The 72,089-nt window shown below is 43.3% G+C and overlaps 2 protein-coding genes across 2 annotated transcripts; one reads left to right on the top strand and one right to left on the bottom strand.

Moving 5' to 3' along the window:
• Positions 1 to 14,020: 14,020 nt before the first annotated feature.
• On the bottom strand, positions 14,021 to 14,334 carry LOC104252993 (NDUFA4 mitochondrial complex associated). Its single transcript, XM_009810910.2, has one exon. The coding sequence runs from the start codon at positions 14,330 to 14,332 to the stop codon at positions 14,021 to 14,023; it is 312 nt and encodes a 103-aa protein (XP_009809212.1). The 5' UTR covers positions 14,333 to 14,334.
• Positions 14,335 to 43,926: 29,592 nt separating this feature from the next.
• Positions 43,927 to 48,836, top strand: MARCKS (myristoylated alanine rich protein kinase C substrate). The gene is made up of 3 exons (XM_059834778.1): positions 43,927 to 43,971; positions 44,210 to 44,382; positions 45,585 to 48,836. Exons 2-3 carry the CDS (start codon positions 44,284 to 44,286, stop codon positions 46,362 to 46,364), a joined length of 879 nt encoding a protein of 292 aa, XP_059690761.1. The 5' UTR covers positions 43,927 to 43,971; positions 44,210 to 44,283; the 3' UTR covers positions 46,365 to 48,836.
• Positions 48,837 to 72,089: the final 23,253 nt, after the last annotated feature.

Here is a 72,089-nt window from a genome sequence, read left to right as displayed (position 1 = left end):
GACTTCATCTTAAAGGGCGGCCTGTCATGACATTTTATTACTTTTTTCCTCTCTCAGTCCTCCATCCTAGTTCTAAAACATAATTCCCTAAACATACATAATTTCAGGAATAGCCACATGTATACTCTAACTATAAAGAAATGCTATGAACTAAAGCGCTTTGGTAGTGTTGTAATATGTGTGAACTGAAAACTAAATCATGCACAATATAGCACGTGCTGCTCATACTGTTAATAAATAAGTGTGAATGTATACGTAATACTCTGCGTTCATAATGTCTGAGACTGAAAATGCAAAACAATCAGGCCAAATCAGTTTGTTTTAAGAAGAGACTCCAGTTTCTGTATCAATTTCCTGTTCTGTTCCAGGCAGAGCATATTGTTTGTTTCAAAATCAAAACTTACTGTAATATTCTGCTTCTGTCATGTTTCTGTCTTTTTAAGGCTGGTTGTTGAAATACAAACAGCATCCTGATTTCTTCTGCATCTGAAAGGTATATGAAGAAGTGGTACCCCTAGTGGAATTTCTCAGCTTCTATAGTTAAAGTCAGATGCTTAAGGCTATTTAACACAATTAGAGCCAGATGCTATCAATCACGTACAAAATTCCTTTGATATCCATGAAGACCAAGAAAGAACCTTGTTTTCTTTTTATAAGGAATTTCAAAAGATCTGACTTCGAAGGCTGACTTCTAACTTTGTAAGGGGTATCACAAATAAAAATACGTTTTCCTTCAGAGTGTCCATTAACATTTAGCACGTACCTCCTTTTTTTTTTGGAAACAGCAAGGAAATTAGCAAGGACAAATAAACAGGACTGTTCAACTTCTTTATGCAGTCACAGGGAATACAGTAATATGGCAATATTTTGTGACACTGTCATGGAAAGTATAGTTTCAGATAGAAAAGGCCACTGATGTAGGACACTGCTATTCGAGTTGTTATATCGAGAATTTTGTCTTACTTAATAAAAGATCTCCTTCCATTAAAACTACTAGGATAAAATGGAAGTGGAAGCCACACAGGTTCCAAGCTTTTTGCTTTTACTTCTGTAAATCCAGAATAATATGAACTCAGTATAATCACATCAGTGCAACTTTATGTAAAAGAAGAGTCAAATCTAAAGTGTCTGCTGGGAAATAAGGGAGTAATAACTAGCAGAAAAGAAAAATAGATGCAGAGATATAAAGCAGCTTCAGGTAAGTAAGGGGGCCAACTCTGGAAAATTTATACATTTCAAGTAGTTATCATCTGCCCAGCAGTGTCCAAGGCCACTTCTCCCAGACAAAAAAAATGGACTATGTGCCCGTGTCTCGACTGTTCTGATGCAAGTTTGGCCTACATTCAATGGATAATGAAAGCAGGTTTATCTAAACTGTGAGTTTGGCAGTGGTGTGACTGGAGCGCCCAGCTGCTGGTTCCCCGGTGGAGAAACAGAATCCAGCACAGGGGCCAAGTGAACAGCTTGGGGCAAAAATGCCTGAAACTGCCATAGGGAGACCAGGCAAGCTTATCTGCTGGAGTCCTGTAAAACAGAGATGCATATGAATATGCAAAAACCTCTATCAAATGATGGTATGCTTAGAGATGGGCTTAAGCTGCTGTGGCTCACAACCTGCCCATATTTAAAGCACGATTTATGTAACTCCAGACATAATTCCTCTGTAGGTGCTGGCTAGAATCTGTTCTTGTATTCAGTACTGAAGCAGCAATCACACTATAGCAAATGCTGTAAAACTATTTTAAATTCACAATATATATTTAATCAAGAGTATTATTTATGCTTAATTAGGTTCATGCTGGTTGTCATGGTTTAACCCCAGCCAGCAACTAAGCAGCACAGAGCCACTCGCTCACTCCCGCCCCAGTGGCATGGGGGAGAGAATTGGAAGAGTAGAAGTGAGAAAGCTCGTGGGTTGAGATAAGAACAGTTTAATAAATGAAATGAAATTAAATTAAATTATAATAATAGATAATAATAATGATAAAAAATTGTAATGAAAAGGAAAATAACAACCAAAAAAGAAATAAAACCCAAGAAAGAGAAGTGATGCAAATGAAAACAATTGCTCACCACCCTCCAATGTATGCCCAGCCTGTCCCTCTGCTCAGCAATAACTAAAACATCCCTGTATTATCAACACTGTACCCAGCACAAATCCAAAACACAGCCCCATACCAGCTACTATGAAGAAAATTAACTCTATCCCAGCGAAAACCAGCACACTAGTCTTGGAGGGTTTTTTGGTGGGGTGGGTTCTGAAAGATGTCTAATGTAATCGTCTCCAAATATTAATTGGAACTATTGCTCATCCATATTTATTTACTAAATCCAGAAGCCAGTGGTATGGTAGGGCAATCATAATATTTATTCATTTTAACCTGTAGCTCAAAGATTTACAGTACTCAGAGGTTTACAGTACACTTAAAATCCCACAGGGTGTTTTGAAATAGCCAGCTTATTAAACATTCGTAATGGAATAACGTAAATGATAGCAAGCTCCTTAGAATGGTAAAACATCAGAGAGAAATATCAGCTCAAAATGCATCATTGTAGAAGAATTACAACTATGTCTTCAATGAGATGTTATAACTACAGCTGATTCAATGGCATAATCTCATTGCTTATATGAGTTGGAATTTACCAAGTCACTAAAATCTTTTAATGTTTTAAAACATTTAACAGCATCAGAAACAGAAAGTGTTTGAGAAAAAAACATTTCCAAATTTTTACAGGAATTTCACTTAAAAGGAGGATGTATTATTGGTCTGTTTTGAGCTTCTTACTTGATTTTCATTTTAAAATTTCATCCTGAATTCCCCTGTTTTATTTCTAGCTGTTCTGTGGGAAATCCCAATTCAGCCCTGCCACATGCCAGCCCTGTTCACATCCTGCCCTGGATGCACTTCCACTGCGTGAGGTCCCATTGCTTCGGACTGATTTACAGAAGTCACAATGTGACCTGCTGCAGGATCACTGTTTGTTTGACTCCAGGCTTCAAATAAATGCCTTCATTCTTTGACAGGAGGAAAAACCATAGCACACTGGACTCAAGTTCCCAGGACAGCAGACATATGCCAGCATTAGGTGTACTGTCATTTGTGGGTGAAATCATTACCTCAGAAAAATATCTCTGGCCCCTATTACAAGATTAGGAAATTCTTTAGTGAAGCAGTAGTTTAGAAAAGGAAATGTTCTTGTGTTACTGCTGGGAGAGGAGGCACAAAATCTTACACTCTCTCTTCTGCAGCCGCACACTCCATGTCAACAGAAGGAACAAAAGATGCCATGACATTGCCTGAAAGCTGCAGTCTCCCATGAAACAATTCAAGGTAGGTTCATTTCTATTTTTTTTCTGTAAAGAAATAAGAAAAATCACTACTGTTTCCTCGGTGGAGAAACAAAAATTACCATTTCCACCTTTTTTTTTTTTAATAGAGAAATAAGAAAGCTCACTTCTTTTATGCTTAGCTGAGAAATGACTGGGAAATTCTGTGGTTTAAACACCCAGCACCTACAGAGAGAGGAGGGAAAGTCTCACAAGAAACTGGAGTCAACTCAGCCCACTTTGCCAACTGGAGAGAAGAATATTTGCTTGCACAATCCGGGAGGTGGCATTTGCATGTCTCCGAGTAATACTTAAGAGGAAAGAGCAATTTATCATGCAAGGTGATTGCTCATCACAGCTCCCAGAAAGATAAAAGGTTGCCCATTACTTTCACACACCTTCATGCTACTACTGCCACCTTGAAAAGGCTCATTAGGCCAGTTGTTTTAGATACCAAGGTGTAGGAAGTGGTTTCAGGCAGGTTATCCAATTTCAGAGATACCTGTATTAGCACTGAGTTAAACTTCTGAGGGACAGACTTTCAGAGGCACAGCCGTCTCCAGCATTTCCTCCACTCAGTGTCCTGGCTGTTGCAAATCCTCTTCACAAAGCACAAAGTCTCCCACATTCAAAGCACAGGAAATTCAGCAAGGTAAACCCCATCTTTGGAGCCAGGCACCCAACTTTTGAGCTTAATCATCGTCACTTTGCTGAACTCCCATTCTGGATCTGGCCCATTACACTCATCTATATGCAAAAGCATTTCATAAAATTTCTCCATTAGAACGGTAACTTATTCTTCCCCTTTAAAGTGTAGGCAACAGAACTTTTTAATATTTCAAGAATGAGAACAACATGCATAACTGCATGAAAGAAATGGAATAATGTTCTTGACACAACCCTCTGAGCCACTGAAGGCATTCACTATGTCTAATTTGGAGTCAGGGTTAGTGCTTTATGCAGAAGCTTATTTTGCACTTGAATATGTGTTATTTCATCAGCATTCTCTTCTACACTCCTTTTTTCTCACTTTGCCCAAATGTCAGTGACTACATACGGTAGAAGCAGTGAAGAATCAAAGCCCTTTATCCTGCAGAAGCATTTGTAGCAAAACAAAATAAAATGTGTGGAAAGGTCCAGGGGAGGTTAAGGATTCCTTGACATGAGGGTCTAACAACCAGTTTTGGTTTATTCTGGTTTGTTTTGTTTTATTTTGTGTAACTGAATTGCAGCCCAAAATACTGTAATTCGAAGCTTTCAAGGGAGGAGGCTGACCCTTTCCTGGGAATGACATTGAAACAATTCATGCCTTGAGACCTTTTAAGACACTTAAACAAGAATTGCATGTATCGAAGTTCACCATTCTTGTGGAATCGCCTATCAGAGAGCTTGCATGTAACCACTTCTGCTTCAGAAGGACAGTGTACATCCATCCGTTCAGTGGTACCAGCCCACAAGGTTGAACTTAAGTCAACATAAATCCTACTCAATCGAGAGGACTCCACATCCTCACCCACAGCTCATGGGGGACCAGTCTCAAATATTTAAATCAGGTGCCCATGAAAATATAGCAATAAACCACATCTTCATGAATGTGCTACTAGGTCTGTGGTATTTATGTAGCTTATATGATGTTCTTTCATTGTATAGAAATGGAAACTTCTTTAAAATAGGTGATAATAACTCATAAAAACAGTGTTAGGGCACTGGAGATGCAGTTCTGGAAATGTTTTGTGTTTGCAGCTTACTCGCTTGAGTCTCTATTATATGTTAAGCTCTTTTTAAATCCTTTTGACTTCATCTCTCCATGCAGTTCTCACAGACTGCATGTGTCTGGGGCTGAATCAACACATTCAGCTCAGAGAACTTTCCTGTAAGATTTTGACACAGATGAGAGGGAAGCAATTGCGTCCTGTAGTTTATGTAGACACTCTTAAATTTGCCAGGCACTGTAGTCAGCAGTGGGCAAGGGAAGGATCCCATGCTCTCTAAATTTGGAGGAAACGTATGTCTATTCAACATCCAAATCCACATTTGAGCTCTACTGAATGTGTCTCAGGTGGACAAATAAGGACTATTTTCTTGTTGCTTGGGTTTTTAAAAAACAGTAAAAATATTGCAGATTATGTGTTCTTTATCAGATTACAAAGGGCAATATGAATATTTTAATCTCCACTAACCCAATAGTTCTTCAAGGTCCTCCTGACCTATTGACTAAAATCATGATTTAAGAGAAGTTGCACAGAAAATGAATTTGTTTCAGCATATCTTGCAGAATAAAACTCAGCTTGCTATGTGTAGTTTAAATAACATAGGTGCAGATTTCACTCCGGGATTTACGCTGGTGGACACTGATACTGTCCTGACAAAATTCCTAGAAACACTCATTAAGGGATAGAAGTTACGGTGGTATTCAGACACTTTTGTTTCCTTATCACCTGCAAATGCAGAGCTGAATAACACAGACCCAAACACTGACCTTAACAGGTTAGGAAAGGAGTGTCTGACCCAGCCCATCTTCCTGGCAGTCGCTGCTGCCACTGTCTGTAAAGCCACAAGGAGATAATAAAGATGTTGTGATACTGCTGCAGTCCCTGTTAACCGACCCTCAGGTACAGAAACCTGCATCAGAAGCCGTGAGTTCATCCTGGCAGCAGCAAAGGCTCTGGATGGCACCATGTTTTGCTTGTTTTGGCATATTTTGAATTGGAACTGTTAAAGCTCTCCCTGTTATCTTAAGTAGCAAAGTATTAGAGACGTAGGATATCATTGTGATGCACATAAAAAGTGATGCAGTTAAGAAAAGCATTGTTAAAATGAGAACAACAGGTATCCTGGAATGTAATGATGAAATGCCCTAACTCAGTGACCATATATGCACTGCGATCAGAGAAGTACCCTCAGCTGGCAAGCGTGCCCATGCTGATCACCATGGCTGCAGTCTTATAAGGAGAATGCAGAATACCAATGTTCAGTTGTGCTGCTGGATCATTTTTACTCTCTGTAGTGATACAACTGGGGCAATTAATTTGTTTAAAATATTGAAAAGCAGTATAAAAATTACCAGGCTTTTCTTACTTTAAAGAGGGCTTTTTGTTGCTCTGGCTTATAGCACTGAATTAGCAGAAAATATGAATAAAGGTTACGTAGGAATATATGCAGTATACTTTGGCCCTGGAAAAGGCAACAGAAAATTGTAAAAAATTCTATCCATAACCAAGAGGGTTTTGCTCTGTTTCTTGTGGAAACTATTTTGCAGCTGCTGACCATTTGTCTGAATTAACAACAGACCTTTATTTCTTCTTGGTCTTACAGATTGTGTATGCTGGACTGCTCCATAGGATTTTTCCTATGCATCGTGGCAGTGCATGTGCACATTAAAATTTTTGAGGGGGAGGGGAAAAGCCAGTCAGATATCATTTGCTGAGTGCGATATTCAGGGAGTTTTGAAGATTTCCAGTGTTACGGAATATTTGTAAAGCAGCTCCACTGACTGCAAATTTTATTTTGCATTTAACTGCTGCATGAACATCCCAAGGAAACAACTGGCAGCCTGTGGAGTGTCAGATTAAATGACTGGTATTTAAGCTTTAAAAATGGTCATTAGACTTTCCCATTAGCCTTTTCTATTAGTTCAGCTGCACCAGGCCTAGCAGCAGAGGGAATCCTGGGGTAGGCATGTTGCCATAGTACCATATTTAGCAACATACTAATTAAATCTGCTGAAAGTAAGAAATTCCAATAATTGATACAGTGCCAAGAGTGAAAGATGAGCAGGCCTCCCAATATTGGTAACTGTGATTGTGAAGAAGTGGACATATTTATGTGTATGTGGTGTAGATAAAGAATTTGTCACACCACCACCCTGAGTCATCCCCAGGATATATTAGTGGCAGGCTCCTTATCTGTACCAGACAAAACAAAAAACTGTATTCAGTATTGAATTTATGTGCTGAAATAAAACAACCAGTCCATTTCACGCATCTCACAATGGCACAGATACTACAGTGCACAAGTACTGCCATAATCTACCAAAGCTCTAACTTCTGTAAAATAGCACAAACCATTCCTCACAGCCTTTGTTCAGATCTACATTGCAGTGTTTCTTCACCTGCAGAGACTCCTCATCATCTTGGTCTTTCTACCCTCCCCATTCTTTTACTCGCATCCTTTGGCAGTGCTGTTAGAAACTGTTGTTAGCGAACAAACTTGTACCCTGCGTGTTTTACTGTGCCTTTTTGAATAGCCCAGCCTGGATCCTAGTCTGTGTCCCGACCATTGTGTCCAGCACAAAAAACCTGTAAGGCAGTGGAAGTTTGGCTTTAGACTTCCGGCCCCGAATGAGGAGTAGGACATTAAACCATCACTCATGACAAATTACTCAGTTCACTTCTGTTGTCAGAGGATGACTTCTGCTTGTGCTTGTTCAGAGCTGGAAAAATGTATCTACCTCTTCTCCAAATGATACACACCAAGGTTTTGGCTGGGTTAACAAGCAACAACCTTCAGTAGTGCCCCACCTGGCCAGAGGATGAGGAACACAGAAGTTCACATCTACTTGCAGAAGACCCCACGACTACTGCCTCACTCTGTTTTATATTTACTGTCTTCATTTTTCTCTTTCTTTCATCCCCTGCTCATTTATGCTGGTATTTAGTATCCTTTACTCATGCTGATCCTCTGCCATTTCACATATATTGTAGTTGGTCAAGATAACAAAAGTCCTATTAGTTATTTAGTTTATTTAGTACATTAAACAATTGTCGTGCTTTTTACCATAAAACTAAGCGACCCTGTAAAACATCTAAGGGTTCTCACTCACATGTGGTAGGGGATTAAAGTCAGATGGTTGAAAGATGCATGATGCTCTGTCATCTGTCTCATCCTTTCTTGGAGGGGTGCTGTCCTCCCAGGGGTAGCTGGGCAGTTCTTGGAGCAGACCTAGAGCTGCTGTAGTGTTTACAGACAGTTTACTAAAGCAAGCTAATTTCAAGACTTGATTCATGAATCATTCAGAGAACTCTGCTATGGGGAGCAACCTCCAACATACAAGCTGGGGAGACGAGATCCCCGCTTCGGCCATCCCATTTATAACCCACCACGATGTGTAAGCTAAAATCCTCAGTTAAGTGCTATGGAAAAGATATAACCCAGCCCTACCCACACATGCAGGTAAAAAGCAGCAGAATAACACCTCTCCGAGTGCTTTATGATATTGCATAGGTAGTACCAACAATGACATAAGGAGAGTGTACACATTGCAAATTAAGGGATTGACGGTATTTCCAGACTGTAAATCACATGTCTTACATAAAAGCATGCAAGAACGCTATGTCGGTGTGGAAGATTTAATTACACAAACAAATAACTAGGAGGAGACAGGACATAGAGAGCCACATCCTGCCCATATGGGAAAGCACGCTGGAGCCCAGAAGAGAGGTGTGGTTGCCTCATGCCAGTTTCATGAATGGTTCTGCTGGAGTAGCAAAATGTTTCAAAGCAGGAAATTCAGAGCCAGTCTCAGAGGTTTCAGCAGGCAACTGCAGAGCATGCTCCACGGAGCCATTTCCCTCTGTTTCTTTGATGAAAAGTGAGCAGCATGTGCCCACAGCTGAGACATATTGCTGGCAGTAGCATATGCATTTGGTAACAGCAGCTTTACCGTTCAAGCAGGGAGAAAAGGTTTCTTCCAATCCAGAAAAATCATGGCAATATTTTTTTCTCTCCCTGTTGGGATGAACACAGAACTTTTCTAAGTCTTTAGAGGGGTGGGAAGGATGAGAAGGAAAAGAAAAGAAATCTTCTTCTTTCCTGAAATAGGCAAAAGTTAATAGTTAGGACAGTCACCTGGAATGCTGCCCTTAGCTCTCGAGGCCCACAGTACATATGGCACTTAAATCCTAGGTGAGAGTTAGCCTATCAATCAATCAATCAGTATAAGGAAAGCAGGTATCCTATGGGACCTGTTGCATTGTGTACACCCCATGAGAGACAGGTCGAAAGACATAGCTTGGGGATCAAAGCACGGAGGTGGGGGAAAGGGAAGGATGTGAGAGAAGCAAGATTTTATGTGTAAAGGTCCCAAAAAGAGACATGTAAAAAAAAGATGAAAAGTGTGGCAGAACTTTTAGCTCCCCCCCATTACGTTTTGTCTCCTTCCCCCAGGACAGAGTCTGGCACAGTGACTCTGAATGCCTGACAGTATGTTCTGCAGGAATACAGCTAATTACTTAGACATGAGTAGCCTCATTTTTGAGGCTGAGCAGGGAACACTTCTGGGTCCATGTGCATTAATACTGCTGCACGTATTTCTGCAAGACAGGAAGCTGAGGTGGCTGAGCTCGTCACATTCCTGAGTACCAAAAATTTCTGAGCAGAATCCCACCAAGCCTGCAAGGCCATCTACTTCTTTTAGACTGAAACAGTTGTCAAAGCAAACCAGTCCCTGTGCCACCAGTGACTCCAACAACGCATCAGTAAACTAAATGACAAAACCAAGACATGACTTTAAGGCTGCAAACACTGCTTCAGAAGCCTGTGCCAGGGAGCCAGATGTTGCAGGAAAAACATCTGGGATTTTTGATTGCCTTTAAGAATGAGTGGGAGAATTGTGATGTGGTATGAAAAATAGCCTGCTGTATAGTTTTTGGATTAATGACAAAATTATCTCCTTTAAAATACTGTAAAATGTAAGAATTTTAACTCATATAGGATGGCTTAGCAGTAAAAAAAACATACATTGTACAGAAGTATGGAAAACCCTGGAAAGTTTCCAAATATGACATACCTCAAACATAGAACCTGAAAGAGTTTCATGAGGATATTTAAAGAAGAAAATTTTCCTTTCTATCCATAAGAAAAGAGCATATTTTAATAGAGAGGAATGGGGGGAGGGAGGAAGGGAAAATGGGGACAATTCAAATGAAGCAGCCCATTGCAGTTAGAAGCAAACTTTAACGTATACATTGGGTCTCCCCTTGATGCTAGTCCTGAAGGTGTAAATCAGGAGTAGGCCTGGCCAGGGGGCATTTCTGATGCTCTAAGATATTTTTTTTAGATCCCCAAAACACCCTATTATATGTACACCAGGACGAAACAGAGACCTCTGAAGAGAAAGGCAGTAAAAATTTCCTCTCCGCCCTTCCACAAAGCTGGTGCTAATGAAAGCATGTATACTGCAGGGAAAGGCAGCAAAAACTGAACCGAAATTTTCTGTGGTCCTCCCACCACCCTGGGCTGTTCTGAGGGAAGGGCTTTGCCCCCATTGACAGCTAGAAATCCCAGCCTGTCCAAAACAAGTACCAGGGATCAGATTTAGAAAAACGCTGTGCCTTCTGATTTAAGTTAGTGGGAGCTGCACTTTGAACACAGAGAGTTTTGTATAGTGTAAGGTACTGTCAAAACTCAGCTCCTCAGGAACTCCATTTGGACACCAAAAATCAATGGATACTTTCAGGTTAATTTTTCTGTGCTTTAGAAAAAATAAACTGTCCAACTCCACAAGCCTGTGCTGAAAAAACAGTCTCACAGAACAGTGAGGGAAGCCCGGATAGAAATTAGTAATTCTGCCTTTAAAGGAAGGTTACAAAGCATGCAGCCACACACAGAACAGTGAGCTGAAAACAAGCCACGGGCTGCCTGCCTGCACCGTGAGCGCTGCCCATCCTGCTCCACAAGTGCCGAAGCCCTTTGGAAAAAAACAGAGCATTTAAGCCATTAATTACTCTGCAGTAATGTTTACGCATAAGGGAACTGGCTCCAGTAACAAAACAGTCACAGTGGTAGCACGACCTGACTTTTAAATTTTAATAATATTCTTCCAGCGTGGCCTGTTTTGTCATCCACATGTTCTGTACACTAACTTCAAAGAATTGCATCGAGTAGAAAATAGTAGCTTCAAGTAACCTTTTCAACTGTGGGAAAAACATCTTCCTTCAAGAAATGAACTACAGCACATTTTGCCTTTCTAAACAGTTTTTACTTCTTCCACCTACTTGGTGCAGTTAATGTTCAGTAAAGCATGTCTTACCCACGACACTCAATCTGAAAACATCTTTTTAATAATAAGAATCACATTTCTTTAACAATGAGTATCTACTGTATTTTTCTAGGATTCTGGGGTTCTGGGAGCAGCTTTCCTTGCTGTGGCCAAATTCCTTTCTTCTCTACAAAACTTTTTCACGGAAATTTAAATAAATACATTCTCTCACTTAATTGTGTTGTCCAGTCTTCGGTTACAGTATCTGCCCCAGGTATTGCCCTGTCTAGCATTTGTCTGATGGGAACATACTCCCCATCAAGATTCTGAAACACATTTTGGTATCTAAAGATGCAGACAGGAATCCAGGCAGATTTGATATGTCCTACTGTGTTTGTACATACTACTTCCACTCACAACAAGTATTTGTCATCTTCAGGCAAGACAGAAAGTGCTTTATGACCATACATCAGAACTTTGCTGCTTTTTTCACCCCAGCAATACCTTAATTAATTTTGGAAACCCCGCAGTGTACTTCTATTCATCTTAGACATCTAAATACTTCTGTAAGTCTGACTCCAAGAGACTCTTCTGACTGTGTAAGATTGAGGCTGATCTTGCTTAATATTTTCCCTTAGCATGGAAAATAGGAGGATGATGATGAAATTTTCTAGTAACACACAAAGTTAGGGACAACCTCAAAACAGAAGAGGATGAAGAGATCAGGCAGAAATAACTAGGTGATTTTGGGAACTACAGTAATAAAACAGGGCACATACATACATATAAAAGGCACTAAATGTAAGGCCATGGATATCAGAGCAAGTAACAGAAACATGCTGTAAATTGGGAGATTAACTTCTGAAAATGTTAAAAGAGGGGGAGAACCTGGAAATACTTACTAACACAAGGCTCTCCAAGAGCTGCCAGTGGCCTAGCTATGAACAAGACAATTATGAATCCTATTACATATAGCTGTGGTCAGAAAAACGCTCATGTCAGTGTATAGACATTCTACTGGCATATTATGCACAGCTCAGGTCAGATTTGCTCCAGGGAAGGGCATGATGGTGAAAACTGGTTGCATGGAGAAGACTTCCAGAACAGTCAGAAGACATCTTCTGAGATGGGCCAAGAAAGGCTTAGCGTGCTTAGTCCAGTGAAGGAAGACTGAGAGTGATGATGACTGATCGCTATAAATATAGCCAAGGGAAAAGATAAATTATTATGCAATTTAAAAACAGTTTTGTCACAAAAGCAAATGGATATGCAGTGTCCGACAACAAATTTGAGCAGAAAGTTAAGCTCTAACCACAAGCAATCTCAGCTGCTTAAATAGCCTCCCAAAAAGGGTATCAGATGCAAAAATCCTAACAATTTTTAAATGGAATTTAAATGGTTTCTGGAAAGAATCATATGGTGTAATTTGTGATTGCTTGCAACTGCAGAAGACCACAGTTGCTAGGTGGCCCTTTGGTGGAGCTTCTCTCATGAAATATTTTCGCTGCTGAAAAAATAAAGGAGAGACAGACCCACAGAATCACAGAATCACAGAATCATTAAGGTTGGAAAAGACCTGTAAGATCATCAAGCCCAACCATCAACCCGACACCACCATGCCCACTAAACCATGTCCCGCAATGCCACGTCCACACGTTCCTTGAACACCTCCAGGGAGGGTGACTCCACCACTACCCTGGGCAGCTTATTCCAGTGTGTTACCACTCTCTCAGTAAAGAAGTTTTTCCTAATATCCAGTCTGAATCTCCCCTGGTGCAACTTGAGGCCATTTCCTCTAGTCCTGTCGCTAGTCACTTGGGAGAAGAGACCAACACCCACCACTCTGCAACCCCCTTTCAGGTAATTGTAGAGAGCGATGTAGTCTCCCCTCAGCCTCCTCTTCTCCAGGCTGAACAACCCCAGTTCCCTCAGCCACTCCTCATAAGACTTGTGTTCCAGACCCCTCACCAGCTTCGTCGCCCTTCTCTGGACACGCTCCAGCACCTCAATGTCCTTCTTGTAGTGAGGGGCCCAAAGCTGAACACAGTATTCGAGGTGCGGCCTCACCAGAGCCGAGTACAGGGGCACGATCACCTCCCTGCTCCTGCTGGCCACACTATGTCTGATACAGGCCAGGATGCCGTTGGCCTTCTTGGCCACCTGGGCACACTGCTGGCTCATATTCAGCCGGCTGTCAATCAACACCCCTGGTCCTTTTCTGCAGGGCAGCTTTCCAGGCACTCGTCCCCAAGCCTGTAGCGTTGCATGGGGTTGTTGTGACCCAAGTGCAGGACACGGCACTTGGCCTTGTTGAACCTCATACAATTGGCCTCGGCCCATCGATCCAGCCTGTCCAGATCCCTCTGCAGAGCCTTCCGACCCTCAAGCAGATCAACACTCCCTCCCAACTTGGTGTCATCTGCAAACTTGCTGAGGGAGCACTCAATCCCCTCATCCAGATCATTGATAAAGATATTAAAAAAGACCGGCCCCAAAACTGAGCCCTGTGGGACACCGCTTGTGACCGACTGCCAACTGGATTTAACTCCATTCACCACAACTCTCTGGGCTCGGCCATCCAGACAGTTGTGGGTTTTTGTTTTTTTTGTTTTTTTTTTTTTTTCAAGTTTCAGACATTTATTAAGCCTCATCAAAACACTTTCAAACACATGACCAAGTGCAGCATGAGGCAAGTTTGATTATTTCCTGGATGATTAAGCATAACAATTGTGCGGACTGCTTCCAGAAGACCTTTCTGTGCAGCTTATGGAGATGAGTGTGAAGTCAGGACAGTCCTTTTTCAGTCTACTATAGTCTATATTAACCGAGTAGAACTTGTACTGGTCACTGGGAGACAGTTTGTTCCAAGGTTCTGGATTATTTTTCTTGTCCCAGGAGACATCAGTGTTGAACATTGCCAAATGCATGAGATACAGGGCTGCACCAACGCCTCCAGAGCCAATGATCAAAAACAGAGGGATCAAGCTGGGGTGCTTCTTGGCATGGCTGACCATAACGCGAAACATGGCAGCAGCAGGAGCAAGCGAAGGTCTCACTCTCTACCAGGCTCCGGAGCCCATCCTCCCCCTTCAGCGGCCAAGGCCCAATGTCACCCGAGGCCCCCAGTGCGGCTGGTCATCCTTACCTGCGATCAGTGTAATTCTGTTAATTCTACTAAATCTGTGCCAGTTTATGACCACTGAGCATCTAGCCTTTTCTGTGGATTGTCTCCATCTGTATTTTAACAATAGATATACTAGTAAAAGAAACAATTGCTGTTAGTTAAAATCTTTTTGTAAATCCTGCCTGTTACAATCTAGTTTGGCTAAACTTGGTTTAGTAGCTTAAAGCAGAGCAAGCTTTAGCAGGCCATTTAGAATACTGTTTTATTCCATCCAGAAAGATGGGGTTAGCTGGTGTGTTAGCACAAAGCAGCTACATCATACCTGAAAGAAAAGAAGAAAAAATAAAAAGGTGCTGCATTTAGTTGCTTACATAGTGCAGACAGGACCTAACTGTCTCCTCAGATAGTGTCTGTTCTCAAAGAGTAGAAATCTAGATGACAAACTCCTAGTGAATAAAATTCAACGTCACAAAAATGTATTCCTCCAGCAGCTGCTGTCCCGCGCTCGCTGGAATACGGAAGCTGGCAGCACCGCGCCTCCCCAGGGGGTCTGATGCAGCATTGCATGTACCTCTGCCAGCTCACATTGTACGAGACCTCTGTTAATCAGCTGTCCAGCTCGCAACAAGTGAGGTGTGACAACTCCTTCTGAGCTCATTCGTACTTACTTGTGGAAATACAGATATAGCGACAGCAGAACACATAAAGCAAACCCAGTGTAAACCCTCCTATCTACCATGGGTACAGGCTTGAGCAGCTGCTAGATAGGGATTACTCCTCCCTTTACACCTAGCTTGAAGGAGGAGTGTATTTGTATTTTCACATACAGTTGCATTGTATAGGGTGAGCAGACATCATCACTCATCAACAGCTGAAAAAGGGAGGGTATGTCCCAATCTTACAACCCGGCTTAGACTCCTGTCCCTTTCCTTGTGCTGACTTTGGTGCCCACTGGTGCTTTCTGTGAGTTGACCTAACTGTGCTGAACACTAACCTGTCAAAAATATATAGTATGATATGGTAGGGACAAAGAAAGGTGGAAAGAAAAAGCATGAGCGTGGGAGAAAGAATGAGAAGCATGACTCACATTTCATAGGAGTGAGCAAAATGCTGCAGACCTCAGCTGAAGGTAGAACCGTGGCCTTCATAAGACCACATGCACCTTGGCTCATGAGCAAGTGTCAAAGGTCCTGGTGAGTTTTGCCATTCTGATAACTGTTATTTAGGAAAGTCCCAAAACAGCTAGTCACAAAAAAAAAAAAAGCCACTTGATAATAACAAGCTTGGTGACCAATCATTTGCAGCAGCTTAGATCCAAAACAGATCTGTAAAAAAATGGTCTGTCTAGATTCAGGCCACCATTTCCAAAGGCTTTGATATTACTACTACTCCTTTGATCCAAGGGTCTAGGTATTTGTAGGTGCTTCCAGCTGGCAAGACAAACTGTTGATGAACTGCATTTTCTTTGATGCAACCTTGTTTAGAAGAATTTCACACTGCTTCGTTTCTCTCAGCATGGAAAATCTGCCAGATCAGAACATGATGGCACTGTATCCCCAAGCTTTTAGCCAGAGCCTTACCCAAAGTGCTCATATTTGCCCTGGTCCCCCTCACCTTACCTGTCTCTCATGCCTTGTTGCCTCTTGCTTCTCCAGGCAAGCTGTTACTCCCACAGACACACCCCAGCAAAAACTCCCCAGAGCCTCCCCCAGTCATTTGAACTCCTAAGCAGCTTTTCATTTCCCTTCATTTGGAACAGAAAATATGGGCTTAACTGACTCTTGGACCTCCTTTAAGGGAACAGCAATGATTAAACATCCTGATACTTTGGGACAGATTTCTGAAAACAGCAGAGTGATCTCAGATAAAAATGTTCTTTTGCCATTTGTGGACAGGGGAAGTGATGACTGTTTTTTAAATATTTGTGAAGGTGGAGGCAAGCCTGTTGACATCCTGAGACTTCCTGGTTCATATTCAGTAGCATGGCTAAGGCAACGTGCTCCTGTAACACTTTGGACACCTGGGTTCTCATTAAAGGGAAAGCATTTAAGAGACTCAAATGGCTGTTGTGCGCTCAGAAGACAGAACTAAAGTAAATCTGTTCTTTATTGATGTCTATGCCAGCACTGAAATGAGTACTGAAGGTCTTGACATTTCCAGTTTAAAGTCTTTACTATTTTCCCACATCATTATTTCTATTAACACTAAACATCTGGAAAACTCTCCTTAACCAAACCTTAGAATTTAATTCCATTTTCCAGCCTAATAATAACTCTTCTGCCAATCCTGTTTACCCTACAAACTCACCTCAAATTGTGTTATAGTTTCTATCCTGCCCTCTCCTGCCAAAACCCTGTACTCCTCCATACATTTAACAACTCCATCTCTCTGACTTGGCATCCTGATCTATCAAATTATGCTGATGTTAATAACATCTCTAAAACAGTCATAATTGGACTTCTGCAGCAGTTAGCTTCACAGAAACCTTTGGCCAGCAAGAAAAGTTTTGGGAGGAAGTAGGACACAAGGTCATAGGAAAGTCCCTGCACGTCCTCTCTGCATTTAGGATGCAAAGGATCCTAAGCAGTAGGATGTTAGCAGGAAAATTACATTTTGCCCCTGCAATAAGTTTTTTATTTCTTGGGAAGTCACACAATCAGCATTCATTTCCCTGTTTACACTCAAGCGAAGCATAGCAGCATGTGCTCTCAATGAGATCATCTCATATCAGTCCTGAGGGCTGGTTCCCCCAAGGGGTGAGATACATTGATCCTCACCAGAGTGATATGTCTATGTCAATTCCTAAGACAATTAGGCTCTGACTACAGGACTAGTAAAGTTAGTTTAGGAGAAAGTCAACTGCCTTGTGAGAAGATTCAGGTTCACTGGTCAGCAGAGCAAAAAACTCCCAAATCTAGTCAACAGGAACTCACAAGGAACAGATTTGTCTCAAATCCTACCCTTCTGAGGGTTTTATAGACCCTTAGCCCTGAGCGTCATCCAGGGCCCATGGAAGACTGGAATTAACAACCCTGCACTCTCTCCCTTTTAAATATGATGTGCAGTAAAATGGGGTTTACTCTCTATCTTAGCCCAGGGGAAGGAGGAGTGGAGAAGAAACGTATGTCTCTTTTTATAGGAGAAGATCCCTAAACATGGGGCTACAGATATTCAGGGGCCAAGCAGAGGAAAGGGGAGAATGTTTCTAACTCCTGTTTGAACAGTAGCCCTCTGAAAAAAAACCAAAAACAAACAAACAAACAAAAAAATGCAGATAAATCAGGATAGAGAGAAGGCAGGAAAAAGAGTGAGACTTTCTGTGCAAGTGATTAGGGCACTTATGTGAGGCATGTGGCATCAGATCATTTCTACTCCAAAAGGTATTAAACAATGGGTGGATAAAATGCATAAGTAGCTCACCGAACCCGCAGTATGTCTAAAAACCTTTGCAGTATAGAATCCTGTGAGCAAAACTCTGAACACGTTTTTTCACTGTTGAGCAATTAGCTTTCCTTTGCTACAGGCAAGATGCACAGCCACCTGGATCCATTGGTATCTCACTACCCCACAGTAACATCTTTGTGTAACTTAGCCTTCAGTCATTCACACAGTTTTGAAAACAGCTCTCCTAATGGCACGTACAAAACTCAGTCTTTATGTAGGGCCAAATTCTATGCCTGGTCATAGCAGTAATCATCTTACTTAGGTTCACTAGTAGTGTTCACACACACAGTATCCAGCCCATAAGAAAATTATTAGTACTTAAGCACTGAAATGCAGTCACTGCAACAGCCTTACATAGTGATCTAAAGGAAAACAAAAAAGAATATTGCTTATAGCAAAGGGGAGAATGTGCTTGAAACAGTTATACTTGTGTGCTGTGAATATGAGAAGTCTGGATAACACATTTGATGAATAAGATCTATCTTTAAAAAACGGCATATTCAAGTTTATTAATCTGTGTGAGAGTGAAATTGTGGGAACAAAAATATTATGCTAATATGAAACCACTTCAAGAAAGAAATCAGAAAATATGTGTAGTTAATCTTCCACCCAGGAAAATGAAAGCATGAGAACAAATACTAACTTTTCACAGAGACAGCTGATGTTGGTGTAAATCACTCACATATTAGTATGTTATTTTCATTTAGAATTATGTAATGAGCTGTTTATATAGCCTACGATTCCTGTTCAAATCTAGTTAACAGTAATAGCCATGAGCTTTGCTACTCTTCAGAAATACAGTATAATGGAATTATTCTAGTGCTGCAAAATGGCTCATTCTTGCTATATAAATGACTTCTACATGCACTAAATCCGGCTGCATTAAAAAGAGATGATGCAAAGAGCAACATCTCTTCCTCCTTGTCTCTCTCTGCGCCCCAAAAGGAAGGGAAGGAGAGGGAAGGGAAGGGGAAGAGATGTGGAGTAAAGCTGTGGCTTTCAAGACTTGCACCTGCAATTCAGGTCATATATTCTACCCACCTGAGCTTAGGCGGGATTAACTATACCTGTTTGATTGCAAAAAAAGAAGTCAGAACTTTTTAAGGGGACTTTAAGTGTTCTAGAGTTTATTCCATTCCTTTGATGGACTCCAATAAAGTTCCCAGGGGTTTAGGATGCAGATTCTGGACTAGCAGAAAAAAATTTGGTCTTGGAGTTTGTACAATTCAGTTGAGATAACAAACTTTACCTAGATTTACAGCAGTGATAGTTACATCAATCTCGGCCAAAATGCTTCCTACAAATAAAGATATTTTCCACTTTTACAATAATTTGTAAGTTGCTGTTAAATTTAACAAGGTACTGCAGATATCAGACAGAGGAGATGGAGAGCAGAGGAGAAAAAGGTTAATTTATTCTTTTTTTAATCCTCTTCATCTAGCTTATTAATCTTCATTGAAATAGTTTTCAGAGGAATGGGTTACCTCTGGAAAGACAACAGGGATTAAAACTCCCACCATACTGTCCTATCCCTTGGAGGCAGAAAAGATGTCTCCAGAAGTTCCCGCAGTGCTGGAGGGCAGGGAAGAGACCAGGCAGACAGAGCAAGAGGAGCACATACCTGTCAAGCTGCTGGCCCTGCTACAGGCTCCCTTCCTCCCTTCAGCATCTGGACCAAACTGAGCTGTGCTCTCTCTTCCAGCTGTGCCCAGTGCATGATACCATGAAGAGGAAAAGAGATTGCATGGCTCAAAAAACCCATTAAAGCTGCAGCCCAGAATGGCAGCCCTTCCTCTCCGCATGTCCTGTGCACAGTAGCCTCCCTGGTTGTGTGACCCAGTCTGTCACTGTCACTCAGACCATAGAGGGGGCTGCTTCAGAAGTGGAATGGGCAGGGTTGATGGGCAATTTAGGTGTAGACGTGCTGATCTCAGCTTCTGTGGCTACTTCTGGGAAGAAAATATGAGCCAAGTGTCGTCGTCTTCTTTGTTGGTACTATGATGTACAAAGCGGGGTTAAGCAGAGTGGTTTGATGGTGATCAGGGGACTCGGCTGCTGTACACAGCAGTCCAACAGCTCCTACCTTCTGGAGGATAGCGCGAAGCAGCATAAAGGTTTTCCTAAGTTTTACCATGGGCCAAGCCAGATCCAGGGAGAAGGTGCATGAGGGATTCAGAACTATGAATTAGGTATTTCTGGGATGTAATCCATGTAACTTGTCTTAACTATCTACCACAAGATAAGAGAAGCTGTACTCAAAACCAGCCTATTTTTCTCAGTTGATAACTAATACCACAAAAGGATCACTTAACATTAAGCCCAGCCACAAAACGTCATTCTAAATAACTTTCTGGAGCTGGGAAGTGCAAGTAACTAAGATGAGATTTTCAAAGCCTCAGAAGCAATTTTTTAACCGTACTTCATATCCACTCCCTTTGGCAATTTGTTCTCTTTGGTCCGTTTGGAAACACCCGTGTCTCAGCACTCCCTTTTGTCTCCCTGAGGAGATGGTCTGAGATGAAGGAGGTGCTGAAGGCATGCACCAACCTGGAGGAAACCCTGAGTGACCATGGCAAGGAGCAACAGGAACCAGGGTGCTCCTCCATGCTGGGGAACTCCAGGAGGCCTGACACGGATCTAGGATTCTCCAGAAAAGGAGGAATAAAGCATGAGGGTTATTACCATAGAGGAGTGATCCATGGGGGCCATGCTGAGGAAAATTGTCCCATAATTGATCGTCTGAAGACCAGACATATTCCTTCCTACAGAAGCGGACCTCAAAGAAAGACCACAGAGCATAATAGACAGTGAGGAATTTCTTCAAGGACCATGTTCAATGAAAAAAAAAAAAATAATAATATTTCTAGTTTCAGGCTCCGTGACAAAAAAAAAAAAAATGCATATGTATATATATGTTTCTATGTATTTATATATATATTAAAGCAGGCAAGGTAATGTCAGGTACTTACAATTTCTTGTGCAAGTTGTAAGGAAATTTGTCAGGAGCATCAAGCAAGTAGAAAACAAGAAAGGCAAGGGCCTGTCCTTGAACCCGTAAGGCAAATGGGGCTGTATATACACTTTATATCATAGAATCATAGAATCAGTTAGGTTGGAAAAGACCTTTAAGATCATCAAGTCCAACAGTAAACCTAACCCTGCTAAGTCCACCACTAAATCACATCGCCAAGCGCCTCATCCATACTTCTTGCACCCCCAAAGAACTCATAGCTTTGCTACTCCCAGTTACCATGCTGGAGAAACTGTCAGTCAGAATGCTTGCTACTGTGTAATCTAACCTTCTCCAAGGAAACTTGCTAGGTACTTTGTAGAAGAAAGTAGCAGTTTATTACTAAAACTGATTCTACCACCTGCCTTTATGTTTAGTCTAATTCACGTATAATTTTCCAGCATATAAAAAAGTTTTTCTTGCACAATAAATCTACCTTGAAAAGAAAAAAATTTTACAAACTTTACTAATTCCTAAGTTTCTAGCCTATATCTGTCATTCCACATTCCTCAAGTAGCAAAAGTATTTCCTATTGTCCTTCAGTTCTCACTTTCCTCCCAAACTCATTTCTATCCCCGAACAACGTTTTACTGTCCCTTCATCTGTGCCATGTTCCAGGGCTACACTGACAGAATGTCCTGTGAAATACTCTGAGTTAGATTTTTTTTTTTAAGCATCCACAGGGGTTGGTCTTGTTGCCGTGGTTGTTCTGTTCCTTTGTTAATCAAATTGTTCCATTAAGAGAGTCCCTCTTTCCATTACCCTTCAACAAAGCAGTTGCTTGTTTGCTTCTGTATAAATGGGATCATTTCATTAATGTGGTTTATTGCACAGCCCTATAAACAGAACAGTAACAGCAATAAAGTGCAGATTGAGAATAGGAATAAGCAGTTAGGGCTGGGGAGTTCTTGTATCTGGGAATTTCTTATGTTTGCTCTATTGCCTGAGAGAAAGTTGCATGGAACAACTACCCTGATTTTTTATAGTCTTTGCGGCCGAGGTGATCATGAAGGTAAACTTCAGCTCTGGATATGTCTGAACTTTTCACAAAGTTGGACTCAAATCTGTATTTCCAGCAAGTTTAACCGGAATGGTGCTTCAAGTGCTAGGAGTCTTGCTCTGTTAGGAGTGTCAAGATATTCCCTTGGCGTACGTTCCGTTTAGATCACTGGAGGATGACATTTCAAAAAAAACCCTGCAAATATGACTGACAATTCGGACTGAAATTCCAGAAACACTCTGAAGTTGGAAAAAGTGGTCACGGTCACCGAAACTACATGTTCACAGCCTAGTTGAGCTCATCCAATTGCTGTGGTTGAGCAGTGGTCACGTGCATATCGCTTCTCTGCTGCCCTGCTTGGAGATGTAGTCCTGCTCCTTCATGTGCACCAGCTCTGGCATACATCTGACCCTACTGTAAGCCCACGCTTTAGGGACTGAAGCAGAGAGTAACCTGTTTGCTCTCCCAGGTAGGTCAGCTTTCTGTAAATTTAGGTTTCTAAACTGACTCACTGTAGAGTCACATGAGCGATGCCAAAGCCAATGTGAGTCTTCCAGAAAGACCCCCAGGCTTGACTGGGAGAGATCACAAAGTAGAAAGCCATCTTCTCTTTGACTATCTCTTCTGGTGGTCAATGGCCTTACCAGAAGAAGAATTTTGCTATATTTCCAGTTTTCCCTATCCAGCCTACCTCATGGCCATTGATTTGCACTGAGATGATGTCAGAAAGTACGCTGAATAAAGCTATCCTACCTTTTATCTAAAGAAGGACTGTGAATAAGACTAGGAAAATGTGTTTTACCTCTATGTTCAGTATTCATGAGAACCACAGTTTATTCAAGGTTCATAGACAATGTTAAAATTGGAGAAGGTACTGAAAATACCCACAAAGTTTGTTTGAGGGTTGGATAAAGTATTTTTGAGTGAGAAACTTCAGAAATCCAATCTATTTAGTTTGTCAAAGATTGAGAGGTACAGTAAGTGAATTTCTTCATGGGAAGATAACACTAAGAAGATCTTTAATCTAGTGTAGAGAAGTGTACCAAGAATCAGTGGCTGAAAGCTGAAACCAAACAAATTCAACCTGGAAAGAAAAGCCCTTTTCTTTATCACCAGAAAGCCCTTTTTTTTATCACCAGGAGAGTAATTAATGGGGTGGGGGAAAACTGCCAAGGGAGCAGTGGATTTTCTTTTCTTGATGTCTCCAAATTGAGGCTGAATAATATTCTGAGGAAGTGCTTTTGCCAAACACTGGTTAATGAGCACAATACAAGGGTAACTGGGTGAAATGTACTGGTCTGAAATGTACAGGAGGTCAGAGCAGATGATCTAACCATCCCTTCTGGCCTTAACTTCCATAAATCTATGAATTATCCTAGATTTGTTGGCATGCAGTAGGATTGAAAAAGCAAGCCTTCGAGGAAAAAAAATGCGATTTGCCCCAGGAAAGTAATCTTCTGGTTCATGCAAAGGAAACCAGATTGATCTGTATTAATGGTGTCTGGCAGAACATTTTCTTAGTTGCTTGCCAAAGTTTTGGTGAGGGTTTTATTGCCAACTGTAGGAAGTGATATGAATTGATATAAAATATACAAACAACTCGGTAACTTTCTCATGGGAGTGAAGTATATAAGATGAACATAATTTCTTCACTTTTGTTCCCTTCAGAGAATTCAGGAATTTGGCTCTTCCCAAAGTGTAGCAATCATGCCGAAGCATTTTATGGACTTCTAGTGAGAAACTGCCAAGCCTTAGAGACTTGTCAAGGGCAGAGGTTGAATATTAATCTTCACCACTGTCATTTCAACTGCATCTAAGCTCCCTCTTCTGATGTTTAGATTTCTTTTTAACCCCTTAGAGGGACTGTAAAATAATCCCATCAGGTATACTCCCTGGAGCAGGTACTGCAAATAAGTCTCATCAGAATGCTGTGGACAGTGACACCTGAATAGCAACTCCCTTGGCTGCAGGTCCATATCCTAACATTTCAAGCAGGGATGTCTGTGATCCTTTCTCAGTAATGTGAATACTTTCTTTTTTTTTTAGCGACAACATTTTTCTGCCACTATCTTTTGTGCAAACCCTTTTAGGGTAACTTTTTCAAATACAGTTATACTAGGAGTAGAAGTCCCCAGATATTTCAGCCACTTCTCCCTGATTTACGGTATGTGGATAGCTTCCTAGGATGCTGTCCAGAACAGACACTGATTTTAAAGCTTGCACAATGTTTAAAGGAATCAGTTCTTTATTATCCTCAGAGGTACGCACTCTTCTTTAATCACATCACAACTCCTATTATAGTTTATGTCTAAGCTATCATCCTCAGAGGGCAACATTTTATTCTTTTTTAAATACATAGACCCATATATGAATAAACATTCCCTGGTTTTTTGGCTGCCAGGAGCTTAAGAGCATTTTTGCACTTTTTTTTTTTTTTTTTTTTGTAGTTTGTGGTAATATTTATCTTTTTGACTACAATTTTTTTTAACATGTAAAGATTGTCTGCACGGTCATACATCCCCTCAGACATCTCCACCCACAGCCATATTTTAGCATCCCCTCCCAGTCTCTTCAGCATGTCTAAAGTTTCATCTTCACCAGACTTTTTCTGGCAAGAAAAGAAGTCCATGGTGGCTACTAGTTCAGCTTTAGCAAGAGAACAAATAAGGGAAGACTACAGTCAGTTTTCAGCATTTTCATTTGACTTTGCATGATGTTGCTTTTGGCCCAGGTAGGTGGCTTTCTAGCATGGTAAAAATTCACCGCCCAGAAAGTACTCATTTTGCTCATTAGATCTTGGGCATGTCTATTGCACTCCAAAGTATGCTTGCCCCTTAGGGAAGAAGAAGGAAGAAGAAGTCCCACACGGTAGTTGATTGTCATCTTTTAGGATGCATCTTCTAAAAGATACAATAATGATGGGCTGGGCTGTGTGGAACTGGTTTCATTTCTGCCTGTACAACCAGATATTAAAATCCCACTTGATCCCTAGGCTAGCAGTGAAGACCTGATGAAAAAGCAGGGAGTAATTTATCAATTTCCTCAAGGCTTTTCCTACCAGACTACAATCCTCTGGCCACCTCATCTTCTCTTGGCAGACCTGCTTGGTAATACCTGCTTCCTAACATAGATACCAGCAAAAGGCATGAACTAGTGACAGCAACAGTAAAAAATTCATGAGAAAATGTTAAGAAAACAGATGAAGACCAGCATATTGAAGAACAGCCTATACAGTGGAAAGGATGGTTTTAGAAGGTTATTGGTGCACACTGAATTTAGTTTGACAAATGCTGACCATTCACAGAGCACTAATGATAGCTAAGAGGCAATTTTGTGCATATTTTCAGTAAAAACTGAGCATTGAATTACTGTTGCTATTCAGACTCATAAAAGTTTTACCATCTGTTAAACTTTTTAGATTTCAATTATTTGTCTTTTTCTACCTATAAATACAAAATTAATTATAGAGTGGGATATATATAAAAGGAAAGACTGAGAGAAAGAAGAAGTCTCCCCACAATAGTTTGGCACGGTGAAATCTAATCTTGCAGCAGTGAGATACATATCTAGGTTATGATGCTGCAGGCTACAGAGAGTGAGGTTCTCCTCCGACAAAAATATCTGTCTTGGTTGGTACCACAGTCATCTCAAACAATATGAATTTTCATCCTCATCCTCTTTCTCTCACTTTCATTCTGACCATAAATTTCATCCTGAACTGGAAAGTTTCTCCATCTGAAGTCAAAACCAATATGTTCATATTTTCAAACGAAAAATAATTCTTGCCAAAGTCTGCAATCGTCTCTATTCAAGTGTAGTAGCTGCTAATGACAGCTATGCTGTGGGATTACACACCATATATCCACAAGGACTGGTGCTTTGTATTTCTTGTTTGTCTTGAATGTATTAGTCTTGTCCTCCTCCAGACTCTTCGTAGCTGTATTGCAGCTCCACTGGGCACAAACAGGTAGAAGATGAAGTTCAGATAAGGCTTATACAGGCTCACCATTCTACCACTGTGTTTTCTAACCGCAAGGGTAGCAGGGTTAGATAGTCAGTGCTGAAAACAACAGCCTAATTGAAAACAATTCCCTAATCTGTAAAGCAGCTTCTGTGAATGCTGTCACAACTATACACTCAAAACTCTGAGTGTAGACACTGACTCTCCCCAGTTCATTTGCTTTGCAGCTGGTATATTCAAGCACTGACATGACCTCTTTATGCTTTTCCCTCTATGAACTTTTATTCTTGAGTGTAGAGACATAAATGTATTATTATGTATTCCTTTCTGTGGTAACAATACTGATTACACTTGAGTGTACTACACCAGTTATAATGGCAGAAAAGGATGTGAATAGATGCTATTTGAAGGTAGCTACTGTTCTGAGAGAAGATAGTTGTGATTAGATGCTCTCATTTCTATGCATGATTCTGTGACCCTGAAAAGAAACTAATACCAAAGCCTTTCTCCACTGATGATGGAATCAAATATCTGAGAACCTACCACGTTTATTCTTTTTCCAGGGATCACACAGACCAATAATAAGAGGAAAAAAAAAATCAAAATAATATAACAAGGTGGATAGTGCTTTATGGAACAGAGAATCAGAGAAATGTGACTGACAATTTAGTAGGCTCTTTAGAGACTAATAAACTAGGTGAACGTAAAAATTTAAAAGTTATAACATCTATAAGATTTAAGCACTAAGCAGAAGAAAATTAAAATATCTAGTGTACAAGCATTCTCCTCCAATTATAGGAAAAAAAAGAAAAAACAAGAGAACACTTTTTTGATAGAGCACCTTAGAAAAAATTCCTGGATATGAGAGTCAAATACACTATCCATATGGGAGTTTCAAGTTCTTCTAGGTTATGTTGATTGTTTATATACAGGCATATGTTTAAAAAAAATCATTGTGAAAAATGGCAACAATCGTTATATAAACTAGCTGTAAGAGTATTCATTATGTTGAACACTCAAGTCTAGCATTACACAAACAAAGCCTCTGTTGTGATACCAGCTAACAGGACACAACATGATCCTGCACTGATAAGGCAGATAGAATTTGCAGTGTTTAGCATGATGGTCTGCTCCTTCCAACGTGGCAATAAGCACAGTGTATGCTTGTCTACATGGTCATCGAGCAACTGACGATTAAAGTTCAGACCTACAGACAATGCTCAAAGTATTAGTAAAGAAACACAAATAATGGGCCTATTTAATGTCCATACAATATCCCATCCTTTTTCCAGATCGTCACAGATTCCTGCTGGCATCTAAGCCTGCAGTGCCCAAATGAGTATATCAGCTGTAGGCTCTCTTACAGATCTATCAGTTGTAAACTAGGTATAAGAATAGATATAGAAGGGATGTGAATTTCTTTCAGGTTAATGGACGCATTAGTAAACACCTAGACTCCATTGGGGGTTCTGAGCCCTGACTTGGGAAATGCTCAGACCTAAGTCTTGGAATGTTGTGCTGATTGAGGCCTCAGCAAAACTGCATTCATAAGCAGCAGGACCCATATGCAGTGATTTGCTTTGTTCTTGAGGCAGGGGGCGGGGACAGGCAGGGGGCAAACTGAATAGCTCTTCTATGACTCAGTATGAGAGCAAAAGGCAATAATAAATAAGATCTCAAGAGCATATAACAATCAGTGCATTCCAACACAGAGAATGCATCCTAAAATGCTTTCTTGGGATGAATGGCAAGGTAAACCTATGGAAGAGGCTTGAAATTTCTTCCAAATGAACTGTGAGAGAACTGTAGAAGAGATTCCAGGATGCCAACCTTTACATCAGTCCATTGATCCACAGGCTCCCAAGGACAATTGTTAGAGCCACAGAGAGAGTATATCATGATGATGTCTGGGGCTTTGCTCAGGAGAAAGGGGTGACAAGGATGTCATTTGGAGCAATCGTGTCCACCTCCCATCAGATTCATTGCCCAGAGTGAAGAGTTTAAGAAGCTGCTTCTTGCAGTGTCCTGTTCCCAATACTCATTCCTTCAGCACCAAATGTGCATTCCTCAGCTCCTCACACAAACAGCTTCCCAAGGCTACTCATATGGCCAAATAGTCCTGAGATTGGTGAGCAAATGAAATTGCTCCTTCAATTTCACTGTCCTCAGCCTCCCTACCTCTGCAGCAGGCCCACGCCTTTCCTTGTAATTCTATTGAAAAGGCTCCCAACAAACTCCCCAAGCAAGACCCAGCAAGAGAGCAGGAGCCACATGTCTCTCTCTCAGAGAGCAATATAAACACAGACTGTGCAGTAGACTTCAGAGTCATAAAAATCCAATTTAGAAAAGGTGATTTAAGGGATTTAGGAATATAGATTGAAACTTACAAAGCTTTTGCTCTACAGCTGAACCCAGCCTCAGTCTTCCTAGGGACCCCAAGATAACATATTTCATCAGTCGTCTGCCTGTATTCTGCCTTCCCAAGATGGGGATAAAACTTTCCTTCCTCACTATGATTTTGTGAGGATAAAATCCGCTGATGATTGTGAGGCACTCAGTGATACAGACCCTAAAAACAGAACATAAAATATAGTCCCAGACTACACTTCTGCCAATATTTTCATTTTGGCTGTGAATTCCACGCCATTTGCAGTGCTGCTGTGCAAAAGCTTAGCTTTGATTAAGGCGGTTCATATGAGCAGTCGTGAGCCAGTATGTCCTGTCTTCACTAATCCTTTCTCCTCTTTCCTTACCTTCCCTTTTGCCTGTACCAGAGCTGCAGGGATTTTAGACTTGAAGAGTAGTGCTGGGCTCAGGAAAAGTAAGTTTTGTTCTCCCCTTTCTGCTGACATCTTGTGTGACCTCAGGGAAATCATTTAACCCATTTGTTTCCCATGCACAAAAAGAGAACGAGGATGTTTTCTTTGTCCCGTTCACCAGTATGATACAGCAAGCTCTGCCAGCTGCCTCTGACTACATTTGCAGACAGTGGACCTTGTCTGCACCTTGTCCGAGGCCATTGAACACCAGGGCCAGAATACAGAAGAGGAGCACTTAACAGATGGTGGCCAGTTAACAGTAATGCCAGGCCCCGAGCTGTTCAGAGGAGATCCCCCGGCTTTGAGGTTATGAGGAGAAAGGTGGTGCTTTCCACCCACCTTAATCCTACTTCCATATGGCTTTGGAGAAGGACTGCAAAGAAAGAGGAAGGCAGCTGCCAGCTAACAGGAATAACCGGAGCCAAACCAAGAAGTGCAGACATTTGCACCTTCGGAGGTTTTCCTGAAGCCTTTTTTTCCCTCTGTGCCGATGGGAGCCTTGCTCTGGTCCTGGCTGATCTTCTCCCCAGCTTCACAGAGCACCTCATCCTCTCCCTGCCTCCTCCCAGCCTGCCCCCCAATGCTCTTTCACTCCCCTGGGGTGTCCTCTTCCCTGACAAGCTGCCCCTTTCCCACCCCCTGAAAAGGGGAACGCTTTTGTGGCTGTTTCTGCTTGTGCTGCCGTGCTCTCTTCCCCATCCCCGTGTTTGTCTTGTCTGACTGTAAACCTTGGGCTTGAGGGGGGCTATCTACGACGCAGCATTTGACTACCACCCTGAAAAGCCTTACTTTGTTGGCCCTGCTACTCTAATAAACATTATGATTATTATTAATATTAGCAACACGGGGGGATGGCAGATCTTACACAGGGCTGTTGGACCTGGTTACAAAACAGTTCTCAGAAAAGCAAATTTCTACAATTTCCATGTATTCTTTGTTATCAGTTATCACTAAAATTAGTCAGAAAACAAAGCACTTTAGGTACTAACCCTGTGAAAGCTGCTTGAAAGAGAACAATATGTGTCTACCTAACATCATTAATAGAGCTAATAAAAGCACAGTGCAACTGGCAAGTGCAGCCGTCAATGAGGTTTTCAATAACTTCTTCGGAAACTAAAGCTGGCTTGATTTTCTCTTTCAGAAATACCCAAATATAGTGGTGATCTGAGCAGTGCAACACTCTACCTTTCACATTTTCTCCTAATCCTGTACATCTGCTGCTTCAGTGGTTAAGATCTAGTAAATACCAAACGATGACTTTGTTAATGAAGTGTGAAAGTAACTTAAAATGTGTACTGATTTTACCAAGGATGCCTTTCAGAAATCTCATCTACAGTTGACATATGTAAACACACATGCCAGGTAAAGCAGAACTAAACCCAGAACTTGAGTTGCTCTTATCTCTGTTTAACTGCAGCAAGTTTGTGATACTCGTAAGGGTTTGTGTATGATGAATGGATTAGTGAGTCAATGCATAACAGATATATTTGTGTGTAGATGTACTGGTAGGTATATACAGATTTGGGTTCTGAAGTACAAAATTTAAGGGGAAAACATTGTGTTTGGAAGACTTTCTCCGCATCTAATTGAACCCACCGTCTATCATCAGTTACTAAAAATAAAATTAAGAAATACTGGGTCTGAATGGTTCTATTGATTTATATTTTGTTACCTTTTCTGAAGACTCTGATAACTGCTCAAGTACAAGTGTGAGAGTATCACATTTGTACAGCATTTCTGCAGAGCTGGAGACAAATTCCGCCCAAGGAAACAAATGACATTGCAAAGTATTTTTATATAAAGAGATCTCCAAGTAACTCAAACCAAAAAGAAAATAAATATAGATATAAAAATAAAAATAAAACCACCACATTTTCTTCATTCCCTTGTCAAACTTGGTGATATCTTCTGGGGCCACCCATGAAGGTTTGAGGAAGAGAAGGAAGCAGGGTGATTTGCCCCAGACCTCGTTTTGAGGCATCAGAAGGGAAGCAACTCACTATAATACATTATGACACATCCAAAGATGCAGCTTGCAAGAAACCCACTTTTTGTTCTCAGGTTTGGGGACCTTGTGGCCTGCTAATAATTTGCTTGACAACCCCTTCTCTCCCACCCATGGGCACAGGACCACCCACCGGGAGCCAGGGTTTCTGAACAGTACTGCTAGAAACACCTCGGGGGGCACCTAACCCATCACCGAGATGTGCATTTCCTGCAGTGAGTGAAATGTCCTGTCCCAGGCACTTCTCCAATCCTAGCAATGAGCTGGAGACTACGGCCGTGTATCACCGGTCTGTATCAACACCCAGGCAAACATAAATTGTGTTTCCTGCCTTGTCTTGGCAGAAAAAGATAAAGGGAACCCACAGCTTGGAGAAAGGTGTGGTCAGCCTTCCTCCTCTTTTCACCCTTTTGTGGCTGGGCAGCTAAATGCAATTTGTATCTCCGAGGAGAAACAGCTAGATAATACAATAATTTCCCAGTCTCAGGTGCTGTGGTGCCAAAACCTCCCCTCTGAAACCTTTCAGACAAACTGGCTTCTTCTAATCTTACACAATGCCTTTTTGAGATACAATTATCTGCTTTGAAGCTCAACCTGACAGTACAGAACAGAGGAAGTTTCCTTTCCTGGGACGATGAGCAGCACGGTGAGGGGCAGGATAGCTGTGCTTGCTGACTGCAGTACCAAAGGACAATGACTTTATGGCTTGCAGAGCTGAGTGTCTGGGACACAAGTGCCCTGCCCCACCGCTCCACTGGCCAGGTCCAGCCAAACCCACCTCAGCAACTGCCTCCTTCTTCACCCCCATCGGCCATGCTCCTCTTCCTCCTCAAGCAAGTGCCAAGGCAGGGTAGAGTTTCTGCGTGTGCAGGGTCATTTGTGGACCTGTAGGTCCCAAGAAGCGGGGCAGGGAAGTAGCAGAAGAAGAAGGGCTTGTGCTGGAAATGGGGTCCTGCACCCTGAGGGGAGGAAGGCAGGAGTCACCCTGTGTCTTGCCCTCTATAAAGAGGTTATAAACGAGTTATGAGGTATGAGAGGTGAGACATGAAAGCCTTTCAAGGCTGGGGACTGATGAGCTCATAAAGAAGAAAGAAACTGTCCTCATCCGAATCTTCCAAGAAACCCACTGACCTCTTGCTTGACAAGTTTGGTAGCACTATAATATGTGTTCATGCCTTGAGACATTTTTAGTATCAGTATCATTGAAGATTCAAATTGTGTTTTCCATAAGGAACGAACTTTGCAGACTGAATGCTCTCAATCTGCCTGCTTAAGCCAGGCGCAGCTCCATTTCAAATCTGCCTGAACGTGAGTTTCTGTTTGTCACCACCACAGAAGTTGCAGCCCGTAGAAGAACTGTATTTCACTTTGCTGCAAATGTGCAGAGCCTGGAGGAGGATCTCAAAAAGCATGATGCTACCTGTTTTCTTTGGGCACTGAAAATCCAGCTGCACATCCAGCCATAATTGTGGCTTACCCATCATCTTTGGCTTGAATTTTTCCTGCCCTTACTCGTGTGCAGGTGCTTCATGCTTGCTGCTCACAGTCTTCCAGACCACCCATGACTGTATCTCAAATGCTATTGTAGATACAAACTTCACAATGCTTAAGAATACAAAAAGTTCCTGTGATTATAAGTTTCATAAAATTCATATTTAAAGAAAAACATTTCAGTATTTTTTAGTAATGTGAATGCAATATTAGGCTTCTAAGTATTTAAATGAGTGAGGTGCTTTATTAGTCCATTTCAGAAAATTTCCTATGTACATGAATGAAAAATTTAAATGGAAATGGCTCTGAAAGAAATAGTGCTGAACATAGCCATATGAAAAGCAATCTAAAAATCCTGACACAGGTTAAGAAAAAGAAATGAAAGTGCCCATGATGTATGGGGGTCTAAGAACGAAAGACAAATTGTTCCTTGCATGTGCTGTGTCAAACCAGTTGTTGCCTCAAAGCTTCTTACAGACTTTATGCCCACACACCGAGTGAGCTGCACATCTCCTTAGCAATGCTGAGTAAGATGCAGAAAGGGGAACTCTGCTCAGGGACTGCCAAGATTAAAGCACCTCAGAGGCTTAAATTTACACTTTTCCTGTCCTTGTGCTAACTGATAAGGCAATGTCAGCCCACAAAGATAGGCCTGATCCCACAGAGATTTCAGACTCGAAGTAACTACCAATAAATCCAAGGAAAAAAAATGGAAATCAATGGAGTAACCAGTCATTGCTCTGCGCTGGTAGGTGTAATAGCAAAGGAGGGTTTTAAGGAAGCATACGAAGGAAGATAATAATACATTTTGCGGAGCTCCTCATAAGCATGAGAGGCAGTATGGCAAAAAGGACATAATTGCCACTTTGAAGATTAAAAACTGAGTAATAGAGGCCAGCATCATGAGGTAATTTGAGGAAGACATAAGATTTCACCGCTTGCATGTATGCATTTTGTGTAGCATGGTATGCCCAGGAAATGAAATGGGACAGACTTAAATAAAAATGAGGAAGTGGGAATGAGAAGCTTTAAGAAAAGAGAACTATAAATTCTGTAAGAATAGCTGCTATAAAAAGGACATTTACATGCTAAGAAGGAAGAAATAAAGGATACAGCTGAAGATTGTCAAAATAGCTCTAAGCCAAATGTGAAATAGTTTCCAGTAATTCAGATCCCTCATGGGCAGGCAGGTCCTGGGCTCTCCCCTGCGAGGGGAGCGCTCTAAGGCTGGCGTGGTATGATGGCGTGTCCTCCAGTATGCTCTCCGTGTTTCACATGCCAGTCAGTGAAAAGGAAACGGATTGTAGGGAAATCGCCATCTGCTTTTGTCAATAAAAGACCGCGTGCGTGCCTTGAGTCTAAACAGGCTGAAGCCAGCCTTTTATAGCTGCACGGGGGGAAATGGGAGACCTTACTAAAGTGTGAGAAAGTATAATTTAAAAGGAATAAACAAAAATTACTACAACAAAACTTCATCTACTCTGTATAGACTCCAACATAGTATCACAGAAGGCATGGGAACTTATAAAGGCAGGGGTTCACATTAAACCTATGATTTTCTCAGCTTCCTAGGATCTAGTTTCAAGAACATTATTACGGATATTGTTTTCTCACACTTTAATGTAATTTGTACTGTACAGAAGAAAAAAGATTGTAAAGTTTCTCTTTCCTATAAATGTGTACAGAAGGCATTTGTATGCCCCATACACTGAAAGCATATTTATTCTTCCAAGGCACATAAGAGAGTGCATTAATATCCATTTACCATAAACCATTTAACTGAGGCACAAGGTCACAGAAAAGCAACGTCCTGAAACTCAAGTGAGTATAGGCATACCTGAGGCAGCACTAAAAACAATATCACACACTGAATCACACAGAATCACAGCATAGCTGTGGTGGGAGGACCCTCTGGGGATCATTTAGTCTAACCGCTCTGCTCGAGCAGGGTCATCTAGAGCTGGTTGCCCAGGACTGTGTCCACGTGACTTTTGAAGATCTCCAAGGATGGAGACTCCTGTTGGCAACGGAGGGGATGCTGGCCAGCCTATAGTTCATCAGATCCTTCTTCTTGCCCTTCTTGGTGATAGCAGTGATATTTGCTTCCTTCCAGTCCTCAGGATTCTGCCCTGATCACCACAACCTTTCAAAGACAGCCAACAGTATCCTTGCAGTGACATCAGGCAGCACCCTCAACTCTTGTGGGCACATCCCATCAGATCCCATGGGCTTGTACACATTGAGCTTATTTAAATGTTCCTTCCAATGGGGTCCTCCTCCACCAAGGGTGAGTCTTCCTTGCTCCAGACTTTCCCTTTGGTCTCAGAGGCCTGCTGTTCCTGAAGCCTGATTTTACCAGCAAAGACCGAGGTGAAGAAGGCATTCAGTATCTTGGCTTCTTCTGTATCCTTTGTCACCAGGGCCCCTGCCCCATTCAGCAGCAGGCCCACATTTTCCCTAGTCTTCCATTTGCTGCTGATGTACATGTAGAAGCCCTTCTCATCCCTCACCAGATTCAACTCCAGGTGGGCTTTGGCTTGCCCAACCCCATCCCTGCACACTGTGTCTATATTGTTCCTGGGTGACCTGCTTCTGCCGCTTGCGTGCTTCCTTTTTATGTTTGAGTTTAGTCAGGAGCTTCTTGTTCATCCACGGAGCCCTCCTGCTGCCTTTGCTTGACAGTGGCTTGATAGCAGCTTGGGTACCAGGTGTGTTTGGCAACACAGACGCAGAGAGTTCAAGGCAGAAAAATTTTCTTCACCAAGATGTGGAGTCAGTTCATCCGTGCTTATCTCCATGTTTGCTTCCAATATCCACAACAAGATGTACTACAGCTAGCGCCCCAACCCAGCACCCTGGTCTGCAGGACAGATACACCTACAGAGACATACCCCAGTCACACAGGCAGTCTGCTACAAGGCAGGAATATGGACACAAATGCCCCTGTCTTAAACTGGTTATTTCACCAATAACCCCTCCTGTCTCTTGCATTACGTGTATGTGCCATTCTAAATCAAACAGCTGAATTTGTAACTGTTAACCCATTTATTTTAACAACCCTTAATCTACTGGCCTGCAGCCTGCAGCCTTTGAGCCTTGTAGCTGTGGTTTCTTGCAATATTGACTACAAAAATGACCTCTTAGTTGTCCCAGTCGCTACATATTCAAAAATCAGTATGTGGCTGCAGGAACATTTATACAACAAACTTACAAGGCCACTGTTAAAAAAAAGACCTTCATTACCCATTTCTTACACTAAGAGGTTGGATCAACTCCCTCAATGTGCAGATGGTAATTTCTGTTACCTATTAAACTTAAACTGGTGGCTCTCATCCTACATATCCATACTCCTAATGACAACTGCACTCACTGTATAAGTAAGGTGGACTCTTCTAGGGGTTTGTAGATCTGGCTATGAACTTAATCCTCTTGCAGCAGGTTACTATGAAAAGCAAGGTGCTAAAAGACAAAATACACATAGAATAAACACTTTCTAATATGAAAATGTTTAGACATAATATAAACCAAAATAAAACAGTGGTGGGTATATAATACTGGAATGAGATTCTGAATAGTCTGATTCATTCTTTCACTGTGCCAATGAAAAGGAAAAAAAAGATGGAAAGTCTGACATATCTAATATGATGCATCAATGAACCTGTCTCTCCGTTGAGGGGTTACAAACTGCAGCTAAATCTACAAAAGGACATATGTGCATTTTGGTCATCCAAACCCAAACTGAGAATTTAAAACCATCACTCAGTTGCTGAATGACTGGACCCAGGAACTCTAGCTTGAAGGTGTGATCTGTCACTGCTTTTCAAAATGCCGGGAGAGAGAAGAGGCTAGAGGTGCCACCAGAGGTGCCCAACCAATGGACTGTGTCCCACCTCAGTCGCCCTGTCTCCAAAGCACTTCAGAAGCAGCTGCCCAAGGGCCTTCCCTGCAGAGACACAGAGGAGGTATCTCTGTGTGTGATACCCAGAGCGATTAATGCTTACATGGGCATTGACCTACCTTGCATGTCAAGGAGGTCCTGTCGTGTGGTAGGGAAGGGGCCATGGCATGCAGTCCTTTCTAACCCCCAGTGTAAGCTGTGCAGCTGACCTGCCCAGCTGGAAGCATGACGGTGCTGGGGCGTACCAGATCTCTCTGCTCAGTTTGTTCCACTTTGCAAAGAAATGATTATTTGAAGGCTGAAGAGTGAGATAAAAAGGGACCATGACCATGTATTGTAGTCACTGGGTCAGACTGCTAACGCTGGACTCTGGGTGCCAGGCCTTGCTTGCACCAAGAGCTAGAAACTAGAAAACAGTAGCATTTTCAGTGGAGCAAGGACCCGAGGCAAGCTGTCTCCCATTCCCAGGCAAGCATGCTAAACAATTAGACTGCAGAATCATGCTCATTTTTCGGAGCAATTACTATGTAATTCTCCATGCCAAAGAGTTACTCCTAATTCGTTTGCTGAGCAGCTTCAGCAAATGAAAATGGAAACATTTGTGCTCACACTCTCTCACCCTCGAACTTCATGGGAAAAGCAGGGGGAGGTAAATGAAGGGATTCAAATTTTCTTAGGTGGGAATTAAACCCGTGTTTCCTGACCCCCACCATTGAGCTGCTGGATGAAAGGGGACTGCCTCTTAAGCTTTCAAAGGGGCTAAAGCACCTCACGGCAGGAAAGAGGTCAGAGCGCCGGCTCCCGGGTGAAGGGATATACTTCTCTACAACGAAATATAAGGAATCCAAGTCTCTGAGGCAGGCACAAATGCTTCGTATTTCCTATTTCAGATGTATTTATGTGTAGCTGGGGATTATATGACCTCTGATATAAAATCTGTGCCCTACTAGGCCACCAGACAGTACAGGTCACACACATTTCTGCCAAGTCGACTGGGATGCACTACATAGTGTTTATTCCAGCTACCTGAAGCAGTCTTCCTGAGCTGAGTATAATAATAATAGTAACAACAACTTGTACTGGCTTAGCCTTTCGCACCTTGGCCTTGTTCAGGCAGTGAGAATCATAAAACCAGACTCAGGGTACCAGCCTCTACCTGCCAGCTGGGCAAATTACAGACTTTGGCACTTGGCTTTCTCCCTGCAGCCGGAGCCCTAAGGAGAGCCTAGGCACTTGACATGGAGGTTGTTAACTCCACAACCCCGAGGCCTTGCTTGATTTAGCCCTAAATCACTTTCAATTCACAACAACTAAATGTCAGGAATCCAAGTCTCTGAGTCAAGCACAAATGCTTCCTATTTCCTATTTTAGATGGTTTTCTGTTTAGCTGGGGCCATCAGTTTCGTTTCACACCTTGTGACACTTTTCAGCATAATTGTGCATGGTTCCACTCTTACTTAAGTCCTGCCCACCCTCCCCCCTCAATCTAGCTAGAATTCATAAAAGCCGGGCTGGCTTGCTCATCAAAAACACTGTAGCCACATGACGCAAAGCACTCCTCATTAAAGCACATGTGGTCTTTCAAAAAAACTTGATGAGGCATCACCTGTCGATGCCTTTCTAACAAATACCTGGTTGTTGGGCATTTTTTACTCAGATCACTCCTGCCAGCAGAATTGAAGGAGAAGCGTGAAAATGGAAATGAGCAGAAGCTGCAGAGAAGGGGGATTGTGTGAGGCAGTGGTGCTGCTGAAGTGCCATTGGAACTACAGCTTAACTTCATGCCAAATCAGGTTATCACCTGCTTGTCATCACTGCTACTTGCCTGGCCACACCAAGAGTTACAGAAGCCAAACCAGCAGGAAACTACCCTTCCCCCCTCAAAAAGGGGGGGGGGGGGGAAGAGAGAGAGAATAGTTTTCTGCTGGTTTAACTCTCTAAAATGGTTTATCAGGAGGTCAGAGGAAAGCCAGGGCACACACAATGGAGGGAGTGGAACTGTAGGGCCAGAGCACGGGAACGAAGGGAGCAAAGGACTGCCGCTGCGTTGCTTTAGCCTGGGTGAAACTGTTGGGGAACTACGGTGGGAGCAGTATTTATACTTAGACTGATGGATGTAAAACGTTTACAACTCCCTCCTACAGGGCTACTAGCTCCATTTATTTGTCCATGCACTGCTTAACACAGTGGAGCCCCAATGCCCATCTTTTTGCTGCTGCAGTGCAGTTCTTTAAAGCAGAATCAGCATGTAGCAGGGACCAGTCATTTAGTGGTATATTCGCACCTTCCCTGTATGTTGTTGTTTCTTGCTGTGATTGCTCTTAAGGGAGGGGCCTGAGCTTTACTGGAGTGTTTTTGCTTTTGTATGATCTAAGGAATTTTTGTTTGTTTTGGGTTGGGTTTGTTGTTGGTTTTCCTTATTCTTGATTTTAGTTTGTGGGTCTTTTTTTTTCCTTTTCCCAGAAGTAATGAGCCTCATTACTGGAGGTTGGTTATCTAGTTGGTTGACAGATATTTTTGTATTAGATATGAGAAAGACAAACTCTATGACACTTTTAAAATATATAAACTCTGTTACATTTTTGGTTTCCTAGCACACCGGACATTCAAACAGTCTGGATCCTATTTAACAAACATTGTTGACTGTATTCAGTTAATAAAAGCTTGGCAAATATTAGTAAAGGGCTTGTAATGGTTGTGAGTGACATAAAGGTTAAAAGCTGTCGATAGCATTGCACCAAACTGGAGTAAAGCTTGAAGAAACTGAAGTGATGTGTCAGTAAGAAATCTCAGCACTGATTAGTACATCATGAAATACTCATTTCTCGGAAACAGGAAAAGACACAACTATTCCACAAATCTGAATTTAGTTTTAGAACTTGAAACTTTTAACATTATTCAGATCATAGTGTCCTGTTCTCTCATTATCATAAAGTATATACAGATTAAAACAAGAATGAAATTCCCTCACTGTCCCAGCCTGACAGTCCCTGGGAAAGCAAGATGTTTTCTTTCCTATGCGTAAGTTACACTGTTTCTCCATAATGACAAGGGCAGGAGAAGAAAGGGCTTTAGGGTAGATTGACATGTAGGTAACGTTATCTCTCGGTGTAAACTTTGATTATCTTTTTTTTTGTTTTGCTTGCTGCCCTCCCTGCACAGAGGAAAGGTCTCTGTGCACCCTAGGACACAAGGAGGCTTTCCAGCGCCTCCTCAGAGCTCAGATAGCCCAGGGGAGAGGTTCAATGGGAACACCAGAAAGCACATGCTGTTTCAGGATTTCTGTAAACACTGAATTCCAGCTCCCAAAACCACTCTTAGATTCACTTTCTTTAAAGGCTTGTCTGGACGAGGATAAAGGTGTATTTAAAAAAAAAGGTGTCAGGGAAAACTTTTAATTAACATGTTTTCAAATTCTCAGTGTTGACAGGGTGTGTTGCATTTTAGTGCACTTGCCAGCAAACTTGTTAAAATACATTTGTGTCCCATCTACACGTGGCAAGTTAGCACATGTTTTTAAAAGTTTCAAAATTTAACAGGAGTTAAAACGTGTTCATGATTGTGCTTTTACCTTAGCTGAGGGTGAGTGTCACTGATGGGTTTTCCTGGGACTCCGGAGAGCAGCTGCCATACTGGCAGGGAGCTGGTTTTTAGCCACTTTCTCCTTTTCCTGAACTGTCAAATGAAAGTAACATTTCATTTACCTGCCTTGCAGGAATGGATGAAAAGGAATGCTTATACAGTATTGGGGAAAAGAATTAAAAGCTGGGTATTAGCGTGATGGGAGGTTGGGCAGTGGTTACAGGAGTCGGAAGCCATGCTTTCATCAGGTGGCAAATTGCAGTTTTGGAGGACCTGATGCAAGGTCAGGATTTCCACAGCCTCATAACCCAGAGTGGCGCACGGCATTCAGCTGTTGTTCCAAATGCAGCCAAACACTTTGCAGGGGCACCTTTGCTTCACCTGCTCTTGAGCCAAAAGCTAGCGGCTTTTTTTCTAGCCTCCCCACAGAACATCAGTGTGAATAGAATAGAATAGAATAGAATAGAATAGAATAGAATAGAATAGAATAGAATAGAAATTTCAGTCCAACTGCCTGAGCAATTCAGGGCTGACCAAATTAAAGCATGTTATTAAGGGCATTGTTCAAAGGCCTCTTAAACACTGACAGGCTTGGGGCATTGACCACCTCCCTAGGAAGCCTGTTCCACGACAGGACATAAGCACTACGTCCCATGCTTATACCTGACTAGCTTGGCAAAAAGGTTTGTGTTTATGGCCGATCAAACTCATAGCTGCAAGGCACAGATTCAGTATTAATGATCATGAAGTCATAGCTGAGCATCAGTAACTCTGAGCCAGCTGTGACACTGATTTGCTGGGCAGCACTGTACAAACCATTTCATCAGTCCACACCTCAGTGTTCCCCCTTCCCAAAAGGTAGAGGACGAAAACAATCTCAGGCAAAATGTGCTGAGAGGAGCCACATTTTGGAAGCATTGTAGAACAGACAACTTCATCTGGGGGGTGCAACACACAACTAGAAATCAGGAAATTGTCTGTGGCAGGGCCCTTAACCTTTGGCAGAGCTAGGGGAGGTGAATCCTGCCACCCCCCTAAAAACAGCTCCCCTGCCCTGTCTCTTCTTGTTCATTTTTGGGCTCCTCAGAGCTGTCTCTCAGTCATGGCTGTCATGTTCTTAGACATATCTCCACCCATGCCACGTGGGGGGGATATGATTTTTTGCTGATGCAGCTATTGTGGTAAAAGCCCTAACACAAATACACTTAACAGTGGTAACACTTTTTTCAGACACTACATCTCCAACAGCCTATACACAAGCACCTTTACACTGGTACATCCTTGTTCCTGCCAAAGAAATGCTGCAACATCTTTTTGTGTGGAAGGCACTTTAGAAAATTGGTATTTTCAAATTCATATCTGATTAGTCCTGCTGCAATACACCAATCAGGGATTGTTTGGGGTTTGGGTTTTTTTTCTCTTTTCTTTCTTTTTTTCCCCCCTTGGAAGGAGTTGAAAAGATCAGGAACTTGCGTAAAGTGCAAGTTTAAGAATGAGGAATCTCCCCTCCAGCATATCTGTTTGCTTGGCGCTTAAAGGTGTGGTATGACAAGGAGCAGCCTGGTAGCTGGTGGGCTCAAGAGGTCAGTCAAGGGGTTAAATCTTGTATTTCCACCTCAGGTTCAAGGGTTTGGGCTAGAAAGCAGAGATAGCTATCCAGGTTGTAGTGCACTGGGACTGACACAGGGAGTGTACATATATTCCAGATTTCCTGCTTGTCCAGAGACTCTACAGAAGAACTTGTGGAACTAAACATCTAGAATAACATCAGTCAAAGCTTATTCTTTTTTTTTTTCTTTCAAAGTTGTAAAACATTGAAATGGTTGAAAAACATATCAAAAGCCTAAGGTAAAGCATACGCCGTCAAAACTCCCACAGTCACTCTGTGAAATTTTTCAGTGAGACTACTCTGAAATTCAGATGTAGCTACGGTGGAAAGTAAAACTGCATACGCCCATGCAGGTGAAATTGCATACATCCGTGCAAGGTGGACAGATGCCTTTTCATACTGATTGTCATGGTCTTCCAGCAGGTCTTCTCAGGTGATCTGTTATACCAACCAGTGTGAAAAAAAAAACCAAAAACCCAGAACGAACAATAACAAAATCACGATCTGCTTAATATCCAGATTAAAAGGAACAGAGAAAACACTTCGCGTGGAGTCCCCTTGGGAAGCGGAGGAGGATCACGAAGAAGGAAGCCGGCCGGCCGGCCGTGCCCCACGGTCGCGTTGCTGCCACGCCGCAAGGTGAGCCCTCGGCAGCCCTCTCCATCCCCTTCTGCCGCCGGTGCCCGCTGCCGTGCACCACTCCCCCGCGCAGGTCCCGGGGAGGCAGCAGGCGAGGGCCCTCCGGAGAGCGGCTCCCGGGAGCGGCCGCCGCGGACGCCCCCGGCCCCGGCCCCGGCCCCACCCGGCCCCGCCGAGCCCAGCCCAGCCCCGCAGCGGCGGGGCCGGCGGCCGCAGGTGACGCCGGGGCGGGCAAGGCCGCCCCCGCCCCGCTCCCGGCCCCGGCCCCGGCCCCGCCGAGGAGCCCCCGCGGCCCCCCGGCCGTCGCCAGGGAAACCGCCCGGCGGCGCGGCGCCGCCGAGGGAGCCCCGGGGCGCGGCTGCGGCACCCCCGGCACCCCCGCCCCGCCGTGGGCGTTCACCCCGGCGGGGCCAGCGGCCGCCCCCCGCGCCGGCGACACCCGCACCCCCCGGGGCTGGCGCGGAGTGCGCGGCCGCGGAAGGGGGGGGCGGGGGGCAGCCCCGCGGGGGAGCGGGAGGCCGCTGCGCCGGGCTCGGCGGGGCGGGCGGCGGCGGCCGAGACAAAGGGAGCGGCGGGCAGCGGCGGCGCTCGGCGGCGGGGGAGCTGTGCGTGAAATGCGGCGGGGGGGAGGGAGAGGCTCCATACCCCAAAAAACGCAAACAAATGCCCCTTTTCCCCCCAAGAAACGAAATACTCCCTTGACCGGTTGAAAATAGCCGGCTGCCCTCGCCGGGGTTACCGAAAGGCGGCGGCGGCCGCACAAAGCCCACCGGCCCCGCCAGCCCGAGCAATCCTCGGGAGAGGAAGGTGGGCGGCTGGGCCGAGCCTCCCCGCTCCGCAGCCCGTCATTATCGGAATAATTTTAACGTCCTTGTTTATAAACAAGAGGCGTTTGGAGGAGATTACCCGAGGTTGGGAAAGGATCGTTCTGACGCTCGTTTCTGCCCCTTAAAAGGGGGTTGGTGTCGGGGGGGGGGGTCTGGGACAGCCTTCCCGCATCGCACCGCGGAGGGAGCCGGCCGACGCCCCGCACACGCCGCCCCCTCCCCCGAGAAAGGAAATCAGTCCGATCCGTGGTACTTCACCCGCCCCATCGCTGCTAAGCGCTGGAGATCACCGTTAATTCGCATGCATTAGTTTCGGGTTACATCTTATTCGAGGGTTTAAATTCAACGTAAATACCCATTCGGGGCTGGGGTTTGGGAAAGCGCAAATGGTTCCCCGATAATGTCGCTTCGCCCACTACTCGAGTGCACGGAAACGTACTCTTGAAAGGGGTCATCGCCTCAGAAGAGACTTTAAAAACACAAACCAGGAATAATCAGACAGCAGAATTATAATGAGAGCCGTACGCTGGTCACAAAACATTTTATTCCAAGCCAATATCGCTATGGGGGAGGGGTCCGTTTCTGCTTCGGCAGCGGCTCCTGCCGCCGCTGCTTTAGCGTTTGCAACATCTGGCCTACAGACCTACTAATTTCGACTCGTGATCTCGTTTGGCGAAACCCGATCTACGTGGTTCAAATACCTTCCAAATTGGGGGCGATTTAACAATCGCGACCAATTAAACCCAGGGAAGAAAAGAGAAAAGCCAAGGGGGGAGAAAAAGGCAGGCAGAAAATCCCCTCCTTCCCTCTCCCCCCGCCCCGGGCTCGCACACGCTATCTGTTGCTCTCTCACGGCGGCAGCGGGTGGGGGCGGGCGGCGGGGCCGGGACGGACGCGCACTCGCCCTCGCCCTCGCCCGCAGGCCCCTCGCACCATTGTCCCTGCCCGCCCGCCCCGCTTTATTGGGGTGTTTTGTTCGCTCCCCGGCGCGGAGCTCCGCGCGCCCGCCCGCGCCGCGCCGGAGCGGCACATTCATTATCGGCCGGGGGCTGATTTCAAACCGCTGCAATCGCGGCTCCATTGTTCGCCGGGCGGCTAGGCCCCGCCCCCCTTTGTGTGGCGCGGCGGCGATTGGCCGGCGCCGGGCGGAGGGCTGCCGTCACCGCTCGGGAAGCCCATTCATCTGTGCACTTGGGCGTTGGACTCCGCATCTTATTAGCAACCAGGGAGATTTCTCCATTTTCTCCTTGTCTACAGTACGGCTACAAATCTGGGATTTTTTATTACTTCTTTTTACTAAACTTGGGCTCCTTTTTTTTTTTTTTGCTCGACTTTTTCCTCCCTTTTTTTCCCCTCCCTCCTGTGCTGCTGCTTTTTGATCTCTTCAACTTTAAATTTTTTAAAAGGAGTGCATTATAATCGGTTCTGTTCTCTCTTCTCTTTTTTTTTCCCCTCTGGTGTGTGTGTGTGTTGCTGCTGCTGCTGGTCGCCCAGTATTTATACCAACCCAACGCTCTTTGTTTCCCCTCCTTTTGGATCTGTTGAGTTTCTTTGTTGAATAAGACAGCATGGGTGCCCAGTTCTCCAAGACCGCTGCAAAGGGCGAAGCCTCCGCCGAGAAACCTGGGGAAGCAGTGGCTGCATCTCCGTCCAAGGCGAATGGACAGGTAAAAAAAAAAAAATTAAAAAAAATATTAAACCTACTCCTTTTTTTAAGCCAACTTCGACGGACTCTCTTTCGCATCCTGTTTAATTCTTCTTCCTTTGATGCCCCAGTGGCACGTTCAATGGAGAACACGGTCGATCCTTTTATCTTTGCAACTCGAGGCAAAGGAATAATTTCTTTATTATTTTTTTTTAAACGGGCTCGGCTTTGAATGATTCGTTCCTTTATCTTTCCTGCGTGGGGGGGAGGGGGCACATATTTTTTCCTTTTTTTTTTTTTCCTCTTTTTGTTTTTTTAAATCCCTCGTGTATTACGGTGAAGTGTCCCAATGGCTCGTGAACGGAAGGATCTTATACCGCTTGGCTTTTCTGCCCGCTTAACCTCCTCCTCCCGAAGACGCTCGGCGACTAGCGCGAAACGCCTCTCGTGGTGGCAGGATGGCTGTGTAGCAGCGGGGGCCGGAGCCGCCCGGGCTGGGGGCTCGGGGCTCGGCGGGAGCGCGGCGGCGGCGGCGGCGGGCAGCCCCCTCGGGCGGGAGCGCGGGGCCGGGGCTGCGCCGCCCGCCCCGTCCGCGCCGCGGCAGCTCCGCCGGGGGGTCGGCAGCCGCGGGGCACGGCTTTCTGCCACCCCCCACCCCCTCGCGCGTGAGCCGGCTGCCGGGCTGGCCGTGCCCCCGCTGCCCCGCGCAGCAGCGGCGGCGGCGCGGGCGGGCACCCCCCGCCGCCCCCGCAGCTGCCGCCCGCGGCAGCCAGCCGCGCTCCGGGCGCCCGAAAGATGCAAATGCGGCGGGGGGGGGGGGGGGCAGGAGGGGCGGGAGCGCCTCTCCGCACCGCCCGGGCGGAGAGGGGCAGCGGCGGGCGGGGGGCCGGGGCCGGGCGAGCTTTGTTAGCCTTCCCCGCCCCGCGCCGCCGCCGCGGCTGGACGGGGCGCGCCAGGGGCGGGGGTGCGCGGCGCGGCTGCCGCTGCGTGGAGTCGCGGCGCCCTCTGGCGGCCGCCGCCCGCCCCGCCCGCCGCTGGGGGCGCCCGCCGAGGCGCGGCGCGGCGCGGCCCGGCCCGGGTGGCGAGGGGCCGCGGAGGGCCCGGGGGTTTAAACCGCGGACGCAGAAAGCGGGCGAGGAGAGGCCGCTGGGCGGGGAGGGCGGCGGCGCCCCGCGTCCCTCCACCCTCTCGGCACCGCCGGTAACGCCCGTCGCTGTCTTGCAGGAGAACGGCCACGTGAAGGTGAACGGCGACGCCTCCCCCGCGGCGGCGGAGGCGGGCAAGGAGGAGGTGCAGGCCAACGGCAGCGCGCCCGCCGAGGAGACGGGCAAGGAGGAGGCGGCCTCGTCGGAGCCCGCCTCCGAGAAGGAGGCGGCCGAGGCGGAGAGCACCGAGCCGGCCTCCCCGGCGGAGGGCGAGTCCTCCCCCAAGACTGAGGAGGGCGCGACCCCCTCGTCCAGCAGCGAGACCCCGAAAAAAAAAAAGAAGCGCTTTTCGTTCAAGAAGTCCTTTAAGCTCAGCGGCTTCTCCTTCAAGAAGAACAAGAAGGAGGCCGGCGAGGGGGCCGAGAGCGAGGGCGGCGCCGCCGTCGCGGCGGAGGGCGGGAAGGAGGAGGCGGCGGCCCCCGAGGCGGCGGGCAGCGAGGAGGGCAAGGCCGCCGCCGAGGAGGCCTGCGCGGCCGCCGCCGGTAGCGCCGAGGCGGCGAAGGAGGAGGCGGGGGACTCGCAGGAGGCCAAATCGGACGAAGCCGCCCCCGAGAAGGCGGCGGGAGAAGAGGCCCCGGCGGCGGCGGCGGAGGAGCAGCAGCAGCAGCAGCCGCCGCAGCAGCAGGCGGCGGAGGGGAAGGGGAAGGCGGCGGAGGAGGCGGTGGGCGCCGGCGCCGCCACGAGCGAGGCAGGCAGCGGCGATCAGGAGGCGGCCCCCGCGGAGGAGCCGGCGCCGGCGCGGCAGGAGCCCCCCTCCGAGAGCAGTCCGGAGGGACCCGCCGCCGAGTCGGCGGAGTAAGCGCCGCCGCCGCCCCTCGCCGACGGACTTTTCTTCCCCCCTGTTTGTTTGTTGGAGTGGTGCCAGGTACTGGTCTCGGAGAACTTGTCTACAACCAGGGATTGATTTAAAAGATGTCTCGTTTCTTTTTTTTCTCTCCCCCCGCAGCTCCCATCTCAAATCGTTGTGTGTTGCCGCCATTCCAACGGGCGGAGGGGGGCCCCCCTCCGCCCTCCTCTCCCACCCCCTATATTTTGGTTTTTTTGGTTTTTTGTTTTTTTTTTCATCAGTATTAATGTTTCGTTTTGGTTGGTTCGGGTTGTTTTGGTTTTTTTTTTTTTTTTGTTCGTTTGGGTTTTTTTTCATACTTTGCAACTCTCTTCGTATTATAGAACTTTTCCCGATCGGTCTATGGACATGCCCATATATGAAGGAGATGGGTGGGTCAATAAGGGATATCAAATGAAGTGACAGGGGCCGCAGTGGGGAACCCGGGGCGCGCAGCCCTTGCCGGGAGCGCGCCCCGCCAGAAATGATGTAAGGGGTTAGTCTTTTTTTTAAAAGAAAGTTATTACGATGTATTTTGTGAGGCAGATGTTCTATAAGGTTTACAACACTACAAGTCTTGATTAAGAAGGAAAGGAAAAAGGAAAAAAAAAAAAATAAAAATCAATACCCAGATAAAGAGATCATAGTCTTAGGAATTCATTTAAACCATAGGAACTTTTCACTTATCTCATGTTAGCTGTATCAGTCAGTGATTAAGTAGAAATACAAGTTGTATAGGCTTTATTGTTTATTGCTGGTTTATGACCTTAATAAAGTGTAATTATGTATTACCAGCAGGGTGTTTTTAACTGTGACTATTGTATAAAAAAACAGATCTTGATATCCAGAAGCACATGAAGTTTGCAACTCTTTCCACCCTGCCCATTTTTGTAAAACTGCAGTCATCTTGGACCTTTTAAACACAAATTTTAAACTCAACCAAGCTGTGATAAGTGGAATGGTTACTGTTTATACTGTGGTATGTTTTTGATTACAGCAGACAATGCTTTCTTTTCCAGTTGTCTTTGAAAATAAAGGAAAACTCTTCAGATGCAATGGTTTTTTTGTGTAGCATCTTGTCTATCATGTTTTTGTAAATACTGGAGAAGCTTTGACCAATTTGACTTAGAGATGGAATGTAACTTTGCTTACAAAAATTGCTATTAAACTCCTGCTTAAGGTGTTCTAATTTTCTGTGAGCACACTAAAAGCGAAAAATAAATGTGAATAAAATGTATAATTTGGTTGTCTTTCTTTTATGGATACTCTGGTAGCTTAAAGGGACTAGCCAGTATTGCCAAAATTTGTATAGAGAAAGTCATGTGTGCTGTTAGCACTAGCTTTGAAAACTACCTTCCTAGATCCTGGACTCTGTAATACTGTGCATCTTTTAGGGAAATTGGGCAGTGCAACAGGTAATTTATAGACTTTTCTGGCTCTTAAGAGAAGACTGTAAGGCAGCCTGAGCATGTACAGTGTATGATTCTCCTGTCCAGGCTCCATCTTTTAAGACCAGAGGTATCCAGCGTACGAGAGTCTTGCCTCTTGAGGAAAATAAGATTTAATTTGAATTGCTTAGGGTGGGGCACTGAAGTTTTTATGCCGAGTTGCTTAAAAATTAAGCTTTTGAAGAGACGTCCCACTTACGTCTTGGTATGCTGGTCCTACTTAGGTACCTAGACGATTAGCCTGAAAATTTTAGCCTGGAGGGAGAAAAGGGAAATTAACACTGCCATTTTGCTCAAAGTAATTAAAAGCAATGTTTTCTTTTTTTCCTCAAGTGCTACTCCCAAGTACAGGTGAGTTACAAAACAGATTTCAAAATTTGTCTATAAAAATAATCACTTGGTGCTTGCCTTTAATTGTTAGGCTTTTTGGCTAATGTCCAGCATATTGCTCAGGGCATATTATGCCTTAATAAAACAGTGGGTTCATGCAAGAAAAGCAGCAGTGGTATTTGGAGGGTGGAAATTGATTCAAGAAAGTGTTGCTTCTAAGTTTATAGGAGAAAGTTTAGTGTTACACTTATTTGCTTCCACCTAAATTTCCAGCAGAAACTCTTTGGAAGCAATTATGATTCATTTTATGAGAAAATGGCACGTTAGCACCTTGTTCCCTAAAGAACAAAGCCTAAACTGAATGAAGTATAGTAGATTTCCTGCTGAATGCATACTTTTTTTTGGTTTTTTTTTTTCTTTTTTTCCTTTTTTTTTAATTCAGCTGTCTACCATTTTAACTTTGGCTTGTATGTACTCTAGTTGCCCTGGTATTTCTCTATAGCTTTAGAAATGTATTGAAACTATGCTATAATTGCTGAGGGACAAAAATAAATGGATGTAAAACAAGATCCTCCACACCAGTGTCATTCTTGGACTACATGTGTTTGAAGTCTAGTGCATAACTGCTTTGCTAAGGGGTTTTTATAACATGGCTGTAAAAACCTGTTCTGAGACGCATGATGTCTTGGCCATAGAGTCAATGTCTCTTTTTAATAAATATATATATATTTAAATCCAAGGATTCTTAAAGAGAAGTCTGAATTTCTTCTTTCTTTTTCTTTGTCTAACTGTATGTGTACATAATGAAGAAAATCATCACTAGTAAAGTTCTTTTGCAGATTTTTCCCAACCTGCTCACTTCAAACTTTCATGTTCTTTACTCGCTCAGCTGGTGACATTTTCTGAAGCGCTTCCAGTTCCTGGGGGTGCAGAATCGCTCCTGCCCCAGCAGCCAGGCTCCTGGCCTGGGGCTTCATCATTCCATGGCTTGGCTTGACTTGAAATTTCTTTCTAAGTCTTAATGCTGGCACAGTTTAAAAAATACCTCTTAGAAAGACCAGTTGTGTGATCTACTCTTCTGATCCCAGCAGTCGGGTGAGATTCGATGATACCAGTTTTCCACTCTGCAGTTTAAGAAGGTGGGAATCGGAAGGGGTTTGGAATAGTGGAAATGGAGGAGTTTGAGCTGCTTCCTCCTGCCAAGGAACTGTGCAAGAGCATCAGAGGGACTGAGTGGTCACTCCTGTGCAATTGTAGAATATCCTTATTTATGTACAAGGAAAATGAAGGGGCTAGGCGTTAGTCACTGGTGAGATGGTTAATCTTCTTACCGAGAAAGCTTTATGCCTTTTTCTTTATTGCATTGGTTGCTGTTATGCCTCAGTGAAAACACTAATCATACTAAGTGTTGTAATTTCAACAAATTCTCTCAGAATTCAAATGCATGTGACTTTAAAATGTGTGATTTCAAGCTGATTTTCCTATCTCGTGGGTTGCTGTGGTTCTTTTTAAGCAGAATGTTTTTATTGCTATGAACAAGGTAACTTCTGTTGTGCTGAAACAATGTCGTATTTTTAGGTAAAACTTACACTGGAATCTAACTTTGTCTGACTAGGGCCTCCAGAGATTTACTTCTTTTGTGTTTATTTACTTAGACCGAGGCAACAGTCTTGTTCAAAGTCCGAACTTGGTTGTACAAAAGTCCTTTCAAATTTCATGCCTATCTTGGTAATATCTGAACTTAATTTCAGACTCCCCAAATCACAATGTCTGACAACAAGTACTTGAGTTCTGTATCTGGTCCTGATAGTTATTAACGTGAAATTGTAGAGACTTTGCCTTCAGGCAAGGAAGCAAGGCAAGACAAGGGAAGAGCAAGCTGGGTGCAGGAAATGGAGCCTAGGCTGTGGCTTCTGCTGGAGTGCGTGTTCACCTTTCCCGCTTGTGTACACGACCACTGTGTACAAATCAAGTGTCCATGTATCAACTTCTGACATACCTAAAAATTCCTGCTGGTTGTATTTGATGCAAATGTTGCATCGACAAGTATTTTACTCCTTTATTATGAGGAAGGATGTTTTCTGTGTTTTAAGAATGGTTTTTGTTACCTAATACTGTTTGAAAAAGTTAACTCTTGAACTTCACTTGCAGGTGATTAGATAAACGTCCAAGGTTTTCATCTGCTTTGATTGTTCGGGTTTTTCTAAGCTGTGAGTCTTTTTTAAAAAAATCTAGAATAATACACGTTCTAGTCTGAAGCTGTAATACCAGTTAATGGTTTCCTGCAAAATCAGTCCCGTGAATTCAGTCTTCGTACTATTTGTATAGTAAAAGAGTAGTCAAAGGTCATCGTTGGTGATACCCGACTCATTTCAGTGTGTGTTTGTTAGATTTTAAGAGACTGAGGCAAGACATGTTTTCCATAATGACGTAACTTAGTTGAAAGCATCCTGTTTCTAGGTTGTGGCCAATTTTTCTACCCTGCTGAGGTCACTGGGGTAGAATAAAGAGGGTACTTTCCTTCCTGAAGTATGCAGCAAGTGAAAATAGTATATTGTGTTTATAACATACTGTAGACAGTGAGGTTAATTTGTCCTCCTTACAATTGCAGGGACCTCAGCTAATTGACGGTGAATGGGAGCTATTGCGAGTCCAGCAGGGCAGAGGGAGCAGGACAGGCAGCCTCCTGTTACTTGAATAAAGGAACGTAAGGGGAGGTGCTACGGTGAAGTACAAGGTTACTGAAAGTCTCTGTATCAGCTTGCCCTGGGGAGAGCCAGTGTGGTGGTGAGCTTTTAAGGCCTGTTGCTTGCTTGAGGATTTAGAAAGGGAAGCTGTAGCAGCATGTTTCGTGACGGGTTTACCAAGATGACTGTTGAGGTCGCTCTGCAGCGGGAACATTGCCTGTTGGGAAAATCCAAGGAGGGCCAGCAATGGGATCAAAATTATGATTACGGCTAAACAGATGAGTGACCAAAGTGTTGCCCCATGAATAAAGTAGAGGGTTAGGAATATGTAAATTTGGCCTATATTATTGAGTACACTTTCTACGTGAAAGCAAGAGACTTGGCTTCAGAATGCCCCTATTTTAGGTTATGGATAAAGTTGTCTGGTAGAGGTGACATAAAACTTCAGCTAATGCTTTCAGAATGTTTTGAAATCTTGAGGAGCATTACAAGTATTATTTATACATCTTCACCCTCAGTCTTTGTTGTAGGATGACATATTTGTCCAGAACAGGACTAGCAAGATACTAGGTGAAAGAGGACATTAATACATGCATTGAGAAAGACCCAAATTAGATACATGGAATATTAGATCTCAAAGCTATGGTTAATTTAGATAAAGTGGTAAAGACATTATTCACTTAAAAGGGGTTTTTTTGTTGTTGTTTTGGGTTTTTTGGTGCCTAACACAATTCTGATTTCAGAACAGCAATATGGGGAAGCGTTGCTGGTGATGTACGCATTGTTATCACCAAGTAGGTACATGTTCCAGGACCTGGGATTCTTAGGTTAATTCTTGTGGCCGTGTACATGATAATCTGCACTAGAAGAGCACTGGAGGGGAATTGTTTTGAACCAAGCAATGCTACCTTCTGAGGTCCTTCCCCAGCACCACAGCTGATAGTGTCGGTAATAAAGTATTTGATAATTGCTCTTAGCAGAGACCATGGTGACTACAGATCTATTTTTAGGTACAATCCAAAGTAGACTCTGTCTCCTGAAATTCACAGCTTAGCTTCTAAAAAAGAGAGAGAACATAAAATGCCTATGAATCAATTGGTTAGGGAAATTGTACTTGCTGAGTAGCTGTAATAGCTGCAAGAAGGGACTTGCTAGCCTATAGTGGAGTAGTTATCTCTCTGAAACTTGGTATGTAGACCCACCTGAATATTTTAAACTAATTTGATAACACAAAAAAACATGCTTACAAGGGTGACCTGCTGCTCAAAGGAAACAAAACCCATTGTGGAGCTGTTGCTAATAGGCTCCTCACTGGAAAAGAACCGTTCTGGACCAGTAAGAGAAGACCTGCATAGGCAGGGCCTCTACAAAAGGAGAGTGAGAGGAAAAAAAACCCACCAAACTTCAGGAACTAAAGGAAGAAACTGCTTTTTTTCTAGCCCTCTGGAGCAAGGCTGTCATAGGTGTAAAGTACCCCACCTTCTGTCTTTAAAAAGTATAATTTATTTATGCGAGGCATTGTCTCCACTGGAGTGCAAAGCCAAGCCCCTTTCGAAAACCACCGAGGAAACCAAATCCAAAATGGATGAAGATAACGTTTTTCAGGGATGAATCATTAGGCCGGTCACACTGCAGTTCAGGAGCTTGTTAAAGCAAGTTTACTAGACACAGTGCCTCTGAAGAAACTGGGCAGCAAATATTTTCCATCTCAGTAATAAAAAAAAATGGCAGAAATCATGGGCTGATATTCAGAATACATGAAGGAACATGTGGTTTTTTCCCTTGGTTCTATTTTTGCATATCTTAAGTGTGTCTTTGGTTTCTAATAATTATCCAGGAAGAAAACAAACCAGTGGTGAGAGAATAATTCCAAAACTTCTCTGAATCCATTTCCCTGGATGTTTTTACATAGGTTTATTTGAATTCCATTTTAGTAGTTTTTTCTGGTGTTCAACACCTAACTTTACAAATTAGTGCTCACATGGAGAATCAGTGTCATGTGTATACTAAAGTAGATAAGGAATTTTGCGAAGGACTGATTTTGGTCTTATTCTTCTGTCACTGAGATCCGTGAGAGGGAAGTTAACCAATGCAAAGCGCTTCTAAAATTCCCCCATAAATGTTGCTAATGGTAAGAGAAATACATTTAATTCTTCCAGGCAGCATCCACCTGCTTTCCACCTGAAATGGAGCGTGTGCAGTAAAAGAACAAGAAAGTGACTGTGTTAAGAGACTGAAGACACACGGGACCACACTGGCAAAACGGACAGGAGCACTTTCACGTGTTGCTGTCACAAATGACAAAAATGAGATGCTGCTGGAACCTTATTCTCATTATTATATATGCGAGAGTTTACACCCTGGAGGTTCATCAGGCCCAGCTTTTCCCCTGCCACCACCACGTGAAAGCTGTCCAATACTTGACAAGCCTATACATTGACGTGATCATGCAGAAATGTATTTAAAAGCTCACGTGGATAAATCATCAGAGAAGTTTGCTATTTGCAATGTAAAACCGGTAATTTTTGATGATCATTGATATCCACTGAATGCTGTGCTATCTGGTAATTTTTTTGTCTTTGTGTTGCCTACACGAAAAGATGTCCTTTCAAGATCATGGAACGTCTGGTGTTATTATAAATTGGGACAAAAGAGACAAAGAAGGGGAAAATACCTTTCCAGTGATGTTAGAATAGGACCATCAACTTTAATAAACAGAAAAGGGAGATTCAAAGCCAACTGTTCTCTATTTAAATCCCAGTGCAAATCTAATCTAATCTAATCTAATCTAATCTAAAGAGGCTTTAGGGCTTTGACTTGCATCTTGTTGTTGTTATTGCATACATGTTATGACAGTCATTAGTTTAATAATCTGTGGATATATGGAAGTAGAAACAAAATAGTACTTCTGAAGTTTCTCTCCTACATGCTTCATGGTAGACATACCAGGTGTAACTGCAAGAAGCAATCACTGGAAACATTCTGCATGGCTCTGGCATGTAGAGATGCAGAAGATGGAAGTGCTAAGTTGTTCCTGCGGGTTTTAGGAGAAATAATACACTCTTTATCGTTTATGACAAAGGTAAAATGAGGAACATGTGTAGTGTAACTTTTCAGGAAAGCAACACAAGTTCAAATGACACTGTAAAAGGGAGCTGAACATAAGACGTTCCCAGCAGCATTCGAGTGAAGCAACATACATCTGAGACATGCACTGTTTGCAAGTGAAACTGGACATTTAAAAAATTTCCATGATCTTACTGCAGGCTTCTTTTCACATGAATCTGCTGCATTAAAGGCAATCGAATAGCAGATGACAGTGACGTGGCCAGCTGGGAAGGAATCCCGAAGGAGGAGCATGGCTGGGGACCGCTTCTAAGCAGCAGCGCAAACAAAGGTTCATTCCTGTAAGAACTACTATTAGGAAATATTTATATTGTGATACAGGCTCAAAAGGCCCAGATTAAATATGAGCCTTGCTTGTGCCGGACACTGTGTAAACATATATGAGAGACAGTCTCTGCTCTGAAAAAGCTTCCAGGCTAAATGCAGAAAGGTTAGGCTGTTTCACTTCCTACCATTGTTAAAATTGCATTTCTATTTGTCTTGGTCAAGTTTATGAAGGAGGAGGGGATTAATTACCAACTTCCTTTTTTTTTTTGATCTATGCTATTTGCAAGTTTCTTTTCTCACTTCATGCTCTTTGCCTTCATAAAACCTGAACAGTGATACTGCAAGACTTGCCATCCGTGTACAAGTGGCCAGGGCATTTTCATCGGCATACATAGTGATGGGCATTTTAAGCAGTAAGAAGGATTAAATTAGAAGTGGCTCTTGAGTGAAAAGATCACAAAACCCCAAAACCTTAAAATGCAGCTAGAACCAGATTATCGATAGCTCTCTAGTGACACTTTGAGGCTATTTTCATGTACTGAAACTAAAATACCTTTCACTCCGGGTGGCTGTTTTGCTCACTGGCAGCAATTTCCACCCTGGGAGTAGTGTGGCTTTTTGGGAAGGAGGGAAGGGAGGTGCCTAGTTTAGGGAGAATATTTGCATGTAGATATATATATATGATTTTTCTTTTGGGTATGTTAATTCTTTATCAAAATACATCCTCACCTTTATTAAATATTGGCATATTAAAGTACATAAATGAAGATTCTTTGTGGATTTTCTTTTCTATTAGGAAAATGCACCTGAATTTTCCAGTTATTATTTGTGATTCCTAAGAGTATTAATAACAAGTCTGTGCAGTCCAAGTTGTGTTTTAAAACTATATATATCAGAAGAAAATGTATGTATTCCAGCTGACTTACTATAGAAAAACAAGACAATGGAACTACTGGGAAATTGATTCAGACCCATCATCTGAAATGCTGTGAGTCCTCATGAACAAGCAGCCTGATCAGATGCATGTGTATATTGTGCATTAAATAGAAGAAAAAGCACATCTATTGGAGATTTTTCCTATTTATTTTCATATGGCATTGGAAGAAAATGGCCTCACTGTTTTGTTAAATTTATTGTATTCACTATCGTTTCTAGCACACTGTACCAAATTTATCAGAGGCATTTACCCGCAAATCACAAGTTTAAAAACTTCACCACCTTTTCCCTTAATGTAGACAGAAATGGTAGTGCAGGGATTGCCTGATGACATTTTCACCATTGTGTTGCATAAATCAGCTAAAGTGGTAAAAATGCTTGTGGTTTGGCTATATTTATAGTCTCTGTATTGCTAGCAGCATGGGAGAGCTATGGGAGGGAATTTCCCTAAAATTGTTATAGCCAGTGTAACCACTGAGACATCTAGCACTTGTTGCTACCGAGAGTGTTTGGAAAACTCTATCATCTACAACATGCCAAGAGGAGGAAAGAATAAGTTAATAATTAAAAAAAGTAGTAGTCAAAGGATTTCACACAGAATTAGGAAATTAGCTGAACAATTTCTGAGCCATTAGTGAAAGCTTTTGTCAACAAAAAGAAATGGGATAGTCTGGAGAACTGGAGAAAGGCAAACACAATGCTGATTTTAGGTATGGTTTCACAAAAGAGCTGGGGAAAAAGAGGAGTAGGAGTGAAAAAAAAGAAAAAGGAGGGACTGGCAGAAGGACGACAAGACATGGATGTTGTGTGGAACCACAACACTATGAAGCAAGGACTAGGGAAATGACAGACAAAGCACTCAGCTAAGATAACTGAAAATACACTAGAGCAAATGCATTTATAAGGGAATAAAATAGTAAGAAATAGTCAAGTTCAGCTTCACAAGAATAAAACATGTCAAGTCAATGTAATTTTCTCTTCTGACAGGATATCCTGCCTAGTAGTTCAGCAGGAGTCAGGAGCTGTGATGGATCTTGACTTTGCTAATATTGTTGATGTTGTCCTGTGCAACATTCCCATAAGCACAGCCAGGGAAATAAGAACTAAGAAAAAAGGTGCTGAGCAAAGTCAGCTGAAAAAAATAACCTCAAGGTATAACAGTCAATGGTTTGCTGCCATACTGGGAGGACTGGAAGTGTACATAAAAGGAAAACTCAGGATACTCTTGAAATTCACATGGTAATAAACTGGAGACATCATGATCCAAAAATCAAGTAGAAGTTCAGCAAAGGGCTATGCTTCAGGAAAGAGAAGAAATCCAATTCAGAAACAGAAAATGGGGGCTACCCAGGCAACAGGAAAGGAGCCTGGGGTGGAGGTGGCTCACAGACAGTACCCGTCAAGCATTAGTCCTCTTCCAAGTGCAGAGGCAAGGGCTCAACAGGGTTGTTTTGAGCATCTTTTAAGAAAGATGCACTTTAAGAACAAACTTAGGCAATATGGAAATTGCACAGGAAAGCAACGCACAGGCTTTATAAAGAAAAAAAATGGGTTTATGTACTCCAGTTAAGGAGAGGTTTGGAGGGCTAGGACTTTAGTTTGGTTTTCAACATGTGAAAGTTTATAATGAAGAGAAATCAGTAGTTCTCTGTGTCAGCTGGAGGCGGGACCAAAAATAATTAGTATAGTTTGTAAGAAAGAGGATGTTGCTTAAGTTTTAGGAAAGGATTTCTAACTACAAGCATAATTCAATGGTCTAACAGATTACACAACAGGAAAGTTGTGGAAAACCTTCTTTTATGTGGAGGTTTGAGGTTAGAACAGATAATCTGAAAGGGACAGTCTGTCTTTATCCTACCTTAATGCTGGTGGTGGTCAAAAGCATAGCTCAAGATCTCTCCCCTACCTGTATCTCTTTGCTTTAGAATTTTAATTCAATGTAGTGATTTCCAAAAGGTCTTGAGAGACCAGGGAAGACTTTGTCTTGTGTTTCAGTAAAAGTTAAGCTGGTGTACAGGAAAGGGAGGGTACAAAACCGTTGTCCAGAATTTACCTCATGAGATACATATGTATAAACATCCAACTAAATAAAAATACACATGCACTAACAGAGCTACATATTATTCCTAATGTGGCTATCAGTAAGGTCTCTAAGCAGAAACAGATTTTGGAAATAAATCAATTGTTTTTAACATTTATTTTATAAAATAATAATATAATATAATATTCCATTACATGTTAACTATTCAGTCTAAAGGGTGGACGCTATTGAGTTATATACTATACATTCACAGCAAAAAATGAGATCCCCATTAAAATCTACAGCCTGTGCAGAAAAAGAGTTGCAAACAAAACAGCACTGAAGTATTGCCATTCTGGTTTCATGAGGAGGAACTGGTTTACCAGTAAGAGTGTCCCAGTCCTTTAGCATTTGGCATGAAACCACTTGAATTAAGTGTCTGTACTGACCAAAGGTGCAAAGAACATCTGCAAAATGTAGCATTTTACATATCTACAAGTATAGTTTTATATTATAATCTATGATAGACCTGCAGCAAATGTGTTATATACCTAAATAGTGTTGTAGAGTGCAACTGTACATAATGGCAAACACGTCTGTAACATGCTGACCAGCAGCAGAGATTAATCAGAAAAGAAAATTTTTCGGCAAAGAGATGCTCATCATTCTTCACTGAGTTCTCCCTTCTGCATTGATCTTCAGCTGCTAAAACCAGATCCACCTTTTCATAGCCTATAACCTCTTATGTTACACACACACACTATACTGTAGAGTGGGTGTACATATACAGATACAGCTACAGCTACGGCTACAGATACAGATACATACACATACACATACACATGCATACATATAGAGAGAGTCTACAAACAACAGCAGTGATGAACTTGTTTACCTCACTGTACTAACTGCATTTGAACAGGTTGTGGGTTTCAGGGAACATTGTGTAAGGTCCTCCATCACAATTTCAGTCATTACGTATTATGTCTACCCAGGACACACACTACTCCATTTGATGTTTTCTCCTAGTGTATACATTTTAACACTCTTCTGTGAATGTAACTGGTCTTATTTCAAGGGAAATTCAGCCACCTGCTTCTGTGCATGTCATCTCATTAATCACCCAAGTGCCAACAGGGAGTGTGGTGGATTTCTGTCACCATGGTCTGATCAAGGTGGAGACCGAGATTCCCTGATCCCAGCCTCCTGTCAGTCCGAACACTTAAGAACAAACATTTTTTCCCCTTTGTTTTTTTTTTTTTAAAGTATCAAAATTTCTCATTTATCCACTAAAACAACATGCAGGAATGTGACTTTCAGATATGTCATGAGCCCAGTTTCCTCTTAAAACAGGAGATGCAAACAAAGTACAAAGCCAATGTTGAGAAGCTGTCAAAAATAAAGTTACACATGAAAACTGAACTTGGCTTGTTTTAACAAATACAGTTTTCATGGAAACTTGAATGATGTCATCCTAAACACGAAAGATTTTTTTGTAATGTGCCTGTCTCAGCCAGCACATGGGTTTCAGTAGTACCTACCCCTCATATGCCTGTAACCATCTGAGACATGGTTATTTATGCAGTAGATCAGCAAATAAAACAGTAATGCAGTGTTCCTCAAAACAGAACAGAATGAGGTTGACTTCTCTTACATCTTACATCCCTATAATTCAGGTAGCAAAGTAGGAACAAAGAAGAGAAAGGACTCTTGTGTGCCCAAAGCACTGACCTGGCGTCCCAAGGAAATGTGCTCTGCCGCTGTCTCTGCCACTGGTTTGCCATACAACCTTGGGCAAATGGTTAGTCCAATATTTTAGAAGTATTTTGTGGGATTTTTTTCAGGTTGTCTGAATATTTACCAGTCTAGCCTAAGAAAATGGGAACAGTCCGTCCATTGGTATTTAAGGTTTTCTGCACGAGAATGAGGAATGCAGAAGTAGTGGACCGTTTAGAAATTATTTGTTTAATCGCTCTGCACTGTAGTTCTCCTTATACAAGGGGGAATAACATACCTCCTTGACTTCACACATGGATTTGATGTCTAGGCTCCCTTTATAATGTCTGGAGAAAGTTAGCTACCTGGGAAAGACATTTCCAATGCCCTGCTCCCAGCTGCCCTGTTTAGCCAGTGGGAAACACGGCAAAGAGGGGAAAGGAAGGATGTGGGAGACTTTCTACATGTGTTTTTATGTACTTATTTTTACAATAGCTGAGAGTTAGAGTGCTCTTGGGAACTGCTGGCAAGCTTACATGCCTGGCTGAAGAGATTTGAATACCTGTCTCACAGAAAAGTCCTGCCCCCCTCTCAATGTATTCACTCTTGCAGGAGAGACAGAGTAGGAAAGGGAGAGTTTAGTATCTCTTGTTGAGGCCATCCCATTGGGCTGCAAATTATTAGGTACTTAGCAGACCAGAGAGTGAGCTACCTTAAGTCTTACTTTTTCCTGGATTTAAGTACTGGAGTTTAAAGGCTTATTCTTTTTCTAAACACAGGCTTTTGTTAAAGTGGGTTGTAAGTTTATAAGAATATAAAGAGGGTGTGAAGTCTTAGCACTGTTGTAGCAACCTCAGCCTTTGTGATTTTCTGACTTTTAAGTGGGTATTTGTCAACTCTTCTATTTAGCCTAGTTTCTGTGTGTTATTTCTCTGTTTTAGATAAAAAGGGCAAGAAAGGGTCTGACTGTACACATGCAAAATTATGTCATTGTACTGACTTAAGAAAGGTCATCAGGTCTGATGCTTAAACTGGTATGAACTGGGAAAGAGAGCTGACAGTACACTAAACCTTTTCATCCTTCATATACTGAAGCAATGGCATCCACTCTGGCTTTTTCAAGTCAGCTGGCCTTAACAGCTGGGGTTCTTGACAAATGTATCCATAACTGAGATGTCATTAAAGATATTCTTAGTAAGTGAATCCCTGGCAAACTGATTTTAAACAAGGGTTTAAAACTAAATTAAGAAAAAGGGAGAGGGGGAAAAATGAAAGAGGTCTACATAGTATGCAGAAAAATGACAAGTTGATTTAAAACTACTTAAACAATTTTCTTCAACCCAAGAGTGTTTTCTTGAAGAGGCTATATCGTAAGCCAACATAGAGATTTCTGGCTTGCCATTTTTGACTGAAACAGAAGATTTCGATAACAACATATGGAAGATGTTTTTTTTCACATTCATTTAGCTGGAACAATTTTGTTCAAACTTTTCTGACATAATCCAAGAGTAAAACCAAATATGGAAATCCTCAGTCGCAGAAGAATGTAAGAAGTTAATGAGAGGTGCTAAGTTGAAGCTAAAATGAAAGTTGGCACTGAACTCTACCTAAACAATCATTAGGATGGATTTTTAATAGAGCTGCAGCCATCTTGGGTACTTTGTTAAGAAAGAAAAAAAAAAACCCCACAAAAATCCTCCCTGGTCACTCATGAATCTTTTAAAGGGCAGCATCCCCAAGCTCGTTACTAGAATTTGAGATGTTCCACCAGGCCTTTAAAGAAATACCACTTCTATACTATATGTGTGTGTGTGTGTGTGTGTATATATATATACAGACATAAAACCCCATATGTCTTGCAGGAGATGAGTATTCGCATAGAGCACAAATGAACATCAGCTGCAACTTTGAAAACCAGCATTAAGCATGGCTGCAAACATGTTGGTGAACAATGGAAATGGTAATTGTAAATGATAACTGTCAGAATAGAAATTGGTAAAGGCATCCCCACCGCCATCCCCATTTAAGTCATGGCCTTATATAATACTACAATCTCTTCATCATTTGTACACAATAAAGGTTTTATTTATAAATTTGCTCTGCTGCGTCGCTGGGTTGCCGATTTTACCAAATGAGTTATACAATCCATGGTGAGAGCACACCTATAACTGTGTGAAGCAAATTTTTGCAGTGTAAGTAACTCTCCTCTCTATGGAAGAATGTGAGATGGGGATGTGCTCTTTCACCAGCCCAAATGTTTTCAGTCAGGGGTGAAAGGGGAAGCAAGGGCCTGGGGTCTTGCACCCTAAGCAGGCCAGTGCCACTCACATGGTGTAACCTCAAGGACAACGCTGCAGGCAGCGCCTGCGTCAGCTGTTCCCCCAGCCGGTGGGGGACAATCGCAAGCAGACAGGAATGGATGTGGTGGCACCCACACCAATGCTTATATGTCCTGCTGGAGCAGCGTTGGCGGCTGGAAGAGACAAGGCTCCAGCTGCCCTAGCCAGGTCTTCTCCTGGCCACCGTCCTGGCCACAAGTTGCAGCGTGAGCTTCCCCCAGCTGCAGACCAGACCGTGCAGCCCTGGGTGGTGGCTGCACTTGGACTCTGCTCAGAAAAACCTCCTTGGGGATGCTGAGTGCTGCCAGCAGTGTCATGCAGCCTGCCTCCTTGCAGTTGGGGAGCAAAGTTAGCTGGCCTTGGGCCACCTCTTTCACAGGAGCCCAGCGGGGGACTAAGGGTTCCCTCTGCAGAAACATAATTCTCTGTGGCTTGCTTGTAATTTGATCTATAGCTGTCAAGAGTGAATGCTGCCTGTACTTACCAAGATGCATAGAATAGCGTGTATAAAGACGCCCCTTGTTAAGGAACACCCATTGTTTAACTGTATTAAAGAATGGAACGAATCATGGTATTTATACAGAGAACATTGCACTAAATCCCTTAGAATAAAAATATTTTATGTGTGGGCCTCAACTGCTAATTGATTTTATCTTGCTGTGCTTTATTCAGCTTTTGCTATGACGGCCTCAAATAAACAGCAAGACTTCAATTTTGTCTCCTGTCGAAAACCGAATTCTGCATGCTTGCTTCATGGGAACCATCTAACTGACTTCAGTGCCAGTATACGGAGCCCCTGCATGCAACAGGAGCAAGAGCTAATTCTCACGGACAGCACTGTGGTGTGGTAAATGCTGACTTAAATACGACTAATGATATAATTAATGGCTAGACTGGTTGCTTTTCATTATCTTGTTCAGCTAAGCACACACATTTCAAAGTTCCAAAGGAGTCAGTCAATGTCCAGAAAAGTTGATTTATCAGTAACAGGCAGCCAAAGCTGTTCTGTATCCCTTTCAAACAAGTAATCCTTTCCAAAACTAAGTAAGTATATAAACTATTTCCTGAAAGAAATGTGTCTGTGCAATAAAAAACACGAGCTGTAAGATGGTTTCTACTGCTTTTTCTCCTTTACCCCTTCAGGTTTTCTATGTTGTCAGCAATTTCATATCTTAAAAAAACATCAGATTATAAACAATCCAGAAAACTTTATTAAAGCTTCTAATTTTTGCCAAACTGACCATATAAGTTATCTAGTATGGAAGTGAAGCAGCTACAATGGAAATGTCACGTCATGCTATTGTACAAATTAGGAAGCAACATTAGGGGATTATTTTAGTTCCCTTTTAATTATAATGCTAATTTCTTCTCCAAAATTTACATTCTCCTGTTTAAAAACTCAATGAAGCATCTTTTGCAATTAGTTATATGTGTTCAAACCAAAAGGCAAATGCATCTGTAAGAATAGGTTTACTCTAGTAAGGTATGTCAGACCTTTATATGGGAAAAGCTGGCTCTGTCTCCTTGAGGTCTTTCCATTTTGCTTTTCAAGAACGACCAAACACCATCAGTTCAAAAAATAAAGCATTTCTGACATATTTCAAGTAGGGAAGTGATTAAATTAAAATTCTTAAAATTGCAGGTCCTATTTTGAAATGTAGATCATTAAGTTTAATGGTCCCTTACAAGAACTGGGCAAATCAAGCTCTTAAGATTTTAAAAAAAGATCCAGCTGCTAAGCCTGAGGAAGATGTAACTATTCACATTATTATTTTTTTATTGCACAGTAGTAAAAAATACTGTGTACTATTTTAGACAACTATTAAATATAACCCTCTCTGACCATTTTTGAAATAGAGATGCTGTCATTTTCTTAGCATTACAAAATAATTTAGGCAATGTAGATCTGAGTTATTAGAAAACTTTTCTGGATCGTAAGACCTGTAATAATTATCCTTCTCAGGAGCAGTATTTTATTTTATAAGGGTTTTAGAACTGATGCGTGCAGCACAACAAAAGGCGTCTGTGTGAGGTTTTGAAGACGCTGTGAGTGAGAGAAGAGCTACGGTCAGCAAACTATCAGGTTAGCAATCCCACGAGCGTAACGCTAGTCTCCCCCTCACGATGGGGTCTGCCCAGCTGCTCCGCAGATTGCCGTGCTAGCAAGGGTGTCACATCTCAGTGAAGAAGCTTTTCTCACAAATTCATAGGGTACCTTACACTGCCATGAGCCAGTCCCTGCTGCACAGAATTTGGGTCATCCCAGACAGAACACCTGTTTCACCGCTCATTACGGCACCCTTTAGGAAGGTGCTACCCCTTCTCATTTGCTGTGTGCCATCAGTCCTATGCACAACCCCATCACCTACTTTTCAGCCTATCCCATTTTTTTTTAGCATCCACAGTTATCTCATAAGGCTAGAAAGACAGAATAAGGATCCAAAATCTTCCTTGATGGCCACAGAAAGGGAGAGGAAAAACTTTTGCAATACTTAGTGCCTGACGCCTCAGCGTTGCACTACACTGGTGAAATACCCTTTGCTCCACCAAGGACAGGGCAGAGCTCCCGCAGCACGCTGCCACCCAGCCTCCCGCGGAACTTGGGGTTAGCACTGCTCCTGGGACCACGCTGCCCTCCAGGTGTGAGGTGATCAACCTGGGGCTGACAATTTCGGAAAGCAGAAGGCCTCTGCATGGCCCAGTGCCAAAGTGAGCTCCAGCCCCGCAGAACAGATCACTCCTTTCTGACCCAGCAAGGCTGCACGGCGTGCTCAAATGCTTCCCTGATCACCACGGGCCATCCTCATGCTGCGATGCACGCTAGTCTCATGCTTATGTCCCACACCAGTGTGTGTCAAAGAGAGACACTGGCTAAACTAAAAACACTTGCCCTCTGCTTGCCTTTTTTATTTAAAATCTCTAGCAGGGAGGGGAGTAGAAGCGAAAGATTCATGCTGCAGGGTTACATGTCATCTTCCCATCCCGCCACTCAAAAAAACAGGTTCCCAAGCATCATTTAGCAGGATGGATAGAACATGTAGCTGTACTCTGAGTTGGCCTTCACATCCCCTTGGAAGTTTCCCTATGCCCTTCCTCCCCCCATAAGTGATCAGCCTTCTTCCTTTGGCCCCTCGGCATGGGGGGCAGAGGCTGGGTGGGAAAAAGGGTGAACAAGAGGGGATTACATCAGATGATCTGCCCCTAGCCCCACAGGGAAAACAGCTAGCTGCCCCACACTCCTACTACATCTCACTGCCTCTTCAAAGAACACCCTTCACCCATGAGTTCTTTGAATTCAGAGCCAAGTTCCACTTCCCCAACTTTTATCCCTCCTTTGACCCCTCCTAGGTCTGTGCTTGGAAGCAACTCCTCTCCAGCCAGTCTGTAAGCCCACCCCAGCGTTTATAGCAGTCACCATCTTCTAGACACAGGGCATGAAAGGGTGGTGTCTTCATCCTGCATGGGATGAAGGGGAGGGATAGACCTAAGGGCCTTCCCAAACAGCAGTTAGTCCCGAGGAGACACACTGTGAAGCGCAAAAATACTCTATTGTTGTCAAGTGCAAACAAATTTTATTGGCCTCACACAGAGAGGCTGCTGGCAAGGAGTAAGCTCTGAAAGCCAGTCCATGCTTGATAGCCTTCCAGGGACTCTCTGCCCCGCTGGGACACTAAAAGCAGAGAAAATATGTACACACAAGCCAGGCTTTCTAACTAGGCTCAGCCTACATTGCAATGTTCACAACCAGAAAATATTTTCAGATAGGCCACCCTTGTTGATTGGGGCCATTTGTATACCCTCAGAGTCTGTTCAGATTAAATGTATGTAGAGGTCCTTCTCAGGCGGTGGCATGAGTTGGGTTATTCTGAGAAAAACACAACACAAACAGGCTATGTTCTGGCCTGGTCCATAAAAACACCTGAAAGGCAGAAAGGCCCCCATCCTTCTAAGGACCACGCGTCCTTAGAAACAGAGTAAACAAAAGCAAGTGCCAATAGCCCTTCCCACCGCGCAGTTCTGAGGCACAAACCCAGACAATAGGCTGCCTGTCCGTGCACTCATTAAAAAGCTTCTCTTATTACAGGCTATGAAAACACAGACAGGGCACTCTGCCCCTAGAGATGAAAGCAGCCAAAAGCAAGAAGCCCAGGAAGAGAACTTTACATCCCGCTGTGGTCCTGTAACATCCTCCTTCTGAACTCCATACCCATGAGCTCCTTTGCTCCCTACAGCTACTGGTTCATCTGCCTCTGGGCAGGGGTGCACACTGCCAGGGTTCAGGAAGCTGCAGCCTCTCCCACTAGCACCTGCAGAGCTACAGGCAGTCCCACCACTGCAGCCACCTGCCAGGTGCAGAGGGGACATGCTGGGAGGCATCATGGGATGAGCCCTCCTCGTAGCAAAGCTATGGTGCTCTACCCTCAAATACCCCTGTTACCACCCCTCTCCTCGCTCCCTGTGATCGCTAGAGACCAAGGTCACACTCTTCCCACTTAGCCTGTCCTTCCAAGTGGCCTGGAGAAGGTGGTTGTAGACCCACATGACATCTGCAAGAGCTTGGACTTTCTGGAGGCAACATATGAAGTGCTCCGCAGGAAAGCAAGCGACGAAGGCAAGGTCTGTGCTGCTCCTACCCTTGCTCTGTTCATTCAACAGAAATGGGATTAGCTAGAAAGGACAGCGTGGAAAGATGTTTTTGAGGGACAGTGTAAAGACAGCTTGTCCGTCTCTTCATATTGTGTACCCTAGAAAGGAAAAAGAAGTGAATCCTTTCTTTGGCTGTTGCGATTATACAGCTTGGAGCAGTCAAACTGTCTACCTTCCTACAGGAGATGTGACAGCTCCCGGAGCCAGAAAGCTGCATTCCTCTACTTTGAAGAGCAGCCTTATAATTCATGAGCAGCAAAATCTAAAGGGAGCTATAAAGGTTTTCTCAAATAATAAAAAAAAGAAACAACAGCTACAGCCTCAATTATACATGGAGGCTTTGGATCTGTTTTTAGTATTTTCACATGATAAAAGGCATTGGCTGAACCAGAAAAAGATGACATGGGCCAGATGTTAAGGTGCATTATAGAAGATTTCTGTCACTGCCCAGCGTCAAGCTGTCCTGGCTATCAGCAGACCCATCCTCGGGTCAGGGAGGATTCCTCTTGCTCCTTCCACACCACACCCTCACGCAGGCAGCGTGACAAAGGCGGGTGGGAGCTGCAGCCAGCCACTTCAAAGCAGCCAGCATCACTCAGAACTTGGCTCCAGTGGCCCAAAACAAGGGAGATCCCAAAGACATCCATTTTACCTTTCTTCCTTAACTGCTCCATTTTGTACAAGTCGTATTAGTGGGTCTCTTCCAGTTCAGCCTCCAGGAAAACAGAATCTCCAATGATTTTTAACAGAAAAAGACTCCGACAGTTGTCAATGCGCGAAGTTTTTCTCCGTACAAATAATGGAATTGCAGATTACTTTTTTTTCCAAAACAGTGTAGAAAATTCATCAGGCAGTCACAAAATACTCTCTCAGGCTGTTTTCCTTGTAAGGGCAAATGGCTTAAAAATGGGGGCTGAAGTGCAACAACTGGAAGCATTTTGGTTCGAACTAGTACCTTGTTAGTAGTGTACATGCGCAGCTGAGGGACACACAGAGTCCTTTCCTTCCTCCCAAAGCTCTCTCCTTTTAATGTTTAGCCTACCTGCTACATTAATGACGTGACAGGCTTCAAGTTTGACCTTTTCTTAATAACCATGCAAGAGCTCTATAATCTTTATTTGCTTAACGAAAAAACATGCCTGTAGAGAAGTTCTTCCTGCCTCACCATATGCGTCACATACAAAGTCCCCACTGCTCTTTGCCCTCCTCCAAAGTCCCATGGGATCAAGCTCCTCTTTGGTCCCTGAAGGTTTACCTTCTCTGCCCCCCTTCTCCCCAGAACTGTCAAGGACTTGCATGGGGAAGATGGACCGAGTGAAGGGCCCGGTCCTCCCAATCGCTTGGCTCCCTCCTGTTCCTTCCTCAAGGCACGTAAAATAACATAAGATGCCAATAGCATCGCCGTCTGCCCTGGCTGCTGACAGCCAGAAAGGAGAATTGGAGTAACCCAGGCACATACTCCCTGTCAGGTAGGCACCCCTGTATTCTTAGCCAGAATTTTACAGACAAAACCACACATACTTTCCCTGCATAGCACAAACACAGGGACGTCAGTCCACAGTGACACCCCACACACATTGTTTGCCTGAATCCTGCGTGTCAGGAACACTGCTCTTCATAGGTGTGATTTGTCCAGGAAAGCTGGACACAAATATTCATAAATCCGAAATAGTAAACCAGACATCTTAAATTCTACCTAAATAAACTTTCCATTTTTTTCCTGGAAATACTGTAGTTCCACTACAGATTCTGAATGAGGAGCTTAGTGAAAACTAGAAAAAGGAACATATATTCGTATTTTCTGATTTCCCAGCTTGTTAGTAGTTTTCTCTTTATTAGTTTACACAATTTTGCCTGACCTGAGAACTCCTCAAAGCAGCATGCTATCATAGGACTGCCTCTATTGCAGCTGTTTTTTAGTAGCCTTTTGGTCAGAGATGGGGGAAAGTAATTAAATCTTTAAGTGTTTCTTCCCAGCTGTTGACAGGATGCTATCTTTGTGCTCCAAACTGAAGGGAAACAGCCACAAATTAAATCTGCTTTTCCAGGAGGAAGAAGACTAGACTCTTATAACAACTGCTCAAAGTCTTCACAAGAGATAAGAAGACCTAAAAAATAAGGTGCCGTATGGGTGTTCATCTGTAATATAAGAACTGGTAGGTCTGTAGTACAGTTGGTACAAAGTGCTGTGGTCCCTGGGCAAGCCTTCTCACATGGAGGTATGTCTGAGAGAGATTTTAAAGACCAGGTGTAATACCCTACAATTTGTGTGGCTAAAGAAGAAATCACAGATGTAACTTTCTTATGGAATTTTCCAGGCTGAAGGGGATCTGGAACTGGTTTTAGGGCATTTCTGCAGAACCTACCATCACACATGGGTGCGACACAACCTCCCTGTTGCCTGCTCCCTCCCTGGAAGCTGTAAGGCACCTGCTTTCCCAGTGCTGGAGCATTTGCTGGACTGGTTTCGTGCTGGTAGCTTGGTGAATGCAGCACGGTGGCTGGGGTGAGCGTGTGCCTGCAACGATGGCTTGAGGTTGTCCTTTGTGTGTGGCTCCCCTGCAGCTGTTACACTGATAGCTTTAACACAACGCTGAAGAAAGGAGAGGAGAGCCCTCCGCAGCATTTGCTATGCAATGCTAGCACGATGGAAATTATGTTCTCATTGGTTTCCACTGCCTAACTAACATCCCAAGACAGAACAGCTCCTGCCTTTGCCTTTGTTGTGCGCACAAGGAAAGTCCACGTCTGTGCAAGCCACTATGGGCGGTCCACCCTTACTCACTCCACTGAGGCTGGGCGACCCCATTTTCTGCCTTTTGTTACATTTACTTCATAGATGTGGATGTCCCTCAGGACGTAGTGCTAAGGAGCACCTTAATTCCCTTGATTTCAGTGACTGTGCCTTACCTCTCAGGTGAGCCCTGCGCAGGGTCAAAATAACTATGGTATTCAATGCCAATATGAGATACAAATACAAGCAAAATCATAATAGAGACTCTTACATATTCAGGCAATATTTCCTGCTCATAATCCCTTCTCTTCCCTCCAGATATTATTTTCATTTCTGCATGCACTTCTGTTGTGAGTTTGCTTCTGCTGAAATAGATCTTTTCAAATTTGGGAGCTGAAGGGCTAAATTTGCTGATATTTGCGGAACTCGTGAGGATGATCCAGGCTGAAACTGTTGCTGTGCTGGCTCCGTGCTGCCAAGCCACTGCATTCCCCACCCAGCAGCCAAAATTGCTTCAAGCCTGCGTCCCAGAGAAGATTACTGCCTTCTTATTGGGAATATAATATTGTTTGGTATGTAGCCATAAAGGAGAACCTGAGCCCTAAGAGCATGAGCGAGACTGAAAGATTCCCCTCACACTTAACCTTAGCTGTGTTTTCTAATTACTGTTTTACTCACATAATGCTATTTATTAGACTGGGGCTGAATAGATGCAACCAAGATCAAACTTTGGTTCTTATGAAATTTCTGCAGCCAAGGGAGACAGAGTTTGTGGTCCCAGAGAATTGAGAGGGATGGTCATGGAAACAAAAGAGTAAAAGCTGGGTCATAAAATAGCCCAAAGAATTTTTGTAGTTTTTCTTGAGTCATTCAACGGCAGGAGGATGATTTACATAAAGAAGAATGGATTGAGACATAGCTGAAAGAAGGAGGGCATTTAGTCCATCCCGCATCTCGAACCCGTTATCCTGGGAACCATCTTCATTGGAAAGGTACCTAATCAAAGCCTCTATATTTTTGATTAAAACTTTTACACAACTTGCTATGACAAAATCAATCTCTGTGTAACTCTACAGATTAAGAGTTCTCCATTTAGGCTGATTTTTCTCTGCTGCTCCTTTAACCTCATTATTTCTGTTCTGTTTTCATTAACTAATGATAGGAATTTGATTGTAGCCTATTGTTGCAGTATCTCTTAAAAAAAATCATCATGTTCACTCCTGCTTCCCCCATCAAAATAAACCTTCATTAAGAGGCAATTAAGTTTGCTCAAGCAATATGCCACCATAACAACAATTGAAAGAACAGACCTTTCCAGGTCACCCTGTCCCCATTGTTTTTGGCTTGTCTTCTCTGGAACACCTCATCTGCATCCACTGCTCAGACCCTGCAGACTTCCTACAAGACCTTTCAAACTTTGCATCATGACTCTCAGAAAATGTAAATTTTGAACTGGCTGTAATGAAAAACTGGTGAAGTTTTGAATACGAGTCGTGCACAGCTTTGAGTTTCACTGAACAGCTATTGCTAAAGCCCGTCGTACTAGCACCGGAGGGCTGACATTACTAATGGACCTGAGTAGCTATGTTGGCTAGTACTAGTAAAACCCCATGAAATTAAGCTGAATAGAGGAAGAGCTCTTTGCATGACAAGTTCTTGCATTTCGGTGTAGATCAGTGTAGCAATCATGTCACGTTAGGCTGGATGAGAAATGGGCCTGCTGCTTTGATTCTGAGGTGGCCAAAGGCTTCCTTTAGCAAGAGCTTATTAGAAAATTTGTACATTTACAAATTCACCTTGTCTCTGGCTGTTTAGCAAATTCAGCCGTGGAAACTAGAAATCCATGAAAAACAGAATTTTACAGGGAAAAAAAATCATAATTAATAGTATGGGCTTTATATTTTAATGTATTTTTTATATTTAATCGATTTAGCCCTTCCTTTGTGAACATTTGGTGCCTACAGCAAGAGTTGTAACTCTCAAATGATCTACCTGGCCCTAAGTTATCTGAATAACTACTTTTTTTGGGAAGTAGAGCTCCTCAGGGAGCCTGTGCTTTTGCTGTTGGGCACATGAGTAACGATACCTTGGCCTCAGCTTTGGACTAAGGTGCGTAAAGAAGGACCTCCCACAGAATAGAAGTGTTAAAGTCCTGTTCTGGATCTGTTCCTGAAAAGGACCAAGCTTAAGGCATAACCCCCTCTTTCCCACTTCCAATCGTTTTACAGGTCTGCATCCCAGTCTGCAAACTGGCTTTTGTGGGTCTAATTCTCTGAGCTCCCAGGGACCATATTCAAACATCCTAAATTCCACCTAAGTCCTTGTTTCCTCATGGTAGTGCTAAGCTCTCAGAGGCCTCTTGCTGTCAAGACACTCAGGAAAAGCCTGGAATTGAGGCCACCTGAATACAACTGATGGCTCTCTGTATGAGGCTCTTACTGTCTTAAGAGAAGGGGGTGCCCAGAAGTTAGGCACTGCGATGCCATTCCTACATCACCCCTGTCAATGTATTACCTCCTTTCTGGCCAGATGTCTAATAAAATAGTCTGTGGAATGATAGATCAGTTTTAAAATAAAATAAAAATCTCATGTTCTAAAGAGGAAAAATCCCGAGCTACTAGGTAGTATTACAGAAAATAAGAACCATGCAGTGTTATAGCTAGGGAGTATGTATGAGACTGTATCAGAAGAATTCTGGATTCAGCAAAAAACAAAGATAGATATTGCTGGAGGCACTGTATTTAGCACTTTTATTGTTCCCTAAGAGAAATACTTCAATAATTATCCTTTGTCTGAATCCTGTCATTCAAAGAAGAAGGATAATTTTCAAGGTAGGGTAAAAATATTGATCTGCATAAGCTGTTTCTGAATCCGTCTTGTCTCCAGGGAAGCACAGGTAATGCAATATTATGTGTACTCTTCCCTGCAGAAACTTCAGTGGTAGATTACTGATGGAGAAAGGGAAACAAATCCAGGCTTTAGAGAGAATCACATGGCGAAACTCAAGCCGACTGAAATACTTCCACTCTTTACACACATTTTCCTTCTGAAGCACTATTGTTACAAGCAATATATTCTCATTTACCCAAATGCAGATTGTTTGCCTTTCCCTTTCAAAATTACACTCAGACTTTGTCTCTTCCATTTACAATTCCTTGTTGCATACCTTGCTGGGTTCTTTGCTAGTTGGTACTTCCTTGCCCAGCCTAAAAGACTAAAAATTATCAACCATGAGATAAAATTATGTTAGTATTGATCAGAGAGCCCTGTATATTTAAAACAAAGGAAATGTGCTGTGAGGGGCATCTCAGCCACTCAGATAATCAGAAGCTTCTGTAAACAAAATTCTTTTCGCTATAACTATCAAAACATTAATTCAGGAAAGCTGGAACTGAATAAGTGGAGTTAACCTGTATTTGCCCTTCTCTTTACACATACATACATTTAC

The sequence above is a fragment of the Gavia stellata genome, chromosome 2 (assembly GCF_030936135.1).
Source record: "Gavia stellata isolate bGavSte3 chromosome 2, bGavSte3.hap2, whole genome shotgun sequence".
NCBI lineage: Eukaryota > Metazoa > Chordata > Aves > Gaviiformes > Gaviidae > Gavia > Gavia stellata.
This window is presented reverse-complemented; position numbering and strand designations above follow the sequence as displayed.

Coding starts and splice junctions, on each gene's coding strand:
- LOC104252993 (XM_009810910.2), bottom strand. CDS start 14,332: ATGTTTCGCGTTATGGTCAGCCATGCCAAGAAGCACCCCAGCTTGATC.
- MARCKS (XM_059834778.1), top strand. CDS start 44,284: ATGGGTGCCCAGTTCTCCAAGACCGCTGCAAAGGGCGAAGCCTCCGCC. Junction 44,383..45,584: donor CGTCCAAGGCGAATGGACAG/GTAAAAAAAAAA, acceptor GCTGTCTTGCAG/GAGAACGGCCACGTGAAGGT.